We start from the raw sequence: 72,089 nt of genomic DNA, 5'->3' as shown, positions 1-72,089 counted from the left end.
GATGTCGCCTCACTACGTTTTGGGTCCTTGCCTGCCGCGGGTACTTGGGCCTCTCACACAAGTGAGGCACCATTTTTACCAGGAGACCTGGGGGACACTGGGTGGTGGTAAATTTGTGTGAGCCCGGTGATGCCACAACTTTCCCACACCAAAATGTGTGAAAAAATAGATTTTTCCAGCTAAAATAGAGGTTTGCAGGGGATTCTGGGTAAGGAAACGTTGGGGGATCCACGCAAGTCATACCTCCCTGGAAGTCGCCGGGTGTCTAGTTTTCAGAAATGCATGGGTTTGGTAGGTTTCCCTAGATGGCCGCCGAGCACTGGGCCAAAAACCCAAGTGACTCCCCTTGCAAAACCAGGTGGTTTTGCAACAGGCCATTTTGATGTCGCCTCACTACGTTTTGGGCCCTTGCCTGCCGCGGGTACTTGGGCCTCCCACACAAGTGAGGCACCATTTTTACCAGGAGATCTGGGGGAACGCTGGGTGGTGGTAAATTTGTGTGAGCCCGGTGATGCCACAACTTTCCCACACCAAAATGTGTGAAAAAAGTGTTTTTTCAGCTAAAATTGAGGTTTGCAGGGGATTCTGGGTAAGGAAACGTTGGAGGATCCACGCAAGTTATACCTCCCTGGAAGCCGCCGGGTGTCTAGTTTTCAGAAATGTGTGGGTTTGGTAGGTTTCCCTAGATGGCCGCTGAGCACCGGGCCAAAAACCAAAGTGACCCCCCTTGCAAAACCAGATTAACTATTGTTCCTACAGCGTAAGAATTTTGGAATAATATTGCAATGAAAATGTAGCAGACATTTTGAGGTTTGCAGGACATTGGGGATAAAAAAACTTTTTGAATTCACAAGAGAGACATCACCATGAACTCCCATGGGTTTTCGACAATATCTACAGTTGGTGGGTTATTCTTACATGGAAAGTGTACCTTGGCAGAGAAACTAAAGACAAAGATTCCTGCACAACCATCTATTCCTCAAACACACACACATACTGGTTGGATTTGGCACGAGGGCGAGTCATGGTTCAGTGTATTAAATTTTATTAACAAGAGATTTCACAAAAATGAAATGCACTGTCAATAATTAATTTCACAAAAAACCAAACCAATGACTCGCAGCTCGTGAGCTGTAAAGCCACGTCAAGGCACCAACCACTTTACAGGCCATTCACACACCTTACATACCTGATACAAACAAGACCATTCGCACCACCAGGCACAAAAGCAACACATTACAAAATTCACAAAAAGGGACAAGGTACACCCTGCTTCAGAAAGACAATTATTACTGCACAGCCATCTAATCCGCAAGCACACACACATACTGGTTGGATTTGGCACGAGGGTGGGTGATGGTTCAGTAGATACAATTGTATTAGCAAGTGATTTCACAAAAATGAAATGCACTGGTAATAATTGAAAGGGCGAGAAACTGAACCATTGACTCACAGCTCATGAGCTGTAAAGCCACGACAAGGCACCAACCTCTTTACAGGCCATTCATACACCTTTCATACGTGTGAGACATACAAAACCATTCACACCGCCTGCCGTGGGCCCATCACATAACAAAACTCACACCAGCTCACAGCGCCATTCAAGGGCCCATCACTTTCACACGCCCACAATCCTGAGACAGCAACTACACAGGCTGATGGATTGCGTGGAGTGGCACGCAGCTAGCAGTGTGTGTAGTGACCAGCAGAAAGTCACTACTCACACACAGCCAGCCGAGCGCCAGTCCACACACACCGCTAGCAGAGCGCCAGTCCACGCACACCGCTACTGTCACACAGCATATACAGCTTTATTCCATAGCGTGCCCTCTTACTAGGAATGTATTGCCTAAAAACCAAGCGGCCCTTGAACAACACCAAAGACTCATCCACTGCAATTTCTTTCCCAGGAGCATAAATCTCAGAAAATCGATCAACAAAGTGATCAAGGACAAGCCTAATCTTAAAAAGACGGTCACACTCAGGGTGATCTCACGGCAACGCTAAACCATTATCAACAAAATGCATCATCCGTAGCAGAAGCAAATACCTGTCACGACTCATGACTGCCGGAAAAATAGACGTTGCCATCAAGGGACTGCTAAACCAATATGAAGACATTGATGGCTTCCTTAGCAAGCCCATCAAAAAAGTTAAACCCAAGAACTTCTTCATCTCTTCAAGATTTGTGGGAGTCCACCGGGTAGCTCTAGAGTGTGGCTTAAGACTGGCACTGTTGTCCCTCAAAAACTGTTCGGCATACAAAGTCAAAGTCAAAATTTGCTTTATTCGGTTAAAATTTTAAAACCATCAAAGCACAGAACAGTAATTCATTGTACAGGTAAATGCAATTACAAAAATTTTTAACACAAAAAATAAATACAATACAGTTTGCCACTAAATACAATAAAAGTATGTCTTTCAATTAATTCAGCCATATTACGATCTATAAAATCCGGCATACAAATTAGTCTGCTCAACAATCTCTGCCAAAAACACATCGTCCATAAACAACTGTTTCAGTATTCACTCTACACCCTGGAACACTGGTAAACTCTGGCAATGCCGGCTGCACCATGCCAGGGGCAACCCAGAGGTCATCACTTTCAAAGGGAAGCCTTGCAGCCCCAGGCTGCAGCCCAGATGCCTCTTGCCACACTATCGGCACATCAGTCTCCTCCTCTAACACAGGCACTTCATTCGCACTAAGAGTATCTTCATCATCCGATGACTCCATACAGAGAGAAAGCTCACTGCCAGAATCGTCACCTGCCTCCTCTCCCTCAGATGCAAAGTCAGTCTCTGAACCATGGTCAGAGGAAGACTCAAACAGCAAACCAACAACCTGCTGAGCAGTAATCCTGCGGCTAGCCATTATACTTACTAAGATAGAAGACTGCACAAACAAGTCAACAACAACCAACAATGTGCAAACCAAGTAAGTAAAGAAATGTGTACCTTTATCACAAAGATCAATGTACTCAAAAACTATACAATTCAATTACAAGAGACAGCTGCACTCACCAGAAACCAACTCTGCAGTGACAGAGCAAAAACCAACGATATCCAACTAGAAAGAAGAAAAAAAAAACAATTACTCACAAGACAACAAAATACACATCGAGCACCAATGCAAAAAGTTTTTGACACTCAAAAAACAAACATACTGCTATTATTACACCATTTGCAAAAAAAATTCATGCAGAGAAATCAAACACATTTACATTGTACAAAAAAAGTCTCTTACCAAACTACACAAACAGCAGAACCACCAGTAACAAAACGGCAAACTGAAAAGAGCAAAAACCTTCACCTAGAACAAAAATGTAAAAAAAAAACATTACAACCGCAATTCACAAAAAATATAACAATAAACATTATAACATGCTATGTTACTACCCAAATGGTCAATCGGGTTGTGTGCCAGGTGGGGCAGAAAACAGCAGGAAAAAAAAAAGGCTACTCTGTCCCGGGGCGGGTGGGCCAAATACATATTATAAAAATTGCACCCTGGAAGCGACCCTTCCATTTTTATTTACACTAATTCCCTGGTGTCTAGTGGGCTTTTCTGCCCCCCCGTGGGGCCAGAAACGGCTACACAAAAGACCGATCTGCCCCTAGGGGGGCAGAAAAGTCTTGAAAAATATTTGGGCCCCCAGGAAGCGACCCTTGCCCAAGGGGTCGCTTCCTACAACAACACACACATCCCTGGTGTCTAGTGGGCTTTTCTGCCCCCCCCTGGGAGCGGATACGGCATCAAAATGAAACTGATATGCCCCCAGAGGGGGCAGAAAAGTCTCACCAAAAAAATTGGGGGCCTAGGAAGCGACCCTTGCCCAAGGGGTCATTTCCTAATACTAAAAAAGACATCCCCGGTGTCTAGTGGGCTTTTCTGCCCCCCCCTGGGAGCAGAAACGGCTAATTATAAGACCGATCTGCCCCCAGGGGGGCAGAAAAGTCTTATAAAAATAAATCACCCCCAGGAAGCGACCCTTGCCTAAGGGGTCGCTTCCTAATACTAAAAAAAAAAACATCCCTGGTGTCTAGTGGGCTTTTCTGCCCCCACTGGGAGCAGAAACTGCAAATTATAAGACCGATCTGCCCCCAGGGGGGGGCAGAAAAGTCTTATAACAAAAATTCACCCCCAGGAAGCGACCCTTTCCTAAGGGGTCGCTTCCTAAATTAAAAAAACACATTCCTGGTGTCTAGTGGGGCATCCCTGCTCCACGATCGCGACGCTGTGCGCGATCGTGGAACAGGAATGCCCTGTATTGAGACATCAGGGGAGAGGAAATACTCTTTCCTCTCCCCGATGCCTCAATACTGACGAAATCACCCCCGCGGCCCCACCGGAGAAGGAAACACACCTGCTGCTGCTGGGACGCCTGGAAGCAAATGACTTCCAGGCGTCCCAGCGCTTCCTGATGACGTCGGCGTGCGCTGTGCGCGCTGACTTCATGGGGAAGCGTGGGGGGGCTCGGGGGTGGCAGCGGAAACTCTTCCGCTGCCATCCCCCTCTGTGGGGGCACGATCGATGCCCCAGGGGGGGAGCGCCAGCGCTTCCCCCAGGGGCTGTGCTCATGACGGAGCGGTTCCATCATACGCACAGCCCAACCGATGCTCATGACGGAACCGCTCCGTCATGAGCATCGAAGGGGTTAAAAACCTTAATGGGGACTAGCTGAGTGGTCGCTGAACAAAACTATTCTGTGTAGTTAGTTGTGGCTACATTTAGGTCAACCGCATGTATAAGTTGTGAGTCTGATAAAACTTCAGTGATTTTCGTTTCATTCATTTTATGACAAGAACATTATTTAATGATCTGTGAGATCTTATTAACTAATGTGCTTTTAGCAGGGATGTTTAGAGTAGAGATTATCACTTTGTGATCAGACCTGGTTAACAGCACCCCTGATTCCAGATTTAAGTCAAGGTTGCTATTAAAGATGCCATCTGGGGTATGTCCCGCCAAATGTGTAGTGGAATTGACCAATTGATTAAGGTCAAGGCTAGGCAAATTATCAGTTAATTGTTCAGTTTCCTTATTAGTTAGATCCTCTAGAGGACAATTAAAGTCACCTAAAATTGTGAAGTTAGGGAACTGCATACATGATTTAGTGAAATCATTTAATGACAATATGAAGTTAGTTCTGATCCCAGAGCCCTGTAATTTAGCAGACCATTAAAAACATAATTATTAGTGAACTTACATTTGAAAGTGAGTGCCTCATCACTTAACAGCGGGCAAAAAAATTAACAATCTGAAAGATTGTTTAAAAAAAGCCCTGAATCTATCCTCAGTAAAACATACCTTGATAGAAATGTAACATATATCTTAAAAATATCTTCTAAGAACAATAACTATTTGCAATAAATAACGTCTGTAAATCTTGTTGCTTAAGAACATACACCAAAATAATATCTGTCAAAGAAGTCCACAATAGAAACAGTTACCTTTCCATGAGGCCAAATGGTAATTTTTAAATTCTTTTTTGGTGAAATATCCAATGGTAATCCAATAAAATCGAAATAATGGTTTCTTCAGATGCTGCAATTTGTATCTAAAATTTTGGTTTTAGAAAAATTAAGTAGGAATTTGGTAATTCTGCAGGCAAACGTTGCTTGAAAATCAATTGTGAATCATTACACAGTGTCCAGCCTTTTTCACATTTTAGATAAACTGTGTAATGACCAGAAGTTATAGAAGGTCCATCATGGAAAATTATTGCAACTGCAACAAAAGTCTTTACTGATATTGATAATTGATTTCCTGTAAACTTCTTTATTAAAGTGTCCAATTTTGCTCTACAACGTTGCATCATTAAAATTATATACTGTCCATATTTCTTTAAAAATAACGTTGATAACATTTCTGATTTACATTGAGAACATTCCATGTTGTGATTTGCATCTTTAACTAATTTACTAAAAGTCACTGATTTACTCTCTGGTAATGTTAAATATATGAACCTTTCAGAATCAACATTAGCGCTGCATGTGTTCAAACAGTTTTCACAACAATGTTCCCATTTATAAGAGAGACCAAACATATGTTCTATTTCTACCCCTTCATCTTCCAGTACCATAAGCATATACATTAAGAATTCCTGTGCATCTTGCTGGACATTTTGTGTAAACTGTGTACATCCAGAACCTACATCTAAAAGATTTCTAACATCAGTAGCACTTTCTATTTTAGTTTTATCATTACTCAACTTTTCATAAAGGAAACTCAGCAGAGAACAAAATCTTTCATGATTTAGTATTATCTGCTCTTGCAAACTTTCAAGATAAAATACAACATTCAGCACTACATTAGCGTAGCAGTTGACACCAGAGCTATTTTCTAAATGACGACCAACAACCTCTTCAACATTGTCCTTTTTCTTATTGCTTGCAATCACATCACTCTTCTTTTGATTTCTGTTCTGTACATCCTCATTACAGATATTCTCAATTCTCCTTTTCCGACAAACAACAGGTTTTTCAAACACAGGATACTGACCTAAATGAGGAGCATAGCTTCTTCTTAATCTATTATACTCCTTTACACAATTTGCATCAGCACTCACTTTTGAGTCATCAAAGTCTATCATGAATAAACCAGATAATGTTTTCACTCGTGACAAAGCAACATATGCCATACCTTCTTTAAACACACTAGATCCAATGTTTACAAAAGCACTATCTACAGCTAATCCTTGATATTTGTGAATAGTTACAGCATATGCTAGTGAAAACGGAAACTGCTTTCTCCGTACATATAAGCCGTTCACAAGCAAAAAACGAACTGAACAACGACTAATGTCTTTAACCTCTTCAATCTGATCAAATTTTATTTTTAAAAATTCAATTCCATATTTTTTCTGGTAATTAACAAAACCCACAACTTTACCCATAGCTCCATTCACTAAACCTTTTTCTACATTCAAATTACGTCTTAAAATTTACTCGACAGTTCATACATACATAAAGATTCTTTTCTAAACCAGCTGTTTTCGATATGTTTTTCTCTAGAGAATCCAATTTAGTTTTCAATTTGCCTGTCAATGTAATAGTTATTCCTTCATGCTGTATTTTGTCCACTGCTTCCATTTTCATAATCTCTTGATTTTCCAGTTTCAAAGTTCTTCATTAAATATAGAGCATTCATGTAGTGTTGGCATTAAGCAGATTACAGTATTTTTTTCTGAAATTTACTTGCATATTTTCTCTGGAACTAATTGTTCTGTTGGAAACAAAGTACATACCAATCGACTCTGTAAATCTTTTCTGCCATGTTCTGTGAGTAGTCCAATTCTGATATCTTTGAGAATACTTGCATAATCATCATCATTTGCTTGCCGCATATTGGTAATGAGTTCTTTGTACTCAAAGTATGTCCAAATATTCACATTACCTGTACTTCCTAATGACTTTTTCGTGTCTTCATGTGTAACAGTATTAAATACTGGTTGTCCTTTAACTGGAGTGAGCTGCAGTAGATCCCCAAAAACTATAACATGTTTTCCTCCAAATAGTCTGTCTTTAGAATTTGCTGCATTCTTAAATGCACAAAGGAAAGCATTACGTTTGATACCATGCTTACCTCATCAATAATGAGAACTTTCATTTTCTTCAACAGTCTTGAAACTTCAAAACATGCTTCTCCTGTTAGCTTGTGGTATTCTATTTTGTTCTCATGCTCTACTGGTAACATTAGCAAACGATATAAGGTAATTCCTTTTATGTTATATGCTGCTAACCCAGTTGGAGCAGTAACAACACAAGACAAAGTTGAATCAGTTTTTTTCTGTAGGAAGCTTCTAATTACTTTAATCAAGAAACTTTTTCCAGTTCCAACTTGTCCACTCACATACATTCTGATTGGTTCAAATGCTGTGCATGAGCACTCTTTATTTTCATGTAGTAATCCATGATCAATTTTATTTGTGACTTCTTCATAAATTTGTTGTTGTTCATCATTCAGTTGTTGTTCCAAATTTGGTAAGTCTATTAAATCTTCCTGAGCTTGATTCATAGCTGTTTCCACTTCAGTCATGGCTATTGCATCTTCATTTTCTATGATTGGTTATCCTAGGGGATCTTGACTGAGCGTACCAGAACTTTGACTGTCTTGAGAACTGTCTCTAGCTACTTCAGCTGCAATTGTAGCTTCTTGTTCAATTTCTTCATTTAACATTTGTACATAATTTGAGAAAGTATTGCATTCTATGTTATCTTTGCATGCATTAAAGGAATCTTCATACCTCTGAAAATCTCCAAGTAATTCATCCTCTGAACGCCATGGTTTAAACAGCTGTAAAAGTGCTAAGTAGTAAAATTCCTTTTTTTCAGTAGTGTCGCAACTCAGCTTCCTGTGATTAATCAAACTTCCTTTTGTTTGTTTTACCAAACATCCTTCCTCACCAATGACTTTATATTTTCCATTGTTGATGTCTTCTGTGGCATTCCGTTTAAAAATGTAGTTCTGCAGCACTTCATAGAGACACATGTTCTCAAGATGATGACTTCTGTTTGGGTAATATGTGTCCAACATATTTGTTTTCAAAATGTCTGTACTTTCTGGTTCTTTCTCTGCTAAATATTCAATTTCTCTAATAGATTTCAGTACCCGATTTCGCATTCCTGCAAGGCCTAAACTTACCCAAATTATTCTTCTGGATTTGGAGTACAGACTTGCAGATGATAACCTATCTGAGCATTTGTAAGAGCCAATTTCTCGATGCGATCTTTAAACTGAAACTGTATAGCTTTTTACTGACAGTCTTCTCATGAGAAATCTCTTCCCACATTTCTTTCAATTCCGTTTTCTCAGATTTAGTGATGTAAGATGTGACATACCGAGCAACAGCAATAGAATTGTCAGCTACATACTGAATATCCATGTTAGCATTCCACATGGATAAAATGACTGGGTTTTAGTCATTTATATATTTTAACTCTTCTTTTCTTCTTAGGTTGTAGGTATTTTTCAGAGATTTTCTTGTAATGGTATGTCTTACAGCTGACATAAAACTGTTTACTCTTCCTTTTGAAAGAACAGGTCGTGGAAATCCAAATCGACATTTTGTGTAGAATTTTACTCTTGTACTTTCGTCGACAGTATTTTCCACACCGATGACTTTGGAAATGTAAAACTTGCTCTTTTAAGTTTTTTTCTTCTGTGCTTTTAGGTATAGCACATGTTGCATATTCTTCAATGAAAGATAAAACTGCATCATCAGAATCTGTTCCAAATTTTGGGGCATCCTTGATCCACAACAGCATATGAATATGAGGAGCACCTCTTGCTTGCAACTCTTTTCCTTAAAAGAAATCCACAACTTCTCCAAGAGGTGGATTTTATTTATTGCAGATGAAGGACATCATAGCCTCAAATCTATGATTGAAATATCTGCAAACATCCACTGGGTCCAATGAGCACAATTCTCCTGCTGTCTTGTATCGGATGTTTTCAATATTTGAATTTGCCTCTCGAAGAAAATCCAGTAAATCATCCCAAGCGTACTCAGCACAGCTTAGGGTAAGGAACCATGTAGGAGTTCCTAAATTCCGTAACATACATTTCAATTCTCCATGACGTCGGTACCAATAATCATTAGTTCCACATTGACAAGCCATCAGATTAATCAATTGAGATTCCAAATGATCATCTCGCTGTTGCACTTTGTTCATAAAATCCTTTGCAGACACATTATGTAGATGTACTCCAGTTTTTAAAATGTGATTTACTGCATAAGATAGTGCAGACAAGTCACTTTCAAATAAAAGATGGAACAAATAAGGAATACTTTGATGAAATCTTGGATCTTCTGCATATAATCTTGTAGTCCGATACTCAGAAGCAGGAATCTGTACTGGACGTTCATCATATCGTCCACCTTTTCCTGTAGATAACAGCTGGGAAAAACAACGAGCTTCCAAGCTCTCCTCCCATACACTTACGGGAGTTCCTTTTGCTTTTTTCATCTGAAACAGATCAATAGTGTTTCCCATAACTTCTTTAGAAGGAAGAGGATGTATGCTGAAATGTTCATAAATTTCTTCTTCTTTTGACTTATCCAATTTTTCAATTTGCCCTGTTGGTATTCCTGTGTCTGTTAGTAAAACTTCTTCATCTTCATCCATATATATTGATTCATAGTACTTATTATTTCTTTTCAAATATAAATTTGCTCTTTGTACTTTTCGTACATCTACCAGCTCCTGCCAAATTTTCTTATTCTTTGTAGGTACATCATTAACCAGAATAACTAATGGTTCGGTTTCCAAACTATCTGCATCAATTTTTCAATATTTGTTTTCAAATCTAATGGCAAATAGACAACTCTTCCTTTTAAACCTCTTTGTAAATCTGAAGGAGGTAATTTACCTGTTTTGGGCTCCATACGAACTATAGTCTGAAACGGATGGACACATTGAATGAGTATAGACTCATACGTATTTAAATCAGAAAGTTCTGCAGGAATATCAACCAATTCTAAATTATTATGTACAGCTCTAGCTGGCATTTCATTTTCTTCTAACTTGTTATAACAGTATTTACAAATACGCTGATCTTCACCCAAATCAAAGCAATTTTCCAGAAATAAATATGTAGCAAAATCCTTCCACTGATAATTATTTTCTTTTTCACTTTTTTTATACAGATCAACATTCCTTGTTTGAGTTTTATAATGGCTTCTCCGGCAACAAATACAGGTAATATTTGGTCTTTCATTAGAGATGATAGTACATTTTGTCATTTGATCTTCAAAATTTTTACTAACATTGAGTTCTACATTCTCTTCCACATTTTCTTCAATAACTGTGTCATTTCCTGCACTTTCTTGCTCTGGACCAAAGTAACAAAACTCAATATCCTCACAAACCTTCTTCACATCTGATACAGATCCACAGAACAGAGCACAATTCAACTCATTTAATTTTAGTGCTGGACTTTTAGCAAAATACAATCTTCTCACAAATTTTCTCATTTCAGTATGATGAACTGCCAGCATCCTACAATGGTGAAAAACACTTTGACAAACTTTCCTAGAAAGGCAAGCCAGAGAATGTCCTTGCAAACCAGTATTCTCTCTCACTCTGCATGGATCTAGTCTTTGATGCACCTTAATCTTCTGTTTAACACTTTTTTTACTATATTCTCTTAGAAAGTCACGTAATTTATCAATAGATTCCTGTCATACAGTACAAATACTACTACTATTCCAAGTGTACACTGGGGCTTCAGGACGTCTCCCCATAACCTCATCAGCTAACACTTCTTCCTCATTTCTTGGAATCATTTTCTCCTTTTCCATTACACAACCATCTTTAACTTCATAAGCTCGACCACTGGTGTCAACTGCATGCAGCAAACTATTATTTTGAAGATAGCTCTCTTCATTAAAAAATGGTTCAGTACTTGAACTATGCTTCCATTCTCCTAAGAACACTTTACAAAAGTTTTATTTTTTCACTTCTCTTTTTCTTTTTCTTTTTGACTTCATTACATTCACTAATTTATCTAATGTACGGATCCTGTTCAAAATTAAAATGAATAGTTTTCTGTTTAATTCCAAAGCCTTTGCAACAATTGATTCAATATGTTTCTTTTTCTTATAAAATTTGGCTTTCTTCCTATATTTTTTCACATCCGTTAGCAAATTGAACATCACTCTTCTCTGAAAAAATTTTCTACGAATGTTTTTAAAATCTATTTTTCTTTTTAAGTCATTCTTTCTTACTTCTGATTTTACATTAGCATTTAGTATATTCTGTCGATTGTCTTGTTGTTTTCTACTTGAAACACTATTTGCAGTGGATATATTTTTTACATTTTTTCTTTGTTTGAGGATATTTTTTATAAAATCCTTAGTATGCTTACCAGAAGACTTTTTCTTTTTTCCAACATGAGGTTCTTCAACTAATTTTTGATGTCCAGTTGTCTTCAAGTATAGATGTTGTTGCTGTTCTTTTCTGTTTCTTGATTTTATAGGCATCTTTAATTTATTTCAGTGTTGTTCAGCAATACCTGAAAGAAACTAAAAAAAATACCTTTATGTAATTTAAATATATTACTATATTTTTTATGAGCTTTTCAAATCCTATCATATGAGCTGTCCCTTTCCTACGACTGCAAGTCTTACACAATAAAAGCTACACAAATTAAATCTCTGACAACAATTCCTGGGTGCAGACAGACTAATGGTGTGATTCTAGGCAGAAAACAATATTTAATTGGCAATTTCAAACCACATTTACTACTGTGGTAGAGTAAGTGATAATTACTGTAACAGCCTGACACATTTTCCTTATAGTTTAGAGAGGCAGAAAAGAGCACATGTACTAACAACTACTTGAGACCATGAGCATGTGGAACCTGGGTGAGTGATTAGACTAGGAAATGAGCCTTGTTGACGTTGAATGTGTTAGCGTTACACACTGCTATCTGAAATACCACACAGTGCTGAATACTTAGCATGGGAGTGCAGGAGAAGCAGCAGCCTGTGTGCTAAAAGTGTGCTTCTGGAGACTGTGTATTGTCAGGTGCAAGAGAGATCTGCATGGACGCTTGCACAACTGCATGAAGACTGCAGAGATGTATATAACAGTACATGTGTGGTAAGGGTTAATTGGAGTTTTGAACATGTAGGAACTACCTCACCCATTGCAGGAGTGTAAGGAAAATCTACCATGTTGATTTAAAATGTGTTAGCAATTGCCTTTCATTTGTGAGATAGTGATTTGTGCTGAATACTAACCATCACAGTTCAAGAAAACAAGCTGCCCCTTTCGTACGAGTGCAAGTCTTACAGAACAAGAGCAACACAAATTAAATCTCTGACAACAATTCCTGTGTGCAGACAGACTCATGGTGTGATTCTAGGCAGAAAACGATATTTGATTGGCAATTTCAAAGCACATATACTACTGTGGTAGAGCAAATGATAATTACTGTACCGGCCTGACACATTTTCCTTATGGTTTAGAGAGGTAGAAAAGAGCACATGTCCTAACAGCTACTTGAGGCCATGAACATGTGGAACCTGGGTGAGTGATTTGACTAGAGCAAAGGAAATGAGCCTTGGTGACATTGAATGTGTTAGTGTTACACACTGCTATCTGATATACCACACAGTGCTAAATACTTAGCATGGGACTGCACGAGAAGCAACTGCCTGTGTGCTAAAAGTGTGTTTCTGGAGACTGTGTATTGTCAGGTGCAAGAGAGATCTGCATGGACGCTTCCACAACTCCATGAAGACTGCAGAGATATATGTAAGAGTACATGTGTGGTAAGGGTTAATTGGAGTTTTGAACATGTAGGAACTACCTCACCCATTGCAGGAGTGGAAGGAAAATCTACCATGTTGATTTCAAATGTGTTAGCATTTGCCTTTCATTTGTGAGATAGTGATTTGTGCTGAATGCTAACCATCACAGTTCAAGAAAACAAGCTGACCCTTTCCTACGAGTGCAAGTCTTACAGAACCAGACCAACACAAATTAAATCTCTGACAACAATTCCTTTGTGCACACAGACTCATGGTGTGATTCTAGGCAGAAAACAATATTCCTGGGTGATACCAGTACACCTTAACTTATGGTGAAGACATACTCCATAATATCTTACAAGTTCAAGGCAGTTAAATATCTTCCAAAACATAAAATGTAAAACACAACTTTAAATGAAGAATCACATTTCTATTATTTATATCAAAATGCACCACATACATCCCCTCTCAAATTCATAACTCACCTTTAAAAGTAGTTAGTTGAGAATGAAATGTGGCGCTCACACAGCAGATTATCAGAGCCAGAATCTCTGAGCTGTACACCTCTCACCAGAACCAGTAAATGGCAAACTTTCCCTATCTTTTTTCACACATATACATGTTAACTTCAAATCACAGTGCTTCCCACATTTTTTTCAAATGGAAACACACATTTCTATTGGTTGTAAATTTCAACCCTTTTTAAATGATCCCTACCCCCAACATGACTTCTGCCTGCTACCATAGCAACAGGTCATGGAACACTGGTGTGAGCAGAGAGGTCAGAAGTTCAGCACACAATGTTTCTAATGCAAAGAGCAAGAGTGCTTGACTTTTCAAACCTAACAGCAAATCCAAAGTAATGTTCTGTGGGAACACATTTTTCTGAACCAATACAAAACATGCTTTTAAAAATGTAAACATACAGCCTAGTTTTTAGTGTTGAATGGTCTGAAACAGCCAATGATTTCTTTTTCTTAAAAAAAAAGTATGTAAGCCTCCATTTTACAACTATCTTTCTTTTCATATTGCCATTCTACTGAAAGACACCTTCTGAGTGCATCCAGATCTCCTTGAAGGATGTTCACAGTGTGGATTGTAGGTCATAGCTATGTCTTCTGGAGTGAAAAGTATGCAGAAAAAAGAGGTATTGTGAAAGACCTTGCTTTGCCAAATGTAGACATTAAATGGATTGGTCAGAGAGGGTTAAAGTGGCACCAATTAATGCCTTTGGTGAAATCCTTTCTACATCTCCCACAGCCTGACCTTATAATTGTGCACTGTGGTGGAAATGACCTAGGCACTTTAACTGGGGTAGGTCTGGAAATGCTTGTTAAGGACACCTTTGTGCAATTGATGTCACTTTTTCCACAAACTACCTTTGTATATTCTAATATATGCCAAAGGCAAAAGTGGAACTGGTCCAACCAATATTGTCCGCAGATTGACAAAGCAAGAAAGCACGTCAATAAGTCTGTTTCAACTTTCCTCAGAGACTATGGTATGGGTTCTATGTACCACAACAACTTGCATTACAACATGCAAGGCATTTACCGAGGAGATGGTGTGCATTTCACAGATGAAGGCAACAGAGTCTTCCTCTTGAACTTTAGACTCTGCATCGGTACTTTCATGTACTCAATGACACAACGGCTCTTTTTAGAGCCAACCAACATGTAAACACTTAAATTTGATTTTTAATTCTATTTTTTTTATGAATTTATTGCCGCCGTGCGTGCACCGTGCATGCACCGTGCGCGCACCGTGCGCGCACTCCGCGATATTTAAAATGTTTTGGTTTTTTTTGGGACCTAAGGGGTCTTTCATGGTCCCCCTGAGAAGGCCTAGGGGGTAAGGAACTCTCTACCCTGCCCCCTTTTAACGTTCTCCACTTGTATTTTTAAATCTCTTCTGCCTCTAAAACTCAAAATGGCGGCTAGGGGTGCGCACACCGTGCGCGCAACCCGCGATTTTTTTGAAGAAATAAATAAATGTTTTTTTCACCCTTTGGGGTCCTTCTGGGACCCCCTGACAAAGGCTAGGGGGTCAGGAACTCTCTACCCTGCCCCCTTTTCACGTTCTCCACCTTTCTTTTTCACTGTCACACACAACACACAAAATGGCGGCCGACACTTCCTGATTTCGACCGATTCGAATGTTGACTGACATGTAACCACCAATCAGAATTACGCTCGCGCACGGCACCGTGCGCCCACGGTGCGCGCACGATGCGCGCTTATAGATATTTATGTACTTTTAACTGTAATTTTCTCAGGAACTACTGAATAGATTGACACCATATATGCAAAAGGCACATGCCTGACCTGAGGACTACCTCTTTGCCCAATTTCAAGTAATTCTGTTCAGCCGTTCGGGCTGTACCTTCGACTAAAGGTCCTATGGGAAAATGCATGGGGAAAACGCATTTTGGGACCCTCCTTTTTTCTCAGCCCCCGCTTGACGAATCACCCCGAGACTTTCAGGGTAGGAGCTGAGCGGAGCGCCCCATTTGTTTTGAAAATTTCGCGAGGATTCGTCAACCGGCGCCAAAGTTCTTCAAAATCGAATTTTGAGATTTTCTATGGAAACTCGGTCCTAACTATAACTATCTACTGGCGTCCGCCAGTAGATAATATAAATATATAAATATATATAAATATATATATATATATATATATATATATATATATATATATATATATATATATATATATATATATATATATATATATATATATATATATATATATCACTTCACAAAGGAAAGAGGCCCACAGCGGGTGAGTAATGTCCAAAATGATTTATTCGAGACAGCGATGCAAAATCAGCAGACAAGCCCACAAACTTTGTCAATCCAGCCCAACGCGTTTCGTAGTTCATACTTCATACTTCATCAGGGGTACTGGGCATAAAGTCTGAGACATAGTGGAAATGGCGGCAACTTAAATGTCAAACAACCCGCCTCAGTGGGCATGGCCACAACTGCGGCCCTCTGGTAGTTGTAGTGCCGTCGTATTGCTACAGTGAGCTCCCAGTCTTGAACTTAAAAATTGTGCCTTGTTAAACTCCATGTGGAGTGTGGTGCTTTGCTTGGTTGTCGTGCATCTGCTGGAATCCTCGATAAACGGCATCCGCTCCCTACGCGGTGCCGCCGGTTGACGACACAGCAGGGCTGAACACAGCACGGGGCTCTCCTCCGCGGCTCAGGCAAGCCGCTAAACATCACTTCACAAAGGTGCCTGCAGAGGAAAGAGGCCCACAGCAGGTGAGTAATGTCCAAAATGATTTATTCGAGACAGCGATGCAAAATCAGCAGACAAGCCCACAAACTTTGTCAATCCAGCCCAACGCGTTTCGTAGTTCATACTTCATCAGGGGTACTGGGCATAAAGTCTAAGACATAGTGGAAACGGCGGCAACTTAAATGTCAAACAACCCGCCTCAGTGGGCATGGCCACAACTGCGGCCCTCTGGTAGTTGTAGTGCAACCAGGGGAGCCCTTTTAGTCAATAAGAAAGTCTTCGGGGGACTCACTAGCCAACAGGCAAGTGATCACAAGGACACCTCTTCAGGAAATGCTTCACAGGAGCCCACGGTCACTTGGGATGGGGTAGGCCTCTGATTTTCACTGCAGCACTTGCTGGAGGCTTGGGCCACAAATGGTCCAAAGCACAAGTCCATAGGACATCATGAAGGGTTTGCACTCGACAATAGTGCATGGTCCTCGGGTATTGCTGTTCTTCATCACTCGTGGGGTCCACTCACCACAGCTCTGCTGGAGACTCACAATGGCCGTCGAGAAGTCAGGAAATCCACTTCTGGGGCAGCAGGGACTTCGAACTCCGGCGGTAGCGGGAAAGTTTGCAACCGTTGATTAAGGTTTTGGTGCCTGTCAAGCAGGGGAGTCACTCCTTGACTCCAAGGGAGATTCTTCTGTCTTCCAAAAGTAGTGGAACATCGAAGGGCCAGGATTCTTCTTTGTAGAGCGTCGTCCAGGGTTATCTGATTTGCAATGGCAAGGTTTGCTATCTTATAGTGAAGATAGGGAAGGGACTAGCTCTATGACCACTCCTCTAGGAGGGTCAGGGGAGGGGGTGGTTACACCCACTTCCCTTTGCCCAGTTTCGTGCCAGAGCAGGGACAGGTAGCCCGGTTTGAGCTGGCATATGCACAGAGGAGCCTACTGCTCCCCCAGTGCAGGACTTCAAAGCACTCTAGGAGTGCACCCACCCAGCCCCAATACACAAAATCCTGTCTGGAAGGTGGTGACACCTCCCTGTGACTGGATTCCTTTTGTTGGGCTTCCTCCACTGCGAGTTACAGTCAGCAGCAGGAGTGCAGCCCCGTGTCTGTGCTGGTGGCATCCATTTTGTGATGCCAGGGCTCTATAGGATTTTTATTGTTTTACATGTCGTCCCCTCTAGAAGGGTGGGATCATGCTCCCACATCATGGACTGATGTGGGGGTATGATTCCAAGTTGTTTGACACCTAACACGACATGTTTGATGCAGTCATTCCAAAGTTAGCATTTTAATGCGCTTAAGAGTATATGTTTTAACTGCATCCACAAACAGCCATAGAGAATAGACTCTGGTTGCTGCAGAGGGGCCCTGCTCAGGCAGAGGTACCCCCTCACATTGTAAACCAAGCACCCTGCCCTCAGGATTGATAGGGCTTGCCATAGGGGTGGCTTTATATGTGTGTGTATGGTGAGATATAGAAACCTATACCTCAGTGAGGAGTGCTAACACTACCTCACACTGGCTTCAGTAGCAGGCCTGTTCTGTCAGATTGTGAATGCTTCCCAGGGGTGGCATAATACATGCTGCAGCCCCTGGTAGGCCTGTGAAGTGCCTATGCCCTAGGTACCTAAGGTACCATATACTAGGGGCTCATAAGGTACTACAGTATCCAATCACTAGTGCATCTAATATGCACAGCAGTCATTTAAGGGAGAAAGCAGATAGGCTGGGGTCTTGGATAGCAGGATCCCAGCCAGACTAGTCAAAATCCCTGGAAATTCCCCCGTTATAGTTAGTTCAGCTAACTATAACTCGCGCCCCTGCAATGCACTGCTGATGACGTCACATATTACATCATTCATGACATGGTCAGTGACATCACTCATGACATCTCAAATGACATCACTGATGACATCACTGATTACATCATCCAGTGACTGTGTTTTTCTGTAAAGTTTAAATATGTTTTATATATTTATAGGGAAAGGCCTATGGAAGAATGAGTGGGTGTATAAGTGTGTGAATGGATGATTTAGTAAATGCGTGACTGTCTCTATAAGTGAGTGAATAAATCTTTGTAACTGCGGACTAGTGACTAAACTGTGTGAATGTCTGTATCTGTCTGTCTGTTGGTGTGTAAGCAGCTGCATGGGTTTGTGAACAGCTACATGAGTGTCTATATGGGTTATTGATTGGTTGTCTAAGTATCTGTATGGGTGCCTGAGTGTTTGTGTGGGTGGAGTGTGTGTGACTCTGTGCATAGATGTGTGAGTGGGTGATTCAGTGGGTGCATGGTTTTAAGAGTGCATTTGTGATGGACTGTATGGGTGGGTGAGTGTATGTATGGATGTGTTAGTGAGTGAATATATATTTCATTAGTACATGTGTAATTTACTACATATGTGAACGGCAGTATATATGTATTATTATTATTATTATATTTAAGTTTGCAACGCGCTCAGCTACCCGTAGGTTTCCCGGCGCTAGAAACCAAATGAGAGGGGAAGAGTCAGAAAGGAAGGTATGTATGTTGGAGTACAGAAATAACTATAACTGAGAGTGTGTGATAGTGTGATTGGCTGTATGGATGAGTGTATGCTTGTATCATTGATTGTATAAGACCATAAGAATTTGCTAGTATTTGTATGAGTAATTGAGCTTGTGCGTGTATAATTGTATAGGTGAGTAAATGTCAGTGTGATTATTTACTTGCATGACTGAGTATATGTGTGAGTAACTCTATGGATGAGTAGTGGTGTGGGAGTGTCTATATAGGTGTATGAGTGCATATGATAGTCCTGTACTGAGTGACCATAAGTATGAGTGACTGTACGGGTGAGTGAGTGGATGAATGTTTAGATGTAAGAGTCAGTGATGGGGTATCTACTTATTGGTGTTGGATTGTCTATGGTTTTGAGAGTAGCAGTATGTAATTTAGAGTGGGTGTATCAAAGGTTATATTAGGGTGTGACAAGAAGCATCAAATGATCACATGAATGACATCATCAGTAATGTAATCAGTGATGTCATTTGAGATGTCATCAGTGATGTCATTTGAGATGTCATCAGTGATGTCATCAGTGATGTCACTGACCATGTCATGAGTGATGTATTATGTGATGTCATCTTCAGTGCATTGCGGGGGCGCGAGTTATAGTTAGCTGAACTAATTATAACGGGGGAATTTCTAGGGTTTTGTACGAGGGAAATGTCCAGCTAAATATAACACTCCTGAAACCTATGTTTTTTTCAGTGAATTTCTAAGGTTTTTTAAATGCCAATTCCTAACTATATCGTGCATGAAACCTATGGTTTTTTCAGTGAATTTCAAAGGTTTTTTAAATGCTAATTCCTATCTATAACTTATCTCTACAGCTATGATGTTTAATGATTTTTATTGGATTTCTAAATGTTTCTATTTCAGTGTGGCAATTCCTTTAATTATGTTTTTTTAAAATATATTTTTTCACCATTTTTTTAAACTTAATTTTTCAATTCATTCTTTTAAAAATTAAAAAATATTATTTGTTTTTAATGATTTTTTTTAATGTAATTTAATTTTTTTTTATTATTATTTTGTAAAATATTTTTTAAGCTATATTTTCAATACTTTATTATGTTTGTTTTTTCATTTTTTGGGGGATTTGCGCACCCTATGCACACCTTTCTCGATCCCTGCGTGTAAGCATCCGCGTACGGTATGTGTTGGGTACGTATTTTTTACGCGACCGGTACGCGATTCCATACCTATACGCGACACGTACGATCGTTGAAAAAAGCACCAAAAAAATAAAGAAGAAGAAAAAAAAAGTTCTTGTCAGAACTAACTTCTCTGTTTAAAAAAGACCTATATTTGTATGTTAGTGTGTGAAAGTTTAGATGAATGTATGTATAGTGTGTTATTGACTGAACAAATGCATTAGTAGCGTATGATGAATGTATAAGTGCAGAACTATGAGGAAGTGCTGCAGCATCACACAGTAACCTCTTTAACTGCAGTGTGCTGTAGTACTTCCGAAGCATAGGGATGCAACATATGTACATAAATATGTTGCAAATTTAGGCTTCTCTCTGCACGGCTGCATAAACTTCAGCCATGTGGTGACACAGGCACCCTTGCACCATGGTGCAAGCATATCTGTGTCATGTGGTGTTCATTTTTGTGCAGGAAGACACACCTTCTTGCACAAAAACAATCAGAAAACTCATTTTTCTCCTTCAATGTATGCTGAACATTTTAGCATGCATTGAAGATTAAAAAATGAGGAGAAATGAAAACAATTCTCCTTGTTGTGCTTTCCTACACCAATTGGAGAATGGTGCAGCATTCACACACATATCGAGATTTATGATTTCTGATAAATCTAGAGATATATCTTGTTTTATGAGTATTCAGTGCAATCACGCACAACAACACTTATAGAACACCCTTTCAACGCAAAGTGGTGTGTATGATGAGGTTGTATTTACATGGAGTAGAAAAAGTACACAGAGTGCCTTTTCCTCTCTTTGTAAATATGAAAGAGTGTCTTGCGCAATAACTATGTTACAAAAAGTGACATATTTCTGTTTGGAAAATTGCTTGCGAATGATAGAAGGTAAGCACAAAGTTTTGTCTGCAAAGATGCTCAAAGAAGAATGATTGAAATGATTGCGGTCCTTCAATAGGTACAATGGGAAATATTATGAACCACTCAAATCTGTTTTTTTGGAGGTCACATGATATCCGATGACAGAGAGATTTCAAAACTATATAGGTATAAACAGAGTGTTTTTAAAAACGTGTTCAAAGTTTGTAGCTTCTTGCAGATCTGCCCATTCTGCATATTAATACTTAGTTAAACTTACCTTCACAGTAATAGAAATTAAAAATGGTACACATTTTTTTCAGATTTTTTTTGTAATGTAAATTGGGTTAAATTGCTTATTTTAGAATTAGGATCTGTGAAAGAAAAGAAAAAATTGTTATAACATGTAATAATACATTTTTTATAACAGCATAATTTAAACAAAGTACTTTGTTTGCCTTTTTTGCTGTTCTCAGAATATATTGAATTTCACTAGAAATAGTGATTTCAATCGTACTCATCACTTAACAGCGGGCAAAAAAAAAACTATCAAAAAGATTGTGTAGTATCCTGGTCTTATGGTTCATGATGTGCCAGTGGAATGCTGCCTGAATGATGTAAGATGGAATGTTGGGAGTGGGAACTCACAGTTGGAGATGGGCTGAGCGCCTAGCTGGCTGCTCCTGGTGGGGCTACATTGGGGTTATTCACCTGTTATCTACTGGATTACTTCTGCTGTATTTATCCTCTTGTAACCAACCTCAATAAATCTTCATGAAACTACTTCCTGGATCCTGGCTTGATTACTACAATTTTATGGCGACGATTTAAAAGAACCTGCTTCTGCTACCTCTGTAACCTTCTTCTTCAAGTCCAGAGTCCCTACTATCAAGCTCAAGCAACTACAAGCAACTCAAGTAACCACATCTGCGACTGTTCAACTAACTGGCACATCATAGCCCCACCAGTGACCCCTACAACGGTCGCCCTCTACGCTACAGTGCCAGTTCCTGGTTCTACTCCAGCTCAAGTCTCTGGTTGCTGTCAAGGGGGGTAAGCCTCTGCTGTGCCCTCAAGAGAGGGTAAGCCAAACGTCTACATCAAGCGCTGTGCCCTCTGCTCAGTGTGCCTCCGTGTCAGCCCAGGCGTACTTTAATGCCGTGTGGACTTCCTTTTGCCGTGCATGAGGCTGTTCCTTTTAGACATTGGAAATGGTTTTGGCAGCCTTTGTCAACGTCGGATTTGAAGGAAGCCTACAACATCACGTTTCCAACAGTATATTTAACCCAACTTCACGGGTGTCTATGCGAGGCCTACTCTTCTACGTTGGCTGTAGAGGGACATTTTGTGACTATACATTTTTATTAATATGCTTTGGAGAGGACATTTGACTTTTGGCAGTTCAACCGCCGTGTTATGACTTTGAAATAAGGCGCGTGTTGCTGCCTATGCGCGCTCTTACCTCCTCTACGTCTGGATACGGGCCTCCCATTGTTATCTTCGTGACGTTCATCAAGCTCCGTGTTTGACCATCAGCGTTTGGAGGCACTGATGTGCCGTGAACCACCCTGCAGGGCGTGGGATTGCGTGACGCCATCTTTGAGTTGGATGATTCAACCATACAGGTTGATTGTTATGGAACGTGAAGTGTCCTTTTTCCTCCTCTTTGCCAACCACGTTTGTCAGTTTAGGTGTGCTAATAAAGTCGATTCAAGCTTTATTTGGTCAGCGGAGCGATCGTGGGAGCAACGATTACAACATGCTCTGTTCAACATTATGTCTGCTCGTGGAATCCGTGATGATGGAAGTTGAACTGACAGAGTATTTATGTTATGCATTAAATTTTTCACAGTTCTGTGTTATGCTGCCATCTAGTGACGTTATTATTGTCACCATTCAATTTGTGCTTAACCATTTTTGTCAAGGTAGCTACAGCTTGGTTTTTGTTTTCATTATCACGTGTTTAGTTTCGTGATATGTTCCTACCTCCACACGGGGTGGGTGTTTTGGGTGTCGTTCCTTTTGTACAGTGCACAGTAAGTTTAGTTGGTATAGGGGACAATTTGTTTTACCTTCACTAGTGCACAATGTGTTTTCCCCATACGAGGTCTGTTCCTCGTGTTGTTTTCACTACTGTAAGAGTGTACGCTGTCTAATGTATACACTGTTAGGTGTGGGTTTTTGTCCCACTAGCACATGGTAATCTAAGGACCTCTCTGCAAGGTGTGTTTAGGGTTATGTCCCTAGCTCTTGTGCATACCAGTTGAGGTGTGTCGCACGGACGTGTGATCTGTGTTCAAATGCATAAATTCTTGACCTCTCCGGAGGTGTGTTTTGGGGTCTTTCCCCATTATCTGGTGCATAATGTTCTTACCTCTAGTTGAGGTGCGTCCGCAGGTGGACAGCACATCATTGTTTATTGCCTTCACTGTAGTGCACGCGTTACCTTACTTAAGGTGTTTGGTGTTGGCATGTGTTTAGTTTTCAATTAGTGCACACTTACCTCTACAGGAGGTCGCCCATGCAGATGCGAATGTGGTTACCCTTTGTGGGTGTGTGGTGTAAGTTGCCACTGTGCATGGGTCAGGTTACACTGGGCGTTTCATTTGTCTATGTTTAGTTTTTACGCTCTAGCCCAGTTGTATTCGATTTATTGTTATGTTCTTTTTCTTGCTGTCGTCAGGGAAGAGTGAGCATTATGTTTCCGCTTTTTCTCTCTCGTCCTGTTTACTCCTGATGTGAGCTGTTTTCTTGTATCTCTACCTGGCCAGTGGGTATGCAGAGGACAGTCATTAATGGTTTCTTTTTTTTTATTCTTTATTCGTCTCTTTTTCTGTTTCATTCTTCTTTTTGTGTGTATGGAAAGGAGGATGGGTAATGGTTTTAAGTTTACTTTGCCAACCTTGTTATTTATGTGTCTCTCTCACTATCCATTCTGGTCTCCTTTTGGTTCTCTATTTCGTTGCATCTAGTTTCTCCATCTCGTTTCTGCTTTTCTCCTTTTCACTTCACCTGTTACAGTTTTCTTTTCTGTTTTTCTGTGGAAGAAAGGAGGATATGTAGTATCCTGGTCTTATGGTTCATGATGTGCCAGTGGAATGCTGCCTGAATGATGTAAGATGGAATGTTGGGAGTGGGAACTCACAGTTGGAGATGGGCTGAGCGCCTAGCTGGCTGCTCCTGGTGGGGCTACATTGGGGTTATTCACCTGTTATCTACTGGATTACTTCTGCTGTATTTATCCTCTTGTAACCAACCTCAATAAATCTTCATGAAACTACTTCCTGGATCCTGGCTTGATTACTACAGATTGTTTAAAAAAAAACAACATGCTATTGTCAGTAAAATACCAGAAAATACAAATCACACATATATGAAAAGCTTATGGCTAACAAAATTGTATAACTTTAACTTATCAAAACTGTAAATGTTGTCGCTTTAAAATATTCACCGAGTCAATGAGCACGAAAAAGTCCATAATTCAAACATATACCTTTCCTTGAGGCCAAATGGTATTTTTGCACTCCTTTTTATGTAAATTGTCCAATGGTAATCCTATTAAATTATAATAATAAATTCCTCAGAGAGTGAATTATCTTCCTAAAACTTTGACTTTAAAAATATTAGGTAGGAATTAGGTAATTCCCTAGTCAAACTTTGTTTGAAAACCAACTGGGAATCATTATAAAGTGACCAGCCTTTGTCACATTTTAGATAGGCAGTGTAATGTCCACATGTTGTGGAAGGACCATCATGGAAAATTATTGCAATTGCTACAAAAGTCCTTCCTGATATTGATAGTTGTGTTGCTACAAATTGCTTTATTAAAGTATCTAATTTTCTTCCATCAGCTGTACAACGTTGCATCATTAAAATTATGTATTGTCCATATTTTGTTAAAGACATTGCTCCAGTGTGTACTGTCTGCACCATGCATATGTATCATTGCAGGCTTTGCACACTCTTTTTTATTGCTTCGCTGATGACAAACTGGGTAGGTGAAGTCACTTTACATATCTGTGGGTCCTTTGTGACCGCTCTCTATGGCCTACACTGCAGACAGCAGTGTTCATAATTCAGATTGAATCGGTATTGCAGATGATGCAGTGTTGATGGCAACAGATATTGCTCCTAGTACGGCCTGTCTACAGCACACATTATCGGTGGCATTATCGGTGATTGGGCACATGCTGAATGCTTTTGATGTGGTTATGTGAGTGCACTAGAACTGATGGAGCGTTTATGATATAAACATTTCTGATTTACATTGGCTACACTCAATGTTTTGATTTGCACCTTTAACTAATTTATTGAAAGACACTGATTTACAGTCTGGTAATGTTAAATACAGAAATCTTTCAGTCTCTAGATTAGTGCTACATGTATACATGCAATTTTCACAATGATGTTCCCATTTGTAAGAAAGGCCAAAAATATTTTCTATTTCTACACCTTCATTTTCAAAAATGATAAGCATATACATTAAAAATTTCTGACCATCTTGTTGGATATTTTGTGTAAATTGTCTAGAACCAGAACACACATCCAAAAGATTAGAAACATCTGAAACAGATTGTATTTTACTTGTATCTGTTGTCAATTTTTCATAAACAGAATGCAACAGAGAACAAAATATTTTTTGCCAATTCTGCATAATTTGTTCTTGCAAACCTTCAAGATAAAAAACAACATTGACCACTACATTAGCATAGCAGTTGACACCTGAACTATTTTCAAACTGATAACCAACAATCTCTTCAATAGTGTCCTTTTTCTTTTTACTTGCAATCACAACATTATCTTGTTCTTTTCCCTTCTCTACACATTCAGTATAGATATTCTCAAACCTTCTTTTTCGACCAACCACACGCTTTTCAAATACAGGATATTGGCCTAAATTGGGAGCATACGCCCTTCTTAACCTATCATACTCTTTTACACAGTTTGCATCTGCAGTAACCTTTGTCTCATCAAAATCAATCAAAAACAAACCAGATAATGTTCTGACTCGCAACAAAGCAAAATATGCCATACCCTCTTTAAATATGGTAGATCCAATGTTCACCAATGCACGGTCTACACTTAATCCTTGAGATTTATGAATAGTCACTGCATATGCCAGAGAAAATGGAAATTGTTTCCTATGGACATATATATCTTTAACAAGCAAAAAACGAACTGAACAACGACCAATTTCTTTAACTTCTTCAATTTGATAAAATTATTTTTTTTTAAATTCAATTCCTTCTTTTTTCTGATAATTAACAAAATCCACCACTTTACCCATTGCTCATTAACTAAACCTTTTTCTACTTCCAAATCACGCCTTAAAATTACCCGACAGTTTACACATGTATATAGTGTCTTTTCTAAACCAGCTGTTTTAGATATTTTTTTTCCAAAAGAATCCAGTTTTGTTTTCAACTTTCCCGTCAAAATCATAGTGATACCTTCATGCTCTATTTTATCGATGGCTTCCATTTTTATAATTTCTTCATTTTCCAGTTTCAATAGTTCTTCGTTGAATATAGAACACTCGCGCAGTGTTGGCATTAAGCAGATCACTGATTTTTGTTCTGCAATTCTAATGTACACTTTCTCAGGAACTACATTTTCATTTGGAAACAAATTGCAAAGTAATCGACTCTCCAAAGCTTGTTTGCCATGTTCTGTCAGAATTCTAATTCTTATATCTTAAAGAATACTTTCATATTCAGCATCATTTGCCTGTTGCATAATTGTTGTCAGTTCTTTTTATTCAAAATAAGTCCAAATGTTCACATTACCAACACTACCAAGAGACTTTCTAGTATCTTCATGTGCAAGTGTTTTATATACCGGTTGTCCTTTTACCGTTGCAATAGATCTCCAAAAACTATGACGTGTTTTCCTCCAAATAAAACGTCATACTCTGTTTTAAGAATTTGCTGCATTCTTAAATGCACAAAGGCAAGCATCAAGTTTGAGACCATGCTTACCTCATCAATAATGAGAAGTTTCATTTTCTTCAGGACTCTTGAAACTTCACAACAAGCTTCTCTAGATAGCTTGTGGTATTCCAATTTGTTCTCATGCTCTACTGGTAGCATTAGTAAACAATGAAAAGTAATTCCTTTAATGTTATGTGCTGCCAACCCAGTTGGAGCAGTGACATCACAAGACAAATGCGACTCAGTTGTTTTCTGCAGATAACTTGTAATTACTTTAATTAAGAAACTTTTTCCTTTTCCAGCTTGACCACTCACATACATTCGGATAGGTTGAAATGATGTACATGAGCACCCTTTCTTTTTATGAAGTAATCCATGGTCAATCTGCTCGTTCACTTGTTGATATATTTGTTTCTGTTCAACATTTAGGGGTCGATTCCGATCCTGTAGTTTTTTTTTTCCGTAAGACTCGTATCCGTAATTTTTTCCGTACGAATCGTACAAGTCCTGTCCGACCCATGAAGTACGATTCGTACGGGAAAAATACATACGGATCGACCCGATCCGTACGAAACGTATCGGGAAAAGTTGTACAAGACGGACCCGGACACTTTTCCGTACGAATCCTAAAAATACTGTCCGACTGTACAAGTACGATCCGGACCGGATTTCCGATTAGTACGGAAAACGTCCCGTACACGGGGAATAACTTTACCCGCTACGAAGCAAACTTTGTACGACTCGTATCCCGGGAAAAATTGTTCCCGGGGTGCGAGTCGTACAGGGGTACGAGTCATACAGGCCCCCCCATGCATATGCATGCACCTTACAACAACATCGCGTATGTACGCACCTTAGAACAACATCGCGTATGTAAGGTGCGTACCCCAACATCGCGTATGTATGCACCTTAGAACAGCATCGCGTATGTACAGTGCGTACCCCAACATCGCGTATGTACGCACCTTAGAATAACATCGCATATGTACGCACCTTACATACGCAATGTTGGGGTACGCACCGTACATACACAACACATACACAATACATTACGGCTGTTTTTGGCTCCCGTAAGAAAAGAGCCGTACGGAGTGCCATAGAGACGAATCGTACTTGCTGGGCCGGAAACCGCAGCTTAAATACGTCCGGATGTCGCGTACAGGCTGTTCCGGATCCTGTTCGTTGTTTTATTTACCCGTACGGTCTTTTGTACGATTCGTACGGAGCTAGGATTTCTGTACGAATTGTACCTCCTAGGTTGTATGGAAAGTTTACCGGGTAAGAGTCGTACAGAGAAAACGCAAAGTACAACGATTCGTACAGCCTTTTTCCAGGATTGGAATCAGCCGCTTAGTTGTTCTTCCATGATTCCTAACTGTATTACATCTTCTTGAGCTTGATACATTGCTGTTTCCACCTCATTCATGCAAATTGCTGCTTCATTTTTAACAATTGGTTGTCATAGTGGATCTTGACTCAGTGCAGCAGAACTTTGACTGTCTTGAGAATTGTCTCTAGCAATCTCAACTGCAATTGTAGTTTCTTGATCAATTTCATCATTCAACATTTTCACATAATTTGCAAAAGCACTGCATTGTATGGTATCTTTACAAGCATTAAATGAATCTTCATAGCTCTGAAAATCTCCAAGTAATTCCAGTTCTGAATGCCACGGTATGAACATTTGCAAAAGGGCTAAATAGTAAAATTCCCATTTGTCAGCAGTGTCGCAACTCAGTTTCCTGTGATTAATTAAATTTCCTTTCCTTTGTTTCACCAGACATCCTTCGGAACCAATCACTGCATATTTTCCATCATTGATGTTCTCTGTAGTATTCCGTTTAAAAGTGTAGTTTTGCAGCACTTCATAGAGACACACGTTCTCAAGATGATGACTTCTGTTTGGGTAATATGTGTCCAACATATTCGTTTTCAAAATATCTGTACTTTCTGGTTCTTTTCCTGCTAAATATTCAATTTCTTGAACAGATTTCAGTACCCGATTTCGCATTGCTGCAAGACCTAGACTCATCCAAATGATTCTTCTACTTTTGGAATATAGACTTGCAGATGATAACCGATCTGAGCATTCATATTCTCCAATTTCACGATGCGATAACATCTTCAAACTGAAACTGTACAATTTCTTACTTAGAGTATTCTTGTGAGAAATCTCTTCCCACATTTCTTTCAATTCCCTCTTTTCTGATTTAGTAATGTAGGACGTTACATATCGAGCAACAGCAATGGAACATACTGAATTCCATGTTAGCGTTCCACATGGATAAAATAACTGGATTGTAGTCATTTATGTATTTTGATTCTTCACTTCTTCTTAAGTTGTAGGTATTTTTTGGCGACTTTCTTGTGATGGTATGTCGCATAGCTGACATAAAACTGTTCAGTCTTCCTTTGGATAATACAGGACGTGGAAATCCAAAACGACATTTGGTATAGAACTCATCCTTTGACTTGTGCTTTTGTCGACAGTATTTTCCACACCTATGGCTTTGGAATCGTAAGACTTGTTGTTTTAAGTTTTTATCTTCTCTGCTATTGGGTACGGCACATGTGGCATAATCTTCAATGAAAGACAAAACAGTTTCATCTGAATCTGTTCCAAATTTGGGGGCGTCCTTGATCCATAACAACATATGTATATGAGGAGCACCTCTTGCTTGATACTCCTTTCTCCAAAAGAAATCCTCAACTTCTCCAAGAGGAGGATTCTTTTTATTGCAGATGAAAGACATCATAGCTTCAAATCTATGATTGAAATATCCGCATACATTAACAGGATCCAAAGAGCACAATTCTCCAGGTGTCTTGTATTCAATATTTTTTATATTGGAATTTGCCTCTTGAAGAAATGTAAGTAAATCATCCCAAGCATACTCAGCACAGCTTAGTGTAACAAACCATGTAGGAGTTCCCAAGTTCCGCAGCATACTTTTCAGTTCTCCATGACGATAGGACCAATATTCATTAGTCCCTCGATGACATGCCATCAGATTAATCAACTGAGATTCTAAATGATCATCTCTCTGATGCACTTTATCCATAAAATCCTTTACAGTTACATTTTGCAGATGCATTCCAGTTTTTAAAATGTGATTTACTGCATATGAAAGTCCAGACAAGTCAAACAGAAGATGAAACATATTAGGGATACATTGTCGAAATCTTGGATCTTCTGCATATAATCTTGTTGTCAGATATTCGGATGCAGGAATCTGCACAGGACGTTCATCATATTGTCCACCTTTTCCTGTTGGAAACAACTGCGGGATACAACAAGCTTCCAAGCTCTCTTCCCATACACTCATGGGACTTCCTGTTGCTTCTTTCATTTGGAACAACTCAATCATATTCCCCATCACCTCTTTGGAATGAAGTGGATGTACACTGTAATGTTCATAAATTTCTTCACATCTGGACATGTCTACTTTTTCAATTTGTCCACTTAATGTTTCAGTATCTTCTGCTAAATCTATTTCTTCTTCTCCTACAGACACATTTCTATAGTACTCATTATTTTTTATCAGATACAATGATGCCTTTTGCACTTTTACAACATCCACTAACTCTTGCCAGATTTTCTTATTCTTAGTAGGAACACCATTACCTAGAATGACTAGTGGTTCATTTTCTGCATGGTCTTCACCAATAGTTTCAATATTTTTTCTTTAAATCTAACGGTAAATAAACAACTCTTCCTTTCAATCCTCTTTGTAACTCTGATGGAGGTAATTTACCTGTTTTAGGCTCCATACGAACAATAGCCTGAAACCGGTGCACACATGGAATGAGAATAGACTCATCCGTACTTAAATCTATCAGCTCTGGAGGAATAGCAACCAACTCTAGATTTTTATGAACAGCTCTAGCAGGCATTTTATTCTCATCTAATTTGTTATAACAATATTTGCAAATACGCTGCTCAGATCCAAAATCAAAACAATCCTCTACCAACAAATAAGTTGCAAATTCCTTCCACTTATCATTATCTTCTATTTCACTTTTTAAATACAGATTGACACCCCTAGTCTGATTTTTATAGTGACTTCGCCGACTACAAATACAAGAAACATTTGGTCTTTCACCTGAAATTACCTTAAACTTTGTGATTTCATCCTCAAAATTTTTTGTAATCACGGGTTCTACATTGTCTTCAACATTTTGTTCTACTAATGTGTCAGTTTCTACACTCTCTTGCTGAGTACCAAAGTAACAAAACTCAATATCATCACAAACCTTCTTCACATCTGATACTGACCCACGCAAAAGAGCACTGTTCAACTCGTTTAACTTTAGTGCTGGACTTTTTGCATAATACAATCTTCTCACTAACTTCCGCATTTGAGTATGATGTACTGCCAACATCCTGAAATGGTGAAAAACACTTTGACAAACTTTCCTAGAAAGACAAGCCAGAGAATGACCTTGCAAACCAGTATTTTTTCTCATTTTGCAAGGGTCTAGTCCTTGCAACACCTTAATCTTTTGTTTTACACTTTTTTTACAATATGCTCGTAAAAAACGACATAATAGATTCTTGTCGTACACTACAAATACTACTGCAATCCCAAGTATACACAGGGTGTTTAGAACGTCTCCCTAGAACTTCATCAGCTATCACTTCTTCTGCATTTCTTTCAACCATTTTCTCTTTGTCAATTGGACAACCATCTCTAACCTCATGACCTCGACCACTGGTGTCAACTGCATACAATAATTTATTGCTCTGTAAGTAACTCTCTTCATTAAAGAAAGGCTCTGAACTGGAACTGTGTTTCCATTCTCCCAAACAAACATCACAAAAATGTTTTCTATTAATTACTCTTTTCCTCCTACTTTTGGCCTTCATTAAATGAATTGGTTTATCTAGTGATCGAATTCTGTTTAATACTAAAATTAATAGTTTCCTTTTTACTTCAAAAGCCTTTTCAACAATGGTTTCAATATGCTTCTTCTTTTTATAAAATAGAGCTCTCTTTTTATATTTCTTCACATCTTTCAGCAAATTATGTACTACTCTCTTGTAAAATATTTTTTTTGCGTATTTCCTTATACTGATTTTGCCTTCTTTTACCATACTTCGTCTCCTTTGACTATCCATTTGCTTTTTTGCTTTTCCTATTATTTTGAATGTTTTTCTAGTTGAAGCATTCTCAGAGGTTTCAGCATTCTGTACATTCTGTTTGGTCCTACAAACATTTTTAATAAATTGCTTTGTGATCTTACCAGAAGATTTTTTCTTTTTAGCCACATTATGTTGTTCATTCAATACTTGTGGTTGATGTTTCTTCAAGTAATTCTCCTGTCTCTGTTCCTTTATTTTTCTGGCATGATTTCTCTATTTTAATGGTGAAAAACAGTATCTGTAAAAAATAATCACAAATAAATGTATATTAAAAACTTTCAAATGTATACTATTTTATTACTGTACAAACACATTTTATATAAATACTGACTAAGAAACTATAGTCCTGAAGCACAAGTGTGACGATGGTTAAAACACTACATGCATAGTGCATACTACTTTGAAGCAGTTCATGCCCTAAAGTCTGCCTCACTAAAAGACTACATGCTAACTGACTGAATGATTACAGTACTATAAGGAGAGACAGTGGGTGAGTGACAGGGTGTTTGCTAGAAGTGTATGGATACTGACTGGGATATTGATGGTGTGAAAGACAAGTGTGTAGGTGATTAGAGACCTACATGCATAGTGGATACATGTTTGAATCCATCCATATGTTAATGCCTGTCTCTGTCTAATAGTACTTGGATACTGACTGAATGTTTTGAGTATTGCAAGGAGAGTGCCAGGTTGAATTTATAAGTATTTGCATTTTGGTGCAGTAAATACATTAGTACATGGTGCTGAATAAGTCACTGGAGAATTATAAGGGGAGTGACACGGTGTTTGCGGGAACTGTATGAATACTGTCTGGGATATTGAAGATGTGAAAGACAAGTGTGTAGGTGGCTAGAGACCTACACGCATAGTAGATAGACGGTTGAAACAGTCCATAGAGTAACACTTGGAACACTACAAAACTACCTGAGTACTGACTGAATCATTAGAGTACTACAAACAGAGTGACTGGGTGAATCTTTTTAAGTTTTTGGGTTTTGGTGCAGTGAATAGATTAGTACTTAGTGCCAAATGAGTCAGTGGAGGTGTGCAATTGAAGTGACAGAGTGTTTATTGGAGTTTATAGATACTGACTGGGAAATTGAAGGTCTGAAAGACAATTGTGTTGGTACTTAGAGGCCTCCATGCATAGTGCAAACACGTTTGAATCAATCCATGTGCTAAGGCCTGCCTCACTCCATTAGTACTTCCATACTGACTGAATGATTAGACTATTGCAAAAAGAGTGGCTGGGTGAATTTATAAGCGTTTCAGTTTTGGCGCAGTGAATGCATTACTACATGGTGCTGAATAAGTCACTGGAAGAGTGCAAGGGGAGTGACAGTGTGTTTGCTGGAAGTACATGCATACTGACAGGGGAATTCAAGCTATTAAAGACTAGTGTATAGTAGGTTAGAAGCCTACATGCATACTGGATAGACCTTTGAAGCAGTCCATGTGGTAATGCACAGTTCACTGCATGAGTACCTGCGTACTGACTGAATCATTAAACTACTGCTAGGAGACTGCCAGGATGAAACTTTTAAGTTTTTCGGTTATGGCGCAGTGAAAAGATTAGTACATGGTACTGGATCAGTCACTGGAGGAGTGCAAGATGAGTGACAGGGTGTTTATTGAAGTATAGAGCTACTGACTAGTTAATTAAAGAAGCCAAAGACAAGTGTGTAGATGACTAGAGGCCCGCATGCAAAGTGGATAGACGTTTAAACAGTCCATGAGCTAAGACCTCAGACCCTGCATGATTACCTTGGTACTGGGTGAATCATTACACTACTGCAAGGAGAGTGCCTGGGTTAATCTTTTTAAGTTTTTGTGTTTTGGTGCAGTGAATAGATTACTACATAGTGACAGATGAGTCAGTAGAGATGTGGAAGTGGACTGACAGAGTGTTTACTGGAGTTTATAGATACTGACTAGTTAATTGAAAAACTGAAAGACAAGTGTGTCGGTGATTCGAGGCCTGCATGCATACTGGACAGACATTTGAAGCACTCCATGGGCTAAGGCGTGAATCACTGCATGAGTACCTGGGTACTGACTGAATCATTAGAGTACTGCAAGGAGAGTGCCAGGATACATCTTTTAAGTTTATGAGGTTTGGCGCAGTGAATAGATTAGTACATGCTGCTGAATGAGTCACTGGAGGTGTACAAGGGGAGTGACAGGGTGTTTATTGGAGTATATAGATACTGACTGGGCAATTGAAGGTGTGAAAGACAATTGTGTAGGCGATTTGAGGCAAGCATGCATAGTGGATAGACGTTTGAATTAGTCCATGTGCTAAGTCCGGGTTCACTACATAAGTACCTGGGTACTAACTAAATCATTAGAGTACTACAAGGAGAGTGCCTCGGTGAATTTATAAATGGTTGAGTTTTGGTGCAGTCAATGGATTAGTATGTGGTGCTGAATGAGACACTAGAGGAGTGCAAGGGGAGTGACAGGATGTTTGGTGGAAGTGTATGGATAATGTCTGGGGAATCGCAGGTATAAAAGACAAGTGTGTAAATGGTTGGAGGACTACGTGCATAGTGGATAGGGGTTTGAAGCAGTCCATGTGCTAAGGCCTGGTCAACGAATGAGTACTTGGGTACTGACTGAATGATTAGAGTACTGTAAGGACACTGCCTGGGTGAATTTATAAGTGTTTGGGTTTTGGCGCAGTGAAAGGATTAGTACATGGTGCTGAATGGATCAGTAGAGTAGAAAGGCAATGACAGGGTGTTTCCTGGAAGTGTATGGATATTGACTGGGGGATTGAAGGTATGAAAGACAAGTGTGTAGGTGGTTAGAGGACTACATGCATAGTGGATAGGCGTTTGAAGCAGTCCATGTGCTTAGGCCTGGCTCAGTACATGAGTACTTGGGTACTGACTGAATGATTAGAGTACTGCAAGGAGAGTGCCTGGGTGAATATATAAGTGTTTGGGTTTTGGTACAGTGAATAGATTAGTACATGGTGCTAAATGGGTCACTAGAGGAGTGCAAGTGGAGTGACAGGGTGTTTGCGGGAACTGTATGAATACTGACTAAGGTATTGAAGGTGTGAAAGACAAGTGTGTAGAGGGTTAAAAGACTGCATGCATAGTGGTTAGGCATTTGAAGCAGTCCATGTGCTAAGACCTGGCTCAGTACATGAGTACTTGGGTACTGAGTGAATGATTAGAGTACTGAAAGGAGAGTGCTTGGGTGAATTTATAAGTGGTTGGGTTTTGGCACAGTGAATGCATTAGAACATGGTGCTGAATGGGTCACCAGAGGAGAGCAAGGGGAGTGATAGGGTGTTTGCTTGAAGTGTATGGATACTGACTGGGAATTTAAGGTGTGAAAGACAAGTAGGACTGCATGCATAGTGGATAGGGGTTTGAAGCAGTCCATGTGCTAAGGCCTGGCTCACTGCATGAGTACTTGGGTAATGACTAGCTGGCACATGCATCAACAATGCCATTTGCGATTACTTAATAGCGAAGAATAAGGATTCGCTAATAAGGAATAGCAAAAGGCTATGCATGTAGAAATCGCTTACAAAATAGCGATTTCTAAACATTCCTTAATTGCTACTCGCAAATTACGAGTCGCAATTAAGGAATACCTCCCCATTGATTCCTATGGGCCTAGAGGCCCATAGGAATGAATGGGAGGACTTTCTCAATTTGCTAATCTCAATTAGAGAATCGCAAATTGCTCATGCTATTTCAAGGGTGCCAGGGCGTCAAAAAGACACCCTGTTGCACCCCTGAAATCTGCATATGAATACATCTTGCACACACACATGCCCCAAGGGCATGTGTGTGTGTAAAATGGAACTTTGAAAAATGCACTTTAGTGCATTTTTCAAAGTTTTTGCAAATTACCATGAAGTTCAACTTCATGGTAATTTGCTCCCCCTATTAGCGAAATCGCTAATTTTTAAACTTTCATGCATTGCATTTACGGAATCTCAATTTGGGATTCCTTAAATGCAGTCGCAATTTAAGGAATCGCTATTTAGAGATTCCTTAAATAGCGATTTTTGCATTTGGGATGATGCATCCCAGATGCAAAAATACCGGTCGCAAAGGGGCAGATTCTGCTAATCTGCCCGTTTGCGAGCAGTTTTCTCGTTGATGCATGTGGCCCTTGATGATTAGAGTACTGCAAGGAGAGTGCCTGGGTGGATTTATAAGTGGTTGGGTTTTGGCACAGTGAATGGATTAGAACATGGTGCTGAATGGGTCACTAGAGGAGTGCAAGGGGAGTTAAAGGGTGTTTGCTGGAAGTGTATGGATACTGACTGGGGAATTGAAGGTGTGAAAGAGAACTGTGTAGATGGTTAGAGGACTGCATGCATTGTGAATAGGGGTTTGAATCAATGCATGTGCTAACGCCTGCCTCACTCCGTTACTACTTGGATATTATTTGAATGATTACAGTATTGCGAGGACAGTTCCTGGGTGAATACATAAGCAATGACTGGCTTCTAATTCTACCAAAACTTGAGAACAGAAAAGGTTTTTAAGCAGTTATGTGCTTGCAAAGATATGAAGTACCAAAATGCTTCTCTCACAGTTGTTCCCAAATGCACACAGAATCACAGTGTGATTCTATACAAGCAGCACTATCCCTAGACGTTACCAAAACTCATTCACTACTCTGGAAGGGTTAAGGGGACTGCACACAATCTACATATTTCAGTAGTGCACTTTAGTGTCAAAGCCTAACTGATTTTATGAATGCATAAGCAATGACTGGCTTCTAATGCTACTAAAACTTGACAACATGACCGGTTTTAAAACAGTTATCTGTCATCAAATACACAATATTACCAAATGCTTCTCTCACAATGGTTACCCAAATGCACACAGACTCACAGTGTGCTTCTAGACAAGCAACGCTATCCCTTGTACTTTAGCAAAACTCATTCACTACTCTGGAAGGAGTAAGGGGTTTGCACACAATCTACATATTTCAGTACCGCACTTTACTGTCAAAGCCTGACTCATTTTATGAATGCATAAGCAATGACTGGCTTCAAATGCTACTAAAACTTGACAACATGACAGGTTTTAAAACAGTTATCTGTCAGCAAATACATGATGTTACCAAATGCTTCTCTCACAAAGGTTACCCAAATGCACACAGACTCACAGTGTGATTCTAGACAAGCAACACTATCCCTTGTACTTTAGCAAAACTCATTCACTACTCTGGAAGGAGTAAGGGGTTTGCACAAAATCTACATATTTCAGTACCGCACTTTACTGTCAAAGCCTGACTCATTTTATGAATGCATAAGCAATGACTGGCTTCAAATGCTACTAAAACTTGACAACATGACAGGTTTTAAAACAGTTATCTGTCAGCAAATACATGATGTTACCAAATGCTTCTCTCACAATGCTCACCCAAATACACACAGACTCACAGTGTGATTGGAGACAGCCAACTATACCTTGTACAAAATACATTTACTAGTCTACAAGATCTAAGGTGACTGCACACATTGCAGAAACTTTTCTACTACACATTAGTACCAACATGTTTCTCTCAAAATGATTCCTAAATACACACAGAATCACTGTGTGATTCTAGACAAACAACACTATCCCTTGCACTATACCAAAACACATTTCTTTATCTACGAGTACTACATTTTAGTGTAGAAACATGACTCATTTTGCAAACTCATAAACAATGACTGGTTTCTAATTGTAAAACAAATGAAAGGAACTGGGGGTCTAACAAAATCCTGCAGAGTGAGCAGAAATGTAGATAGAGGGCTAATTAGTCCCACATAGCAGAGGACGGAGTAAAAGAAGAAGAAAGAGACATCTAAATGCAATCTATGAGGACCTCAGAGCGAAGTTTGGATACCCATCAATTGTCTGAGTGATCAATCTTATCATCTGGTCATCCAATCCAGGAGAAGATGCTTCTCTTGATCATAGAGAGCATCTAATTAGGAGTGATTTCACTCAAGGGTGGCCCAAGATCGTCAAAGGATTGGAGCGAGAAGACCAACAGTTATAAGATGATAGAACAATTGAAAGGAGTGCAGTGCTAACAAAAGAAAACTAGAGTGGTGTGTTAAAATAGAATTGTGAGAAAACACTACTGATTTAATATGTGTCTCACATTCTAAATAAAACAACAGTGCAAAAAGCAGTGTTAAACAAATAACTGCTATATAGAGAGGTCGACATGTTTCAGCCCAGTGGGATCCATTTCTCCCTGCGGCTTTCTTCAGGACCCTTGTTATTAAATTTTCGCTGCTGCAAAAGTGTGTAAAACATAATGTATAGTGAAGAAAAAGGAAAAGAGAAAATTTGTCTCACTATCATTTAAAGGTGGCACTTTGTACAACCTTAAGTTGATCCTCCGCTTCAAAAGGATGCGGCGTGCATCTGTCAAGAGAACATATGGAAAGCGTCTCAGTCTTAAAAATAGTACTCCCAAATATGTATTTGTACCAAACCTCGTGTTAGGGGGCTTACCCGTAATGATCGAGGAACGGACCTCACCTCGCCTGGATCCTGGCTCAGGACTAGGAGGCCCCGCTCTGTATGGAAGAAAAATTAAACTGCCAAAAACCATAAAGTAATCATAAAAGCTTAATACATCTTCAAAGGGGTGCTAGTGTAATTAACTACTAGCAACTATGTACCAAGTGTGTATATGTAAATTCACACGTATGTCTGCCTAATAGAAGAATCCCTTGCCCATATACTGTGATAATTAGCCGTAAAACGTGGGAAGGGGCAGTGTAAAAAGGCCGTATTTCTTTGCTTCGCCGTGGTGATAGACGCCAAGTTTGTAAAGGCGCTGTAAAAACTCCTATAAAATATATATAGGTTACCAAATAATTGTACATATTGTAAATTACTGCAGTCAAAAAGGGGTTCTATGAAATATTAGAAGCGCAGTAGAAATATCAATCTGTATCGTTCAAACACGCTATGGTTTCAAATAAGCTCCAGTTTGAAGTACACACCAGACAGAACATTGATCACAAGAGATTCCATATAAAACTGGGAGCGCAATGATAATGTTAAAGCTTGTCATGGAGTTATCCTTCAAGGACACTACGAAATAAATTGCCTTGAAGAAAACTAGTATTGGATAGGGGGAACGTGCTCACCTATCCGTCGTTGCCTCGTTGTGGCTGCAGAGTCAGGAAGGAGGTAACCGGAGCATTCTGCCAAGGATGTTTAAAAAGCCGGGAAGACCTCGTCAGTTACAAACGCGGGAGCATGTAATGCGCGTCATCACCTGGCCCTAGGCGGATGCTGGGAAAGCAACAAGGACTACACAATGACGTCAATGTGATGACGTCTGTAGTCCGTAGAAAGTGCTGGCACGCTGGCTGGTTCCACCTCTTAAGTATCTATATATAACTCGCTCGTTGCAGTGTTAGAGGGCCGTGTCAAAGCACTAAAGACCTCCGAGCTAACAATTATGGAAAAAACGAGGAAACGTAAGCACGTGACCCCTGATAGATAGTAACCACCTCAGAGGACTACGAAATGACGTCAAAAAGATGGCGTCTGTAGTTTGTAAAATGTGTAGGTACTATGCCTAACCATATGTATCTGAATGCAGTGTAGCCTGTAATTACAATGCAAGATAATGTACCTAATAAGGTTACCACAAAGCCAGGGCATTCTAAGAGCAAAATGCCATGACATAAGTGCGTGATCCCTAATGGGTAGTGACAACGTTAGAGGACTACAAGATGACGTCAAAAAGATGGCGTCTGTAGTTCATCAAATGTGTAGATGCTCTGCCTAGCCCCATGTATGTTATCTCAATGCCATGTAACCTGTAGCTATAATGTAGCATCATAGACCTCATGAGGGTACCATAGTGTCATAGTGTCAGGACATTCCAGCATCATACCATGTATTTCAGAAAACTTTTAAAGGGCGGTCCACGGGATGTCATCATTAAGACCCCTGATATCGCTGTGTAATTTAAACACCCATTTCTGTTCCTTAATAAATAGGTATTTAGTGGTGTCACAGATATGGGACGGTATCATGGGCTTTTCAAGCACTGTCCAAGTGAAATCGTCTGCCTTGTGATTGTTTTCAATGAAATGTCTGGTTAAGCTGGTGATTGATTTCTTGCATCTAAATGAACTCTTGTGTTCTAACATGCGAGTCCTGACTTTGCGAGTTGTCATACCTACATATTTACATTGGCATGGACAAGTAAGTAGGTAAATGAGATTATCACTGTTGCAATTAGTGAACTTCCTTTGCATCCAAGGTCTGTTAGTACCTATATCAATGGAAGTGGTATGTGTAGTTTGAGGGCAGATGGAGCAATTGCCACAAGGAAAATGGCCTGTCACTGTGGGGAGATCCCATAAAGTGCCTACAGCTCTCTGAGGAATAGATTTTGGGCATGTGTGTACTAGGCGATCTCGTATGTTCCCAGATCTCTTAAATGAAAACAGAGGAGGTGCCAACGATCCATCACAAGAAATCAAAATGCGCCAATGTTTACGGACACTCTTTTGTATCTCATTGGCCATCGTACTGAAAGTAGTGACAAACGTCATCCGTTCAAGTATTGGTTTACCAAAAGCGGGTTCCAAAAGCGCTTGGTGATGATTGTTAGTAGCCCGCTTGAGTGAACGCTTAACCAATCTCCGAGGATATTGTCTAGAGACCAATTGTTCCGTTAGGGCCTCAGCGTGTTTACTGAAAGTGTTATCAGTGGAACAGTTCCTACGGACTCGTAGGAACTGTCCAAAAGGCAAGTTGTCCCTTAATGATTTGGGGTGTTGACTATCATATCGTAGTAGGGAGTTTCGTGAGATCGGTTTTCGATAGAGTTCACTCTCTAGCCCTGTAGGGGTGACAAAAATCGACAGATCTAGGAAGGCTAACCTTTTGTCATCAATATCAACCGTGAACTTCAGGAACTGATTTCTGGTATTGAGCCATTGATGGAAGTGATGGATCGACTCACGATCGCCTCGCCACACCACCAACACATCATCAATATAGCGTTTCCACAATCGGATAGATTGAAGAAACTGATTAGTGGAATTGAAGATGTGCTGTTGTTCATAGGAATGGACGTAGAGGTTGGCCAGACTCGGTGCAAAAATACTGCCCATGCTGGTCCCGGAGACTTGCAAATAGATCTGGTCTTCGAATCTGAAAAAATTGTCCTTCATGGCAAGTTTGGCCAGTGCCATAATGAAATGAACCGGAGTGATGGAGTTCAGTTCAGTTTCATATAGAATAGCAGACACTGTATCCAAGGTCTCATCTTGGGGAATAGAGGTATATAATGCTTCCACATCAAAAGAGACTAACAGGTTCCTATTCATATCAAAATCAATAGTGGGCAGCAGACGCAATACATCTTTCATATCTTGAAGATACGTAGGCATCTTGCTAACAATAGGTCTCAAAAAGAAATCTACAAATGTGGACAGAGGTTCCAGAATCGCTCCTTGTCCCGAGATGATAGGTCTACCCGGCGGAGGTCTTTGGGCTTTATGTGTTTTGGGTAAAATGTAGAAATACGGCATGATGGGGTATTTCGTCTGTAGAAATTGAGACTCTTTTGTGGTTATCCAACCTTCACAGAGTGCCTCCTCTGACATATCACTAATGATTCTCTGCAGTCTACTGGTAGGGATCTTCTTCCAGTGGTAAATAAAAGCGACGATCTTCCAGTTGTCTGAGGCACTCAGTCCTGTAATCCACTGTGTCTAGAATCACAATGGCCCCACCCTTATCCGCTGGTTTAATAGTAACCAGAGAATCTGCAGAAAGATCTCGAAGAGCTCTCTGTTCAGCCAAGGGCAGATTGTTGTATGTAGATTTATAATTACTACATAGCCAGGTGATATCCTTCTGGACTGCTTTCTCAAATGTTAGGACTGCCGGCGGTACTGCATGAGTTGGAGGATTGAACACCGAGCGTTTCTTAAGGCCGGTGTTAATATCAGTTTGATCATCTTCAGTCAGCTCCTTGTCTTTGAAAAAATAATGCAGTCTAAGTTTGCGAAAAAATTGTGCTAATTCGCACTGTGTCTGGAATGGATCCCCATCAAAGGTGGTAACAAACCCAAGGCCTCTATTAAGAACTGATTCCTCATCTTTCGTGAGTATCTTAGAGCTAAGATTTACAATCAAATCTGGTGGGGGCTGTCTGTCGGAGGAATATTCCTCTGTGTCTGACTGCGAGTCCCCGTATGTGGTCCCGTTTGCGGGTCCCAATGTACATGGGATCGTTGATTTCTTCTTCTGCCTCTCGATCTGGGAGGGCCTGATCCTAAAAAAGAATGAGAATTGGGATCAGTTGAAAAGCCTTGAAAAGGTGCCATTGGTGGTTGAAAAAGGTGTGTGGGGTAGCCCCATGGCGTAGGTGGCCACCACTGTTGAAATTGAGGCATGGAATGTCCCCTGTAACTATTAAAGCGATTGAATCTGCCCCTTCCTCTTGGTTGTTGTTTGTAGGACCCTGAGCCCTCTGAGTCACTGTCTTCAGTGCTAGACCCTGAGTATGTGGATCCATATCTTTTGCCATTATTCCTAAATTCAGGAGGGGAGTAATTCTCGTTAGTATATGGGTAAACAGTCTCGTGTTTAAATTTAGCCAGGTCTTTCTTAAATTTTTCAATTTTTGAGAGTAAAATGGAATCTTTAAACTCTTTGTTATTCTTATTGGACTCTTCTTGATTTTTCCGGAAGAGAGTCGCAGTGATGGTCATTTTTATTTGGGATTCTAAGAGTTGGATTTCAATCAGAATAGAATCGGCGACTTTTTTGGCATTACTGATGATCAGTATAAGCCAGTCGCGCGTACAGCGCCAGGCTATCAGAGACCAATCGTTTAAAAATCCCTTATCTGTGAGAAACAGGCGAGGAGCATTGGTAACTATTAAGCCTGGGGGTGCGCAATTGGCCCGTAAATATTCTGCCATGATGGCCCCATGTACCGAAGAACGGGAATGTGATTTTTTGAGAATTAGTATCTTCCCCCACTCATCAACTCCACTGACAGAGGAGGTGGTAGGTAGGTCCAATATACTGGGAGTATTGTCAAGAATGGACTGTAAAATAGCATCATCATAGGCTAAACCACTGTATTTACAGCGCCTTTACTTAAAACAGGTCCTCATATGGAACCATATCTATCCTGGCCTATGTCTGGGTATGAACGCTATCTCCTGACAAGGTTCCGTTTTGACCTATTTCATCTCCTGTTGGCAACACCAAGAGGAGCCCACCGAGGTCAAGTGTTACCTGCTTGCGGCTGCGACGGGAAGTCTCCGCAAGATTTGGCACACTTCTTATTTGTTTGTCCTTATTATTTAGTACCTCGGAAGTTGTATTTAAAGCCTTGTTTAAAAGATCTACAATTTACCCAGATCAAACCAGCACTTTATTACCTCCAACTCCTGAATTGTGACTGTACTTTGTTTGTATGTAGCTTTTTGAAACTAGCTATTATTTTCAGGAAAAGTATGGAAGGTTAATTATGCTGCTACTATCGTTGTACTTTTAACCCTTTTTAACTTTGTATAACTATTTATATTTTTAACTTGTTGTATTTTATGTGTTATTCTGGTTCTACAATACCCTCGCACATTATTTTGCGTCTCATAGATGAAATGGATGGTTTTCTTTTATCTTATATCAATGGAATATGTTATGTCTGTATGTTTTTAAAATGTACTTTTATGAATGTAATGTCTACATTCGAATAAAGATATTTGAACTGAACTGAACACTGTATTCGGCCATCTTATCACTAGACAACAGGACAACGGGAAACACCCGCAGGACAAACACAAATGTGTGAACAACTACTGAAAAGAATCACTAACTATGAGTTAGGCGTACACTATCCTAGAGGTATAGTGATCAAACATACAGACCCGCAGCCATCAGCTGCTCAATAACCAAACACAAAAGAAGTATGATAGGGTCTAAGGGAAAGTTTAATGACCTGCCTCAGTTCTAATCCCCTAATCCTATAATTGAAAAACAAATGAAAGGAACTGGGGGTCTAACAAAATCCTGCAGAGTGAGCAGAAATGTAGATAGAAATGTAGATAGAGGGCTAATTAGTCCCACATAGCAGAGGAGGGAGTAAAAGAAGAAGAAAGAGCACAGTTATCTATCAGCAAACACATGAAAAACACAAATGCTTATCACAGAATGGTTTCTACATGCACACACACTGTCAATAAGATTGTAGACAAAAAAATTACTCCCTGCACTTTAGCAGGAGAAATACATTAGTTTGATTAAAATCAAAATATACCACATACATCCCCTCACAATTAAATAACCCACCTTTCAAGTTGTTTTGTAGATTAAGAAGGATATCAGTCACACTCCAGATTTTCTTATACAGAATCTCTGCACTGTGCACCTGTCAGCAAAACCAAAGAATGGCAAAGTTTCCCTCTCATTTTCCACACATATACATGTAAACATAAAATCACATTCCTTCCCACATTAATTCAAAAGCTAACACACATTTCTATTGGTTAAACATTTCAACCCTTTCCAAATGACATAAATTTGAACCCTACCCCCAATCTACCTTCTGCCTGTTACCATAGAAACAGGTCATGGAACATTGAACTGAGCACACAGGTCACAAGTTCAGCACACAATGTTGCTAATCAAAACAGCAAGTGTGCTTGACTTTTCAACATATCAGCTTATCATATATAATGTTCCTTTCAATCAATCATTTAAAAACCTTAGAAATTCACTGAAAAAAAAATAGGTTTCAGGGGCGTTATAGTTAGTTTGACATTTCACTTGTACAAAACCAGTGAAATTCCCCTGTTGTAGTTAGTTCAGCTAACTATAACTCGTGCCCCCACAATGCACTGCTGATGATGTCACATATTACATCACAGATGACATTGTCAGTGACATCACTGATGACATCTCAAATGACATCACTGATGACATCATCCAGTGAATGTGTGTTTCTATAAACTTGATTGGTTGTCTGAGTATCTGTATGGGTGCCTGAGTGTGTGGGGTGTGCGTGACTCTGTGCATTAATGTGTGAGTGGGTGATTCACTGGGTGCATGGTTTCAAGAGTGCATTTGTGATGGACTGTATGGGTAGGTGAGTGTGTATATGGGGGCGTTAGTGAGTGAATGTATATCTCTGTGGTACATGTGTGAGTAACTACATATGTGAAAGGCAGTATATATGTTTGTTAGAGTATTTAAATGGCTATAAGTGAGAGTGTGTGATTGTGAGAGTAGCTGTATGGATGAGTGTGTGCCTGTATCAGTGATTGTATAAGAGCGTAAGAATGTGCTGGTATTTGTATGAGTAAGTGAGCTGGTGTGTGTATAACTGTATAGGTGAGTAAACGGGAGTGTGATTAATTATTGCATGACTGACTAGGTGTGTGAGTACCTCTATGGATGAGTGGCGGTGTGTGAGTGTCTATATAGGTGTATGAGTGCATATGATAGTCCTGTACTGAGTGACTATAAATATGAGTGACTGTACGGGTGAGTGAGTGGATGTGTGTGTAGACCTAAGAATCAGTGAGTGGGTATGTAGTTATTGGTGTTGGAGTGTCTATGGTTTTGAGAATGGCAGTCTGTAATTTAGAGAGGGTGTATCAAAAGTTATATTAGGGTGTGACAAGATGCATGCAATTATCATATGGATGATGTCATCAGTGATGTCATTTGAGATGTCATCAGTGATGTCACCAGTGATGTCACTGACCATGTCATGAGTGATGTAATATGTGACATCATCAGCAGTGCATTGCGGGGGTGCGAGCTATATTTAGCTGAACTAACTATAACAGGGGAATTTCACTGGTTTTGTACGAGTGAAATGTCCAACTAACTATAACACCCCTGAAACCTATGGTTTTTCCAGTGAATTTCTAAGGTTTTTTAAATGCAAATTTCTAACTATAACGTGCCTGAAACCTATGGTTTTTTCAGTAAATTTCAAATGCTAATTTCTAACTATGCCTTCAGAGGTAGAAAATGTGCAGAAAGAGGAAGAAAGGTGCAGAAAGAAGCAAGATAAATGCAGGAAGAGGCACCAGAAGTCCAGAAAGTCGAAGAAAGGTGCAGAAAGAAGCAAGAGATGTGCACAAAGAACCAACTGAGGAGCAGAAAGAGGCCTTGTTGCAAAGGCATCCTGTGCCCCCAACGTGTTGCTGACTGGTACTGGTGGTAACTGAGTCTGACTAACCAGACCTGGAGCCAGTGCTATGCTGAAAGACACTTAGAATACAGTGAAAACACCTACATACACTAGGGTAAACTATGGGTTGGGGTACCCCTGTGATTGGCATGATCTCCCCTGTATGGCCCTAGTACATAATAGGGCAGGGGGATTAAAACTACCTCTAACTAAGAGCAAGAGAAGTGCAGAAAGAAGCAACACAGGTACCGAAAGAGGCAAGAGAGGTACAGAAAAAAGCAAGTGAAGTGCAGAAAGAGGCAAGTGAGGTTCAGAAAGAAGCAAGAGCTGTGCAGAAAGAACCAACAGAGGTGTAAAAAGAGGCAAAAGGGGTGCAGCAAGGAGTGGGAGAGGTACACAAAGAGGCAAGAGAAATACAGAAAGAGGCAGTAGGGGTGCAGAAAAAAGCAAGAGAAGTGCAGAAAGAGGCAAGTAAAGTGCAGATAGTAGCAAGAATACTGCAGAAAGAACCAACAAGTGCAGAAAGAGGGAAGAGGGGTGGAGTGAGAGGCAAAAGGGGTACAGAAAAAGATAGGATGGGTGCACAAAGAGGCAAGAGAGATTCAGAAAAAGGCAGGAGGGGTGCAGAAAGAAGGAAGAGAAGTGCAGAAAAAGCCAAGAAAAGTGCAGAAAGAGGCAAAGAGGTACATAAAGAGACAACAGGGGTGCAGAAAGAAGTAAGACAGGTGCAAAAAAAAGTGAGGTCCAGAAAGAGCCAACAGAGGTGCAAAAAGAGGCAAGAGAGGTGCAGAGACAGGCAAAAGAAGTGCACAAAGAGGCAAGAGAATTGCTGAAAGTAGCAACAGAGGTGAATAAAAGAAACAAGAAAAGTGAAGAAAGAGGCAAGTGAGATGCAAAAACAGGCATTAAAGGTACAGAAATAGGGAAGACGAGTGCAGAAAGAGACAACAGGGGTGCAGAAAGAAGCAAATGAGGTGCAGAAAGAGGCAACAGATGTGCAGAAAGAGGGAAGAGAGGTGCAGTAAAAGGCAAGAAAAGTGCAGAAATAGTCAAAAGAAGTATATAAAGAGACAACAAGGGTGCAGAAAGAAGCAAGACAGGTGCAGAAAGAAGCATGGAAACTGCAGAATGAAGCAACAGGGGTGCAGAAAGAGGCAAGAGAAGCATAGAAAGGAGTAAGTGAGGTGGAGAAAGAGCCAACAGAAGTGTACAAAGAGGCAAGAGATTTGCTGAAAGAGGCAACAGAGGTGTAGAAAGAAGCAAGAAAAGCGCAGAAAGAGGCAAGTGAGATGCAAAAACAGGCATGAAAGGTACAGAAAGAGTAAAGACGAGTGCTGAAAGAGAACATGAGTGCATAAAGAAGCAAATGAGGTGCAGAAAGAGGGAACAGGCATGCAGAAAGAGTGAAGAGACGTGTAGAAAAGCCAAGAAAAGTGCAGAAAGAGGCAAAAGAGGTACATAAAGAGATAACAGCGGCGCAGAAAGAAGCATGACAGGTGCAGAAAGAAGCATGGAAAGTGCAGAATGAAACAACAGAGGTGCAGAAAAAGGGAAGAGAAGGACAGAAACAGGCAAGAGAATTGCTTAAAGAAGCAACAGAGGTGTAGAAAGAAGCAAGAAAAGTGCAGAAAGAGGCAAGTGAGATGCAAAAACAGGTAGGAAAGGTACAGAAAGAGGGAAGACGAGTGCATAAAGAGACAAGAGGGGTGCAGAAAGAAGCAAATAAGGTGCAGAAAGAGGCAGCAGACCTGCAGAAAGAGGGAAGAGAACTGCAGAAAAAGGCAAGAAAAGTGCAGAAAGTGGCAAAAGAGGTACATAAAGAGACAACAGGAGTGCAGAAAGAAGCAAGACAGGTGCAGAAAGTAGCATGGAATGAAGCAACAGGGGTGCAGACAGAGGCAATAGAAGTGTGAAAAGGAGCAAGTGAGGTGCAGAAAGAGCCAACACAGGTGCAAAAAGAGGCAAGTGAGGTGCACAAACAGGCAAGAGAACTGCACAAAGACGCAAGAGAATTGCTGAAAGAAGCAACAGAGGTGTAGAAAGAAGCAAGAAAAGTGCAGAAAGAGGCAAGTGAGATGCAAAAACAAGCATGAAAGGTACAGAAAGAGGGAAGACGAGTGCAGAAAGAGTACAGGGGTGCATAAAGAAGCAAATGAGGTGCAGAAAGAGGCAACAGACATGCATAAAGAGGGAAGAGACGTGTAGAAAAAGCCAAGAAAATTACAGAAAGAGGCAAAGGAGGTACATAAAGAGATAACAGCAGTGCAGAAAGAAGGAAGACAGGTGCAGAAAGAAGCATGGAAAGTGCAGAATGAAACAACAGAGGTGCAGAAAGAGGGAAGAGAAGTACAGAAACAGGCAAGAGAAGTGCAGAAAGAGGCAAGAAAATTGCTTAAACAAGCAACAGAGGTGTAGAAAGAAGCAAGAAAAGTGCAGAAAGAGGCAAGTGAGATAAAAAAAACAGGCAGGAAAGGTGCAGAAAGAGAGAAGACGAGTGCATAAAGAGACAACAGGGGTGCAGAAAGAAGCAAATGAGGTGCAGAAAGAAGCAGCAGACGTGCAGAAAGAAGGAAGACAGGTGCAGAAAGAAGCATGGAAAGTGCAGAATGAAACAACAGAGGTGCAGAAAGTGGGAAGAGAAGTACAGAAACAGGCAAGAGAAGTGCACAAAGAGGCAAGAAAATTGCTTAAAGAAGCAACAGAGGTGTAGAAAGAAGCAAGAAAAGTGCAGAAAGAGGCAAGTGAGATAAAAAAACAGGCAGGAAAGGTGCAGAAAGAGGGAAGACGAGTGCATAAAGAGACAACAGGGGTGCAGAAAGAAGCAAATGAGGTGCAGAAAGAAGCAGCAGACGTGCAGAAAAAGGGAAGAGAGGTGCAGAAAAAGACAAGAAAATTGCAGAAAGAGGCAAAAGAGGTACATAAAGAGACAACACAGTTGCAGAAAGAAGCATGGAAAGTGCAGAATGAAGCAACAGGGGTGCAGAAAGAGGCAAGAGAAGCATAGAAAGGAGTAAGTGAGGTGGAGAAAGAGCCAACAGAAGTGTACAAAGAGGCAAGAGATTTGCTGAAAGAGGCAACAGAGGTGTAGAAAGAAGCAAGAAAAGCGCAGAAAGAGGCAAGTGAGATGCAAAAACAGGCATGAAAGGTACAGAAAGAGTAAAGACGAGTGCTGAAAGAGAACAGGAGTGCATAAAGAAGCAAATGAGGTGCAGAAAGAGGGAACAGGCATGCAGAAAGAGTGAAGAGACGTGTAGAAAAGCCAAGAAAAGTGCAGAAAGAGGCAAAAGAGGTACATAAAGAGATAACAGCGGCGCAGAAAGAAGCATGACAGGTGCAGAAAGAAGCATGGAAAGTGCAGAATGAAACAACAGAGGTGCAGAAAAAGGGAAGAGAAGTACAGAAACAGGCAAGAGAATTGCTTAAAGAAGCAACAGAGGCGTAGAAAGAAGCAAGAAAAGTGCAGAAAGAGGCAAGTGAGATGCAAAAACAGGTAGGAAAGGTACAGAAAGAGGGAAGACGAGTGCATAAAGAGACAAGAGGGGTGCAGAAAGAAGCAAATAAGGTGCAGAAAGAGGCAGCAGACCTGCAGAAAGAGGGAAGAGAACTGCAGAAAAAGGCAAGAAAAGTGCAGAAAGTGGCAAAAGAGGTACATAAAGAGACAACAGGAGTGCAGAAAGAAGCAAGACAGGTGCAGAAAGTAGCATGGAATGAAGCAACAGGGGTGCAGACAGAGGCAATAGAAGTGTGAAAAGGAGCAAGTGAGGTGCAGAAAGAGCCAACACAGGTGCAAAAAGAGGCAAGTGAGGTGCAGAAACAGGCAAGAGAACTGCACAAAGACGCAAGAGAATTGCTGAAAGAAGCAACAGAGGTGTAGAAAGAAGCAAGAAAAGTGCAGAAAGAGGCAAGTGAGATGCAAAAACAAGCATGAAAGGTACAGAAAGAGGGAAGACGAGTGCAGAAAGAGTACAGGGGTGCATAAAGAAGCAAATGAGGTGCAGAAAGAGGCAACAGACATGCATAAAGAGGGAAGAGACGTGTAGAAAAAGCCAAGAAAATTACAGAAAGAGGCAAAGGAGGTACATAAAGAGATAACAGCAGTGCAGAAAGAAGGAAGACAGGTGCAGAAAGAAGCATGGAAAGTGCAGAATGAAACAACAGAGGTGCAGAAAGAGGGAAGAGAAGTACAGAAACAGGCAAGAGAAGTGCAGAAAGAGGCAAGAAAATTGCTTAAACAAGCAACAGAGGTGTAGAAAGAAGCAAGAAAAGTGCAGAAAGAGGCAAGTGAGATAAAAAAAACAGGCAGGAAAGGTGCAGAAAGAGAGAAGACGAGTGCATAAAGAGACAACAGGGGTGCAGAAAGAAGCAAATGAGGTGCAGAAAGAAGCAGCAGACGTGCAGAAAGAAGGAAGACAGGTGCAGAAAGAAGCATGGAAAGTGCAGAATGAAACAACAGAGGTGCAGAAAGTGGGAAGAGAAGTACAGAAACAGGCAAGAGAAGTGCACAAAGAGGCAAGAAAATTGCTTAAAGAAGCAACAGAGGTGTAGAAAGAAGCAAGAAAAGTGCAGAAAGAGGCAAGTGAGATAAAAAAACAGGCAGGAAAGGTGCAGAAAGAGGGAAGACGAGTGCATAAAGAGACAACAGGGGTGCAGAAAGAAGCAAATGAGGTGCAGAAAGAAGCAGCAGACGTGCAGAAAAAGGGAAGAGAGGTGCAGAAAAAGGCAAGAAAATTGCAGAAAGAGGCAAAAGAGGTACATAAAGAGACAACACAGTTGCAGAAAGAAGCATGGAAAGTGCAGAATGAAGCAACAGGGGTGCAGAAAGAGGCAAGAGAAGTGTAGAAAGGAGCAAGTAAGGTGCAGAAAGAGCCAACAGAAGTGCACAAAGAGGCTAGAGAATTGCTGAAAGAAGCAACATAGGTGTAGAAAGAAGCAAGAAACGTGTAGAAAGAGGCAATTGAGATGCAAAAACAGGCAGTAAAGGTACAGAAAGAGGGAAGACGAGTGCAGAAAGAGACAACAAGTGTGCAGAAAGAAGCAAATGAGGTGCAGAAAGAGGCAACAGACGTGCAGAAAAAGGTAAGAGAGGTGCAAAAAAAGGCAAGAAAAGTGCAGAAAGAGGCAAAAGAGGTACATAAAGAGACAACAGGGGTGCAGAAATAAGCAAGACGGTGCAGAAAGAAGCATGGAAAGTGCAGAATGAAGCAACAGGGGTGCAGAAAGAGGCAAGAGAAGTGCAGAAACAGGCAAGAGAAGTGCACAAAGAGGCAGAAAGAGACTACTGAAACTATGTCCTAAGCAGAGCTACCTAAAAAACATACACAGATTAGTGTACACTGGTAAAACACACCTGAAAACAGGTGAGGCTACTTTTGCTCAGGCCCCCTGCCCCCGCATAATAATATTATTATTATTATTATTTGGAGTTTTATATCGCGCACGGTTACCCTTGAGCATCCCTGCGCTATCCATAGATCACCACAGCCAAAACATGACACACTAAACTGGGAAAAGATGAGTTTTTAATAGTTTGCGAAAGCGCAGAGTACTGATCTCTGCCCGCAAGACGAGTGGAAGCGAGTTCCAATCGGAGGCCGTATTCACTGAAAACCTTCTCCCTCCAGTACGGGCTCGCCTTACTCTAGGAGACTGGAGGAGGAATTTATGATCCGAACGGAGAGCCCTTACTGCTTTATAGGGTTGGATCATATTCCTTAGGATCGCTGGACCCTTCCCCTGCAGACTCTTCTGTGCCATGCAGAGTGCTTTAAAGGTTACTCTTTCCCGCACCGGAAGCCAGTGAAGCGCCTTCAGTGCCGGTTTGGTGGACTGCCTTCTGGGGACATTGGTCAGCAGTCTAGCCGCTGCGTTTTGCACCTGCTGCAGCTTCTTGAATGTAGATTCCGGCGCGCCCAAAAAGAGTGCATTGCTGTACTCCAGCCTCGAAATAATGAGCCCTTGAATAAGCAGCTTACGGGAGGTTTCAGGGAGGAGTGACAGAATCCTGCGGGCTGACCGGAGCATACCAAAACATACACCTGCGATCTTTTTGGCGTGTGTACTAAACGTCAAGTCCTGCTCCAGCCACACCACTAGGCTCTTAATCTCCTTCTTCGGGCTGGGAGGAGCTCCCATGCAGTCAGGCCAGCTACTCGGGGACAGGGAGAAGGAGTATTGACCTAAGATAATAAGGTCGGTCTTTGAGCCATTCAGTTTAAGGGATGAATTAGACATCCACCTAAACACTTCCTCCAGACAGGAATGAAGCACCCCTGGTTGCTTCTCTAACTGAGAGAGCCCCACTACCATCTGCGTATCATCCGCGTAGCTAATGATGTTAAAGCCGAACGGAGACACCACATCCTCCAGGGGGGCCATATATACATTAAATAAGGTCGGGCTCAACGACGAGCCCTGAGGGACCCCACACTGGAGGGAAAAGGGGTGGGACTTCTCGTTTCCTTCCCACACTTCAAATGACCGTCCTCCTAGGAAGGAGGCAAGCCATCTCAAAGCTATCCCAGTGACGCCCAGCCCTTCCAGCCGCTGGAGTAGTACCTGGTGATTTACGGTGTCAAAAGCCGCACTCAGGTCAAGGAGGATCACTGCCACTGACCCTCCTGAATCCAGAATGCACCTGGCTTCCTCCACCACGGCCAGGAGGGCGGTGTCTGTGCCCTGTCCAGGACGGAATCCCGTCTGGGAATCCAGTAACCAGCCATTGGCCTCCAAGAAATTCGATAATCGATAGTTGACCAGTCTTTCAGCTATCTTGCTCACGCCCGGGAGCAGCGAAATCGGCCTAAAATTCGCCAGGTCAGAGGGGTCAAGGCTCGCCTTCTTCAGGAGGGCCTTAACGACCGCTCCTTTCCATCCAGGTGGCACCACTCCCTGCGATAAAGACAGGTTGATCAGCTCGGTTACTGGGGCCACAATGGTCGGCGCTACCTGTTTTAAATATCGCATCGGGACAGGGTCCTTGGGGGAGCCACTCTTCAATTTCCCAAGCACACTCAATACTTCTTCCGCAGACACAGGGCCAAAAAGGTCCAACTCCACAGCTCCTACCCTATGCTGAGCCGGTGGCTCTGCCACTGCGGTTGGATGGGGGAGTGAGAGTAGGATGGTCTCAATTTTGGAATTGAAGTAAGTAGCCAACTCCAGACATTTCCATTGGGCATTGTCGTGAATAACCGGTGGGTCGGGGGTTTTTAGCAACTCTTTCATCACTTTGAAGGACTCTCTCGAGGAACAAGTGGCTTTACAGATTCTTTCATCAAAGTATTTGATCTTAGCCTCCCTTATCGCGTTCTTGTACAATCTCATGGCTAAGCGATACTTGTTCCTACTTGTTATCCCCCAATCCTTCCTCCACCCCCGTTCTAGCTTTTTGCAGCTCTTTCTCAGTGCCCTTAGCTCAGGAGAGTACCATGGGGCCGAGCCCGCTCTCTTATCCCTGATGAGCATCTTTTTCTTTGGAAGAATGACGTCTAAGGAGCTACTCAACCAGCTCTCCAAGCTAGCGTCCGCATCCACCGGGTCAGAACCCCCTTGGGGGCATGTTGACTCCAAATGGGCCGCCCATTTATCCATAGGGAGCCTCGACCAAGCTCTGTCCGTCCTGAATGTCCTGGGTGTGGGAAGATCCCAACCCGCAGGAGCCCAGCTGACTAAAACCAAAAAGTGGTCTGTCCACGGTAGGGCAAGGGGAGGTAGGGCGGTTAGCTGCTCCATATTAGAAAAAATTGGATCAAGCAGGTGACCCTTTTCATGGGTCGCGCCTGAATTAATTTGTCTCATCTGCATAGCGACCAGGTCAGACTGCAGGTCAGTAGCAGGCAAGTCCAAAGAGTCCTCAAAATGTAGTTTCAGGTCTCCTAACACGACAAAATTCATAGTAGAGGAGGCTAGACAGGTAACAGATTCCATTAGTGAATCAATGAAACCGGCCACTGCCCCAGGGGGGCGATAAACAATGAGACCTGAGATAGCGACCGTGGGGGACAGCCGGATGCAGAATTGACAGCTTTTGCAGTCCTTAACCCCGGCCTCCTGTGCTTTACAACTAAGCGTATCCCTGTACAGAATAGCCATACCCCCTCCCCGCCCTATGGGTCTGTCGAGATGGAAAATCACAAATCCCGGCGGGAGGGCTCGGACCATATCTGGGCCGGAAGTGGGCGTGGTCCATGTCTCTGTTAAAAATAAGATATCAAGATCATAGTCCAAAATTAGTGAGTTAATTTCCGTGGAGTGACAGGGAAGTGATCTACAGTTCAACAGACCAAATTCTAACTTTTTTCTGGCCTTATGGGCCCCAAGCCCTGAGCTACACACCTTACAACTTACAAAAGGTTGCCCATCCTTCACAAAGAACCCACATGCATCCGATTTCGGTGGTCGCAATGACAAAAGATCAGTCGTGGCATACCTGATGAGACTACCCTGCAAAGATGGAACAACGGGCATGATGCCCGGCCCTAGGCCCGTCCGGGCCCGGACGGGCACAGATGGGCTTTCCTCTGGCGCTCCTCCGGCGCGACGCTGCGCGCGTGCGCTGCACGCTTGCATACTGTTCACCTAAATAGTGTGTGGCAGATAACTCGTGTAGCCACTAGAACGCTAACCCCAGAGGCGTCCTTGAAGCGTCACCAACACACACACAAGATGGCGGTCGGGAGCAGAAACCGCATGTAAAACACCCAAATGGTGAGTCTTGTGGGTTTTAGTTTTAAAGTGCGAGCAGTGCGAACATGAGGGGGGATGGAGAAAATAAAGTGGCACAATTACAATACAAATACAGTCTAAATGTTAATAAGCGAAATGATCTAAAAATACTAGAAAGTTAAAAAAAACGAGCAGCAGTGTTTCAAGGTTAGCAGCGATAACGTAATGGTCCTCTCTGTGGACCCTGCGCAAACATCTGGTCCCTAAAATAGAGTTTGCCAGATAGCTCGTGTAGCCACTAGAACGCTAACCCCAGAGGCGTCCTTGAAGCATCACCAACACACACACAAGATGGCGGTCGGGAGCAGAAACCGCATGTAAAACACCCAAATGGTGAGTCTTGTGGGTTTTAGTTTTAAAGTGCGAGCAGTGCGAACATGAGGGGGGATGGAGAAAATAAAGTGGCACAATTACAATACAAATACAGTCTAAATGTTAAAAAGCAAAATGATCTAAAAATACTAGAGAGTTAAAACAAACGAGCAGCAGTGTTTCAAGGTTAGCAGCGATAACGTAATGGTCATATATTAATGGGCCGGCCCAGCTATAGAAAGGGAGTGACACGTCTGCCGTTGATAAAAGGGAGGTATTGAGAGCCGATCTACCTCCAGAAAGGCCACTCAGGAACCCACTGGGCCGCTGGCAGCATCGAGCAACTAAGAAACCGCCCACATGCCCCCCCCCGGCTGCTCAAAAAAGCAGCCCACAGCTGGAATTCGGATATCGGTCCCTCGGGCATTGCCCGAGAGTGCCCGCATTACCAATACTATGCTGCCCCAATTAATTTTGGCCATATGGCTAAATGTTAATAGAAAACGTAGCACCTAGTGCGAGGAATCAATAAATATATTTGAGGTCTCAATTCAGGCTCCAATGTTGCTAAAGCATTCTGGATTTCATTGCCTATCCTAATTTTGGATGCACGTTTTTTTAACTTACCTGTTAATAAAAGTATTTTTTTCTAAATTGAAGGACTGACTGGACATTGAGTGATAACTTACACTGAATCGGAGTCTCTAAACCCCTCCATCTTGAGTAGTAAGTCTTGATTGATCATCTGATCGTCCTGCTACACTGAGGTAGTTCCTTGCCTATTTACTCAGGACTGTGCCATTATTGTGCCCTTGTATCACCAAAGGTAAGCAATGGTACCTACAAAGGGTACAGCCCAGTAATCATCAACTGCACATTGACCCCAAGTAAAAAAAGAACACAATGCTCTTAAAACAAGCCGACTGAAAATGTACAGCAGATTGCCACAATTGTACACAATTTTATGTGGTGGGTGCACTCTACTCATCTGCGATATGAAGCACGGCCCAAATCAGTGCAGAGGAGGGTGATTCCCCAGGTTGGCTAATAATAGATGGTTGGTTGAGGCATGGAATTTGTCACTATCTGGTGCTTGTGGCTGATGCTCGACTCTGGCACGCTTTGCTTGAATTGCTGCTCCTTGTGAGTAATTTTATACATTCTGGGATGCATCTGTCTGAGATGCTGTCTGCTCAGTCACTTTTATTTAAATCATGTGCCACACAAATTGTCACCTAAGGTGCCCTGTTGGCCAGTCGGCGGGGAGGGGGGTTCTACATACAAACCAGGAAACGGGATGGCAGCTCAAAAAGTATATCTCCTCGAGACCCAAAATATCTTGACAGTCACACATCACAGTCACACATCCCAGATGTGTGACTGGCTTCGGCTGGGTGTATCTACAGCTACGTGCAATGCTAAAGAATCAGAGAAAAGGGAGCTGTGTGACTGGCCCTGTTTGCCCAACTGTGTGTCTGAGTAACATGCTGTGCATCGTACCATGAAATGATAGTTCAGGTATGTCATTATACATTTTCTGGATGCAAAATAGGTGGGGAAAAGAAGTGATGGGTGGACAGGCTGGGCATAGTTATAAAATTAAGTATTTACGCCTCCTGTTGTAGCTGGACCTAAACTTCTGCTGTCTACATAGACTCTGAAGTAGCATGCCAGACTGTGTTCTGGAATTGTGTAACTGGCTCAAGGTAAGTCTTGAAGTGCTCTTGGGATTGGTTCTGTGGTTTTATAGTGCATCCCTTATTACCTCCTACCCCAAATAGTACTTTAAAGCTCAGGATAGTGTGCTAGTCTTTACAACGGGCCGTGAGCCTAAGGGGGCCAACTGTCCTGCACTTTGGAGATTTCTTCTGCAATTGAGGCATCTGTCCCACTGCCCAGAGGCACAACAGGTCACCCATTGTGCCACATTTTCGTTCCCAGCCACTTTCAACCCTCAAAAATCACAGGCAGCTCTCACTCGTTCAGCTCTTTAAGAGCTCTAAAAGAGGTACCAATCGGTGGTTCAAAGAGAGGTGCTGTAGCAAAGAATGGAAACTGCAGTGTAGCTTCATGAGCAAAATCCACTATAGTGATGCAAAGAGAGCCTCCTGCATTTAAAAAGGCCTGAATATGTAAATGTAAAGCATAATGATGCCCAGTACTGGGAACATGCCTTTGCTGTTTATTTCTTTCATTTGGCCAGTTTCAAAGGGTTCACATATTATCATATTAGTGGACAGAGGCACAGTAAGAGTATACTTTGCCCAAGATCAAACACTTTGTTAAACCTGCAGCCTCAACACTGCAACACTCTACTACTTGCTGCAAAGACTATACATTTACCACCATGTTGCATCCTGGAAGACTGTGCATTTCAACCTTGCCCTATGTTGTATAATATACAGTCCATTTTATTAACCACACGCTTCCCAGCAACTTTTACATTGATTCTCAATACCCACAGAAATGCCATAAGGAAGCATAATTAGACGTATACACACAATTTGGCCAAATGCGCGGCCAGGATTAAAAACCATGTTGCATGGTTTCAACTAGTCCACAACTGGGAAGCAGTGATTCTGCTGACAAGCCAAGGGGTAGCCCTTCCAAGGGAAATGTCAGTATTCGGGGCCCTGCCCAGCTTAAAAATAGAGTGTTAATTTCCACCATATTTAGCTGAAAAGAGGAACCTATTAGATGCCAAGAACCATGGTTCCATAGTGAAAACGTAATCACTGGACCAAGCCATGTTGCAGTAGGTAGTTACTAGGCAGTATGTGCTGTAGATACTTATCTTTGCATTGGTGTTTCAAAACTGATGACTATTAAATTTATTTCATTTTCTTAACTTGTCTCTTAAAAATTGCCTACAGTGGAGTTGTACTGCAATGGCTTTATTGTAACTGGATCCAGTATGTTTGCAGTGTGGTTTGCAATTGTGTGCCTTGTTTTTCTCTAAGCCCTGTCTGTACAAAGATGCTGCAGTTTGTCTGGTTTGGGGAATGGTAAAGTGCAATATTACAGTGCTCTGGTTGTGCATAGCAAGTTCTATGGTTGGATGCCCACTACGTCTGAAATTGAGGCTCACCTCTTTACTCGTGTTCAGCAGCTCTACTCACCTTTGGATACTGGGGCTGCTGTTGGCCTCTTCGATTGGATGTTGCAGGCTGTCACAGGGCGGACTCTCATTTTCATGTGCAGTTGGTAGAGCAGGGATGGTGCTCTGTAAAGTCACTAATGTACTGCCCCTTTCAAGAATGACAGACCTGTCAAACAATTGTGGCCCCATGATATTAAACAATAAGTCTTTGAAGGCAAAATAAATACACAAGTCAGTATTACCCTGTTTCTCTTTGTGACACACACTCAGACATCTGCAGTGATAGCATTAACTGATGAGGCTTAAAAATGTTATAGCGCATTTCCCATTGATTATTATACTTGCTTTTTATTATAATATGAAAGCGGCGTTAGTTTACATGCACTTAGCTGGATGTTAAAGACCAACTTTTTCAGACATGTCTTTCCTCAACCCTCCACCCCCCACCCCCCACGCTCTCATATTGACTTTACTGTACTAAGGTGTACTCGGTCGGACAGGACTGTGGGACCCCGCATCAGGCACTTGGCCACACAGCTGTTAGACCAGGTCAAGCAGCATTGAGGGGTCTAGCATGGACGAGGTTGGTGCCCCTTGTCTGCTCGGTCAGTGGCGGGCACAGCAAAGATAAAGCTGTCGCCCGCGGTTCTGTGACTGCTTGAGGCCCCCAATAAACCAATCAAACTACCCTGCTGTGTGTTGAGCTCCTATATCACCTATATAAAACCCTCTATTTCCAGCTGCTTTTTTGCACAGAAATGTTAAGTTTTATGTATCCCGCTCTATCACATCTACTTTATTGACCTGTGAAAGATTACATGCTGAGTCAGCCCCGCACAGATTCAAACTGTATTTGCATGCTCCACCAAAAGAGCTGCAAAACTGAATTGCCTCTAAGAGCCTAAATATTACTTGGAACTGTGCCAATTTGTCCCTAGTTTGTTTGTATGTCCAGAGATAAGCTCAATTAGCTACGTTTGATGTATTATGTTGTAAGAGAAATGTCATCTAGGGATGTGCTCAGCTCGTACTAACTAGGGGTCCCCTCCTTTGAGCATGTTTGTACTGGGGAACAGGATATAAGCCACTATTTGTTTTAAACAAGAAAAGTGCTGCCAGGGCACAAAACGGTGCTTAAACATGACAGACAACACAGCCCCTGAAATAGCAGTCTGTGCCCGGACACGGAAGCGTGAGCCTGTCCAATGGTGAGGAGTTGACTAGACGGGCAGCCCTTGCATGAGTCATTGTGCCAGTCAGCCAATCAACATACACACATTAAACTGCACAACCATAATGAAACCCCTGCAAAAGTTTAGCTAAACTTGCTGCCCTAATGCGCTGCGACTGCTGAAACACTTAGTGGCCAGCTCAGCTTGATTGAAGTGAGCCCCGGTCTGAGCGGCACCGTTTAGCACTGATAATGAACCACTCTCTAAAACAACAGAGACGCTACTGCTCATATCACACAGTAGGCTCTCCTCTGTATGTATTTTATTTATTTAAAAAGGCGAGTACAGATCTCGCTCATGGCCAATAGATACTTTGAAGCACCGTGTCTGCAGTGAGACAGACACACACAGCAGCAGAGGAGACGGTGTGGCAGGCTGTAAGCGTGACTTCTTCGGACACCCCTGTTGTGTTGGGTGCATGCGATCATGGGATAGTAGATCACCAGACCCCTTAACTAATTTTAATTATATTTTCCCGATTATTGCGGCACTGTGTTAAAGTTGAAAGCGCCCCGACATGGAGACCAGCTTGGGCGTGAATCAGAGCAGGTAGGCTCTGGGGACCGACTCCAGGACTCACAATCCCTTAAGAGCAGCCCTGCTGCAGCAGCTGGCTGGGCCACCCCGCCTGAAACAGCCATCCTTCGTTTAGCCTTCTGATCCCTAATCTAGTGCTCCAGGGGTCCTGGCGAGCTGCTCCAGCTTGTCGTTTCTTATCTGTCTGAGTCCAATGCAGCATGCACCGCTGGACCACAACCGGCCCATCCCGGATTCAAAGCCCCCTTTCAGTATATGGCCACCTGGTAAGCCACCCCACGGGGATTGCGTGCCTTGCCTAAACAACCCACTGACAGCGGGTGGCTACCGATGCGTGTACCTACAGGCACTTCCGGGGGCACACACTGTCCAGGCCTGCAACTTCACCCGGGCCGCTCAACGCCAGTCACCTCTCTCGTCACTTCTTATCTTCTCACCAGCACCCAGCCAGTACCGCAGCAGACACCGCACATGGTGTACGGCGTGCCTCGCGAAGGGGTCACTCACCAGACTTTGTTGCACTCCCACGGGTTGTATTGATTCTGGCCTGCTGGAAAGGCTCACGCTTCACCTGAGGCGATGTGCGTTACTGCCTGGCGAACCTGCTTTACCACACCAATTTGGCTCACGATAGCATCTCACAGTCAGGGTAATAGCAGAAGGAATGTCTGGATTTTATCGGATTGTTGGTAGCGATGTGCGTCGGGCCCTAGGTCCGGTCTTGCGTACGGCTGCCTGGCTGCTGAAACTGAGGCCTATGCTGTTCCCCTTCATTCCTAGAGCTGGCGCATGGTATCAGTCAGCACGGGTTGCCTGCTTCTGGCAACCCGTGCTTGATGTGGGCCAATTTTTTTAAAGAAAGCTTCTCCAGATGGGACCCCTCGTCCGAGGCACAAGGTGGCTGCTAACACTTCCTGGTTTGAAGTAATGGCAGCCTATCAGAGGCAAGCTTGTGCATGTGTGGTTAAGCTCCGCCCAGATATTAAAACTTTTTATTTTTTGAATTTCTCAGGAACTGCTGAAGGGATTTACACCATTTAACAAAAAGGGCTCTTTCTGAACCAAGGGCTAACTTTTTGCTAAATTTGGTGTAATTCCGTTCAACAGTTCGGGCTACAGCCGTGTCTAAAGCTTCCTATGGGAATTAACATAGAGGAAACACGTTTTGGGACCCCCCTTTTTTCTCAGCCCCCGCTTGCTGAATCACCACAAAACTTTCAAGACAGGAGATGACTGGAGCGGGCCACGAGTTTTGAAAATTTTGCAAAGATTCGTCAACCGGCACCAAAGATATTGAGAAAAAAACGAGTTTCCTATGGAAACTAGGTCCTAAATATAACTATCTACTGGCTGTCACCAGTAGGTAGTTATAGTTAGGACCAAGTTTCCATAGGAAGAGCATTTCTTTTTTGCTTATAACTTTGGCGTCATTTTATGAATCTTCATGAAATTTTCCAAACTAGTTCTTTGTTCATATCAGCTCCTATGTGGGAAGTCTGGGGGTGATTCGTCAAGGGGGGACAGAGAAAAAAGGGGGTCCCAAAACGTGTTTTCTCCATGTTAATTTCCACAGGAAACTTTAGACGAGGCTATAAGTCAAACGGGTGAACGGAAGGGAGAAGGGCCTTGGTCTAGAAAGCATGCTTCTGTTTATTTGGTATAAATCCATTCAGTAGTTTTTGAGAAATATGGAAATTTACAGATATCGATTTTTGGGAATTCTGCCATCTGATTGGCTGAGGCGTTACGACCACGAGCTTACTGCTTATTGGTTGGGAGCGCTGCGAGCGGTTGCAACTAGGAAGTGTTGGCCACCATTTTGTGATTCCAATGAAGCGAGTAAGGGGAAAAAGGGTGAAAAAAGTAGGAAAGAGGATGGTAGGAGCACTGTAACCTTTGTGGAGGTGTTTAGGGTGTGCTATAGAGGGGGTGCGAAGTGAAGTACTCATAGCTACCGGTCTAAAAGTGCTGGGCACGGAACTTAAGTGAGGTATTGCATAGAGTCTGATGCTGCTAAGGTGCGCTGGTGCGGGAGTCGGTGATGAAAGCGTGAGCCTAAACTGTGTGTTTTATGGTGTGAAGTCATGTGCCCTGGCCGCTGTGCCACACCTGTCTAAGTAGTGTCAGTAATATTTTATACATAGTAGGAGGAAGTTTTGTTTGGAACACGGTAATTTGAATATGGTGCTTAGGTGGGGTTATACAGGGAGTGCTAGGTAAATCAATACGTTATTTGTAAAGTGCAAACTACACAGAAAACGGTAATTGATTGGAAGATAAGAAGCATTGGGTACTAAAAACTAGGGTGCATATTAATTGCGTGAAAAAGCATGTTTGTCATTGGTTAATAAAGAGCAGTCTAAACGTGGAGTACATACGATAGGATGAAATGTGTAAAGCTCAACCAGACGTGCTACTTGCATTTGGAAGGTACATTTGTAACTTAAAACAATGGTGAATGTTTAACCCACAGGTGGTGTTAAATGTTGGAGAATGTGCTGAAAAAGAAAAGGTTACATTTAAAAAAATCATGAACTTTTAACCTGCAGGTGTCGTAGAATGGTCCAGAAAGTGTGGTGATAAAATAGGTTGAACTTCTGACCTGTATGTGGCACGGAATATTACGTAGCTTTTCAGATGCAAACTTCAAAAATAACCAATGGAGATAAGTTTTGAAATGTCGATGAAGGAATGAAGTATTCTGATTTGTTGTTTACATGTATTTATATGTGGAGCGACAGAGAAATTGTGCCATTACTGGTTTCATTCTTGATGAAAGTGGTGCATTACATGTACTGTGTGAGAAAGAAAGAATTGCATGCATGTGTGACATTTGAAATCTGCATACCAACTACAAAGGTGAGGTAGAAATGAACAAGGTGTGTTATGTGTTCTGTAGTAGTGATTAAGTATTTGAAGTGATATTTTTAAGTTTGAAAGTATTTTTTTTTTCACAATAATATCCTGTTAGTAAAGTGTGATGTTTCATATTGGTTATAAAATACGCATAAAGTTTGACCTGTTGTTATATAAGTACTTTATATATGTTTAGGAATTTTTCACAAAGAATAAATGTAGTTTGTCATCTTTAAAGGACTGTATGGTTTTGAAAATGAGGTACAGCGTTAATTTGGGTTTGTTAATGTATTCAGGAGAGATAAACAAAATGTCCCATGTTTGCAAATTATACTTTTTGTGGAAGTAGTGGGGAAGGGGGTGTTAGGAGATGTATGTGTTATTAAGTTAAAAGCGATATAACCAAACCCAGAAATGTTATGTGGACAGGTTGTGGTCTCATTTTTTACAGTGAGAGGTAGATTTGAATATAAGTCTAGGTAGGTAGTTGTACTGTGAGGCCATCTACAGTGTTTGGAGATTACATGGAGAGAAGATGGAGATAGTAAAAGTGATACGTTCCTTTTATATGTACGCATAGCTTGAATCATTTGAATATAGGTTGAGATATAATATGAACATGGTTTCTGGTTTGCATTTGGGTATAGTTAATAGTTTTAGTAGTTTGTGACTAGTGAATAATAAAAAGGTATATATACTAAAATATATGATAGTAAACGTATTAATTATTGTCTGTTCTTATGAAATAGAAGTGGCTGGGGAGTGTTTCTTTAGAAGAGATGTTTTATAAATGTGTGAGAGATAAAAAAGAAATGAAAATGTACGGTATATTTTCTGTATGACTTTCTTGACATTAGTAAAGTACATGTCATTACAAGTGATAGTAATTGTCAGGCTGTGTCCCGGTGCTGAAGATACGTAGGTGTTTAAGTGGTCCGGGTTTTACCGGTGCTCAGTTTCACTATCTCTTTTGAGACACTCGTCAATTTTTTCATTCAATTTAATGTCCTTAATATACATACAGTAAAGGGACGGTATATCAAAAGTTTGAGAATTACAACTTTGTTTACTCTCCCCATCCTCTGCTATACACTCTACAGAGTGTTTAAACAACTTTATTAACATACAGATGTATAGCTAGTAAAGGTGGTGTAGTGCCACTGGGCCCATTTATAAACCGTGCTATGGGATGGTTTATGTTTAACCCGCCAATTTGCATGTTTGAATACTTTTGGATGATAAGTTTTACGGAAGACACCTTTAAAAATTAAGCAAGAGTATGGGTATCGTGGCGCTACTAGGAATGGTGGCGGTTTCTCTTTGATTTCATACGGTTAAGCAATGGCAGAGGTGGAGGTGGGGGAGGTGGGTATGTTGGTGATTAAAACACAGACTTTAGTAACATGCAGATGTCTAGCTACTAAAGGTGATGTAGTACCACTGGGACCATTTATAAAGCGCCCTATGGCATGGTATATGTTTTACCCGCAAATTTGCATGTTTTAATATGTTTTGGGGATGAGTGTTTCGGGAGATATCTGTTGAAATTAAGCCTCTGTATGGCTATGGTGGCGCTTTCAGGTTTGCTGGGGCTCTTTGTTTTATTGCGTAAAGTTAATCAAGGGTGGGTATGGAGGTGGTGTAGTCGTACTGGAACAATTTATGGTATGGTGTATGTTTTACTTGGAAAATTGCAGGTTTCAATACCTTTTGGTGATGAGTGTTATGGCAGACACCTGTTGAAATTAAGGGTATGTATGGCTATAGTGGCATCAACGGGAGTGCTGGGGCTTGTTGTTTTGATTTCGTAAGGTTAAGCAAGGGAAGGGGTGGGGGTGGGAGAGGTGGGCATGTTGCTGATTATAACACAGACATTTGTAACATGCATATGTGTAGCTAGTAAAGGTGATGTAGTGCCACTGGTTCAATTTATAAAGCGCTCTTTGGCGTGGTATCTGTTTTATCCGGGAATTTGCATGTTTTAATACGTTTTGTTGCTGGGCGTTCTGGCAGAGACTTGTTCGAATTAAGTCCCTGTATTGCTATAGTGGCTCTACCAGGTTTGCTGGGGTCTTTGTTTGATTTCGTAAGGTTAAGCAAGAATGGGGATGTGGGTGGTGTAGTGGCACTGGGCCCATTTATGAAGCGGTTTATGGTATGGTATACGTTTTTCTTGCAAATTTGCATGTTTTAATACCTTTTGGTGATGAGTGTTCCAGCAGACAGCTACGCAAATCACACAACATTTCTGTGGCTAACAAATCTTCGTGCTAATAGACACTCTTGCACTGTGGTAGAAGGCTGCCAGCGTTGATGGCAATTATGAAACTAGGTGCCATTGTACATTTAAATGGAAGCTTGGATCAATTCTTTGTTACTATGGTGCAGTGAGGGCTTTAAGTGGGAAAAAAGACTGGAGGAACTCTAAAAGTGGCAGGGTAAACATGTTAAAGGGGTGTGAGCTATCCAAGTAGGGGCGTGGTCTACATGAAGATAACTACCATTGTGTGCTTAAGAAAATCCCCTCGAATTGTCCTACGTTCGGGAAACACGCTCTTTAAAGGATTGCCCCTCCTCCTACAACGTGGCTCACGTATCATGATGTCTCCACTTTTCAGTAGTGAGCAAAATGAGCATGCGCACATCGATGTGCATGCTCTGACTGCAGTCCAATTAAAAAAAAAGAAAACTTGACTACCTTTGTGAGACCCTTTTCGAGTTTTTCTGAAAATAACTGCCGGTGCTCAGAGCCGGCCCACTTAAAGCCCTGCATCCATTCATCCTAAGCACTGCGCCATCCAATCATCTTTCATTCAGACATTCCTACCTACATACATACATATATCTGTCCCTGCAGTTATTCTAAGTATCTATCAGCCCACTCGCCTATGGTAAGCACTGCGCCATCCATCCAGTTATACGCCCATATATTCATACATACATCTGTCCCAGAACCAATCCTACGCAACTATCAGCCCACCCATGTATCCTAATTACTGGTCCATACATCCAGTTATCCTTCCATTCATCCATATATCCATCCATCCATCCATCTAGCTATCCATTCATCCATCTGGCCATCCATCCATTCGCCCTTTATTCAACTATCCGTCCTTATTTTCATGCACTCTCTGCCGCCGATCCTAAATACTGCGTATTATACTCATCCACCCAGCCTCTTAAGGGGCCAAAAAGGCTGGCGATAATCATTGAGAGGCAGATGAAGTTTCTGATAAAGAACAAGAAAGCTTTGAGTTGCTCTTTGTGGACCAGAGTTCACCACCCTTCTCTGGTGGCATTTTAAACAAAGGTTGATGTAGGGAAAGAAATGTAAAGCAGCTTTTCAGTGTAAGACATTAATGTAGAAAGATAACGGGGCATATTATCAAGAACGGCGTTAAAATTATTACCAATTTAGCGGCAGGAAACTGCCGCTAAAGCGGCGATAATGGGCTTGATAATATGCCCTTGTCAATTCCCATAGCCGGCTAGGTTCTGGTATGAAGCTGGGCTTCTATGGGGATTCACAAGGGCATATTATCAAGCTCATTATCGCCGCTTTAGCGGCAGTTTCCTGCCATGAAAGTGGCAATAATTTTAACGCCGTTCTTGATAATATGCCCCTAAGAGAGCCAGGCAAAGCGTGTGTTTTCATAGCACTACAACAACACCCTGTGAAAGGTGAGAGCAGGGTTGTGTTGGAGTTGGTTGCATGTGGTTGTCTCCAAAGGCGCAATCAGAGCGAAATTTTGGGGGAGGCTAGTTCTTTCAGCATTAGGCAGAGTGGGGATGTAGGGGCTCTAAAAAGGGGTGGATAAAAATAGAACATCATTTACAAGCAAATGGTCTTTTGAAGACCTGTGAAGTACTCGGGTGAGGCTCTGTGTGTGCTATTGGGAAGCTGTCTCTGGGAGTGCAGGGCAATGGGTGTTGTGCGCCTGGTGGTCTCTCTGCTAATCACACCACAATGATGTTGCTCCTGCGCTGTAAAAAGAGAAGGGAAATAGTGAGAGAAAATGGCTCTCTTTAAAGGATTTCTTTTCTCCTACAACGCAACTCACCTGGCATGATGTCTCCACTTTTTAGTAGTGAGCAATGTGCATAGTCTCACTGTCTCACTACAGTCCAATAAAAAAAAAAACCAACAGACTACCTTTGCAAGGCCCGGAAAGAGAGCCCCATAGAGATCCATTTCAAGGCCCCGAAAAATAAACTGCCGGTGCTCAGAGTCCCCCTCCAATTAAAGATTTGGGTGCAGTGTTATGTTTGCGAAGTTGTAAATAAAATTGTTAGGCTAATAATCGTAATATTTCTGTGTGTTGTTTGGTTGATAATATCATCCTAAGTATATAGATTACAATTTAAAAAAATATTATCTATAAAGTTGTCTGCTGTGGTTTGCAGAGGGAGTGTGTGGGGTGGTGGGGTGCGGTGGAGAGGAGAAAAGTACAAGGTAGTGCAGTTACATGTAAATTGTAAAGGTGTATGCTCCATCACGTTGCAGCACTGCCTCTGGAAGCCGTCAGTAGAATTTATGTAATTGTATGTTATTATTGTAATATATTGAACTGATGTCATTTGAGATGTCATGAGTGATGTCACTGACCATGTCATGAGTGATGTAATATGTGACGTCATCACCAGTGCATTACGGGCGCGCGAGTTATAGTTAGCTCAACTAGGTATAACAGGTGAATTTCTCTGGTTTTATATGAGTCAAATGTCCAACTAACTATAACGTCTCTGAAACCTATGTTTTTTTCAGGGAATTTCTAAGGTTTTTTAAATGCTAATTCCTAACTATAACGTCCCTGAAACCTATGTTTTTTTCAGAGAAAACAAACATATATATATATATATATATATATATATATATATATATATATATATATATATATATATATATCCACTACCAATGCTTCCTTTGGGCTAAAAAGCAAGCTGGACACTGCTCCGGAATTAAAGACAAAAGAATTTATTGAGCTTCACAGCGCTGGCTAACAGTTCGTGAAACGCTGGGCAGACGCGTTTCTGGCCGGAATGGCCGTCTTCACTGCCGGTTTCAATGACTGTTAATTTCACCAATGGCAAAGGAACCACTCCTTAAAAGCAGTCTCTCAGCTCCTCCCACTAACCAGGTGGTTATCGTTAATGTTGCTGGACTCAGGTAGGTTGCATGATGGTACTTGTGGTCCAACGAGGTACCTCATGTAGTAATGGGTATTCCCAAACATCCGGTGATGCCCCAAAACAAGTTTGGCGCTGGATTCACAATATTGCAGCCTTCCTGGAATATGATAATCCGGCTCACACTTTAGTCAATATCCTTTTCAGGCAGCCACTCGCTACCTCCTCTCTCCCCTCGCGTTGATCACAGCCAAATGGCAGTATTCGCTAGGGGGGGCTCCGCGTTTGTACTCCTCGTACTGCACCATTCGTTTTGCTGAAAGACGCGGTGCGCCAGATCGAGAGGGCGTGTCCTGGGCCGGTAACAGCAAATACCGACTATACATCCACTACCAATGCTTCCTTTGGGCTAAAAAGCAAGCTGGACACTGCTCCGGAATTAAAGACAAAAGAATTTATTGAGCTTCACAGCGCTGGCTAACAGTTCGTGAAACGCTGGGCAGACGCGTTTCTGGCCGGAATGGCCGTCTTCAGTGCCGGTTTCAATGACTGTTAATTTCACCAATGGCAAAGGAACCACTCCTTAAAAGCAGTCTCTCAGCTCCTCCCACTAACCAGGTGGTTATCGTTAATGTTGCTGGACTCAGGTAGGTTGCATGATGGTACTTGTGGTCCAACGAGGTACCTCATGTAGTAATGGGTATTCCCAAACATCCGGTGATGCCCCAAAACAAGTTTGGCGCTGGATTCACAATATTGCAGCCTTCCTGGAATATGATAATCCGGCTCACACTTTAGTCAATATCCTTTTCAGGCAGCCACTCGCTACCTCCTCTCTCCCCTCGCGTTGATCACAGCCAAATGGCAGTATTCGCTAGGGGGGGCTCCGCGTTTGTACTCCTCGTACTGCACCATTCGTTTTGCTGAAAGACGCGGTGCGCCAGATCGAGAGGGCGTGTCCTGGGCCGGTAACAGCAAATACCGACTATACATCCACTACCAATGCTTCCTTTGGGCTAAAAAGCAAGCTGGACACTGCTCCGGAATGAAAGACAAAAGAATTTATTGAGCTTCACAGCGCTGGCTAACAGTTCGTGAAACGCTGGGCAGACGCGTTTCTGGCCGGAATGGCCGTCTTCAGTGCCGGTTTCAATGACTGTTAATTTCACCAATGGCAAAGGAACCACTCCTTAAAAGCAGTCTCTCAGCTCCTCCCACTAACCAGGTGGTTATCGTTAATGTTGCTGGACTCAGGTAGGTTGCATGATGGTACTTGTGGTCCAACGAGGTACCTCATGTAGTAATGGGTATTCCCAAACATCCGGTGATGCCCCAAAACAAGTTTGGCGCTGGATTCACAATATTGCAGCCTTCCTGGAATATGATAATCCGGCTCACACTTTAGTCAATATCCTTTTCAGGCAGCCACTCGCTACCTCCTCTCTCCCCTCGCGTTGATCACAGCCAAATGGCAGTATTCGCTAGGGGGGGCTCCGCGTTTGTACTCCTCGTACTGCACCATTCGTTTTGCTGAAAGACGCGGTGCGCCAGATCGAGAGGGCGTGTCCTGGGCCGGTAACAGCAAATACCGACTATACATCCACTACCAATGCTTCCTTTGGGCTAAAAAGCAAGCTGGACACTGCTCCGGAATTAAAGACAAAAGAATTTATTGAGCTTCACAGCGCTGGCTAACAGTTCGTGAAACGCTGGGCAGACGCGTTTCTGGCCGGAATGGCCGTCTTCAGTGCCGGTTTCAATGACTGTTAATTTCACCAATGGCAAAGGAACCACTCCTTAAAAGCAGTCTCTCAGCTCCTCCCACTAACCAGGTGGTTATCGTTAATGTTGCTGGACTCAGGTAGGTTGCATGATGGTACTTGTGGTCCAACGAGGTACCTCATGTAGTAATGGGTATTCCCAAACATCCGGTGATGCCCCAAAACAAGTTTGGCGCTGGATTCACAATATTGCAGCCTTCCTGGAATATGATAATCCGGCTCACACTTTAGTCAATATCCTTTTCAGGCAGCCACTCGCTACCTCCTCTCTCCCCTCGCGTTGATCACAGCCAAATGGCAGTATTCGCTAGGGGGGGCTCCGCGTTTGTACTCCTCGTACTGCACCATTCGTTTTGCTGAAAGACGCGGTGCGCCAGATCGAGAGGGCGTGTCCTGGGCCGGTAACAGCAAATACCGACTATACATCCACTACCAATGCTTCTTTTGGGCTAAAAAGCAAGCTGGACACTGCTCCGGAATGAAAGACAAAAGAATTTATTGAGCTTCACAGCGCTGGCTAACAGTTCGTGAAACGCTGGGCAGACGCGTTTCTGGCCGGAATGGCCGTCTTCAGTGCCGGTTTCAATGACTGTTAATTTCACCAATGGCAAAGGAACCACTCCTTAAAAGCAGTCTCTCAGCTCCTCCCACTAACCAGGTGGTTATCGTTAATGTTGCTGGACTCAGGTAGGTTGCATGATGGTACTTGTGGTCCAACGAGGTACCTCATGTAGTAATGGGTATTCCCAAACATCCGGTGATGCCCCAAAACAAGTTTGGCGCTGGATTCACAATATTGCAGCCTTCCTGGAATATGATAATCCGGCTCACACTTTAGTCAATATCCTTTTCAGGCAGCCACTCGCTACCTCCTCTCTCCCCTCGCGTTGATCACAGCCAAATGGCAGTATTCGCTAGGGGGGGCTCCGCGTTTGTACTCCTCGTACTGCACCATTCGTTTTGCTGAAAGACGCGGTGCGCCAGATCGAGAGGGCGTGTCCTGGGCCGGTAACAGCAAATACCGACTATACATCCACTACCAATGCTTCCTTTGGGCTAAAAAGCAAGCTGGACACTGCTCCGGAATTAAAGACAAAAGAATTTATTGAGCTTCACAGCGCTGGCTAACAGTTCGTGAAACGCTGGGCAGACGCGTTTCTGGCCGGAATGGCCGTCTTCAGTGCCGGTTTCAATGACTGTTAATTTCACCAATGGCAAAGGAACCACTCCTTAAAAGCAATCTCTCAGCTCCTCCCACTAACCAGGTGGTTATCGTTAATGTTGCTGGACTCAGGTAGGTTGCATGATGGTACTTGTGGTCCAACGAGGTACCTCATGTAGTAATGGGTATTCCCAAACATCCGGTGATGCCCCAAAACAAGTTTGGCGCTGGATTCACAATATTGCAGCCTTCCTGGAATATGATAATCCGGCTCACACTTTAGTCAATATCCTTTTCAGGCAGCCACTCGCTACCTCCTCTCTCCCCTCGCGTTGATCACAGCCAAATGGCAGTATTCGCTAGGGGGGGCTCCGCGTTTGTACTCCTCGTACTGCACCATTCGTTTTGCTGAAAGACGCGGTGCGCCAGATCGAGAGGGCGTGTCCTGGGCCGGTAACAGCAAATACCGACTACACATCCACTACCAATGCTTCCTTTGGGCTAAAAAGCAAGCTGGACACTGCTCCGGAATTAAAGACAAAATAATTTATTGAGCTTCACAGCGCTGGCTAACAGTTCGTGAAACGCTGGGCAGACGCGTTTCTGGCCGGAATGGCCGTCTTCAGTGCCGGTTTCAATGACTGTTAATTTCACCAATGGCAAAGGAACCACTCCTTAAAAGCAGTCTCTCAGCTCCTCCCACTAACCAGGTGGTTATCGTTAATGTTGCTGGACTCAGGTAGGTTGCATGATGGTACTTGTGGTCCAACGAGGTACCTCATGTAGTAATGGGTATTCCCAAACATCCGGTGATGCCCCAAAACAAGTTTGGCGCTGGATTCACAATATTGCAGCCTTCCTGGAATATGATAATCCGGCTCACACTTTAGTCAATATCCTTTTCAGGCAGCCACTCGCTACCTCCTCTCTCCCCTCG

This window comes from Triturus cristatus, chromosome 5_2, assembly GCF_964204655.1.
Source record: "Triturus cristatus chromosome 5_2, aTriCri1.1, whole genome shotgun sequence".
NCBI lineage: Eukaryota > Metazoa > Chordata > Amphibia > Caudata > Salamandridae > Triturus > Triturus cristatus.
Note: the sequence above shows the minus strand (reverse complement) of the source record.